Here is a 71,540-nt window from a genome sequence, read left to right on the forward strand (position 1 = left end):
TTGGCTTCCTGGACTCGCTCAACTGGTTCCGCAGGACATGCCATAAGGGTCAGTGGAGCGGCGAGCCTCCCATTTGCCACAAGAACGTCGCCTTTAACCGGCCGGTGACCATCAAAGGGAAGGTGATCGGCGGAAGTTGCCTGGAGGTGGTCAATGACGGGACATTTGACAACTGGTGTGTGTTGATGCCCACCGCGCAGCCGTCGTCCGTCAGTGTGCAGCTCGCCACCAATGCGTCCGTCAATCAGGTACTGGTCAGGTCTCCGGACCAGCGGTATCAGGTGTCCCTGCGGGACGCGGACGAAACCAGAGCCCCGGTAGCGTGCAGCTGCGCTTCGAGCCCCGTCGCCTCGTCAAACCCGAGTTTGTCCGGGCTGGCCGTCTGTTCTTGTCCGACCGGCGATCTTCCCGGCCCGGCGAGCATCGTCGTCAGCAAAGAGCGATCCACATTCATGTCGCTCTCCGTCGCCGAGATAGCCGCGTTCGCGGAGCGCGCACTGGACGAGGCCGGCGACAGCGGCGATTGTGCTTACCTCGACCAACCGGCATACGGCAGCTATGAACCTGTGGACGACGGCAGGGTGCGCTTGGTCTGCCAGCCCGGCTACCGCGCCAACTGCACTGACGTCACGCCGTGTCGAGCCGTCGCCAGCGGCGCCGTCCGGCTCAGCTGCCGGCCGCTGACCTGCCCGCCGCCTCCGGTCATCCCGCACGCCGTCGTGCGGGCGGAGAACGGCACGGCGTGGATGGCCATGACCGAGTACGCCTGCGCCGCCGGCTACCAGCTGTACCCGCCCGAGCAGCGGACGACGGCCGTCTGCGAAGACGGCCTCTGGTCACTCAGTCACATTGTTTGCCTGCCTGAGACGGAACATCCGCGTGGTGGCGCTGCGCATGAGCCAGCAGCACGAGCGCAGCGTGAGCGAGCTACGCCGAGAGCTGGAGGCACTGCTCTCCGGGCAGCAGCAGTTGCTGCAGCAACTAAACGAGACCCAGCTGCAGTTGAGCGACACCCAGAGACGGCTGCAGAGACTGGAGGATGAATCTGGAATTGGGCAGCATGATTCTGAAATCAAGATTCAGCAGCTGGCTGACGAGAATTGGCCCCAGCAGCCGAATGAAGAAACTTAGCTTGAACAGCTGGATGAGGAAACTCAGCAGCTGACCGAGCCTCCGCGGTTCGATGTGCCGGTGGAGCTTGAATAGGTGGTCTCCGAGGGAACGACGGCCCTACCGAGCCTCCGCGGTTCGGTGTGCCGGTGGAGCTTGAATAGGTGGTCTCCGAGGGAACGACAGCCCTACCGAGCCTCCGCGGTTCGGTGTGCCGGTGGAGCTTGAATAGGTGGTCTCTGAGGGAACGACAGCCCTACCGAGCCTCCGCGGTTCGGTGTGCCGGTGGAGCTTGAATAGGTGGTCTCTGAGGGAACGACAGCCCTACCGAGCCTCCGCGGTTCGGTGTGCCGGTGGAGCTGAATAGGGGTCTCGAGGGAACGACAAGCCTACCGAGCCTCCGCGGTTCGGTGTGCCGGTGGAGCTTGAAAGGTGGTCTCTGAGGGCACGACACAGCCTACCGAGCCTCCGCGGTTCGATGTGCCGGTGGAGCTTGAATAGGTGGTCTCTGAGGGCACGACAGCCCTACCGAGCCTCCGCGGTTCGGTGTGCCGGTGGAGCTTGAATAGGTGGTCTCCGAGGGAACGACAGCCCTACCGAGCCTCCGCGGTTCGATGTGCCGGTGGAGCTTGAATAGGTGGTCTCCGAGGGAACGACAGCCCTACCGAGCCTCCGCGGTTCGGTGTGCCGGTGGAGCTTGAATAGGTGGTCTCCGAGAGCACGACGGCCCTTTTGACGGTTCAATGTTAACGGAGCTTCACAAGCTGGTTGGGCCCCTAGCGTTCTTGAAGGAACTCATGCTTTTGCATTGGGATTTGATAGTCTTAGCTGATGTGAGACTTGGTGAGGGGGGTACATATTATCGAGCACTTCTCCCAAAAACGCTTTTTAACTCATGACAACTAATTTGCTTGTGACAGCTAACAGCAGCCTAAACGACACCTGACAAGTGGCGACAACATGCAACGGCTGTGCATTTAACAATCTTTAACGACTTTGTTAATAGTCGAGAATTAAAAATTGTATTTTGAGGCGGAGACGTAGAAATGACAACATTATCCACAGACTCATGTCATATTAACTTAGGCCCTCCTCTTAACGTCGCTATTTCAGATCTGAAACCTCACCTTGAGAAGAATGAGAGGCAAGTAGCGGTATAGCATTGACAATGGTTTGGTCCAGAGCTTTATACAGCCCCGGACAATGCAGCATAGTCAAATTGCTTTAATATTCCAATTATTCGTCGGCGTGTGGTAAGCATCTGACTGTTGTGATATCCAATAAAGTGACTTAGGAACGTACGTCTTCCCGTCTGTCTCTTGGCGGTGGCACTCGGTGGCGGCATTGGTTGTGGTACTACCGGCGCCAAAGACGCCGTCTTTTCACTCCGCGAATCCAGCGAGAGCCACTTGTCTGATCTTATGAATGGAGTCATGCGACTGAGTGATGTGTCCGGTCTTGGCATAACCAGCTGGTCACGTCAAAACGGAGCGAATTCAAGCATCGTATTTCCACACTAACCGCGCGTGAGCCAGAGGGTGTGCAGAACCACGTCGTAACTTGGTAGGATGTAACGTGAGCGCGCGGGGCGCGGAACTATTGATTGGACACAATTTTCTAGTGGTGAAATTGTATCGCCTTTGAAACTTTTCAACCCGAATTTCACGGGCGATGGAAATTCGAGTGATCGGGGTCAGTCCAACATGGCGTACGGTCCGAGACTTTTATCTCAACAAAAATGGGTGGAAGCGACGCGAAAACGCGTGAAATGTGTTTCCATAGGAAATTCAACCAGCAATTGCCTTGTGCCAGGCGTTTGGTCATAGGTTTCACGTGCAACGCGCACAACAGCGGCCTAAAAAGTCCAGCTTTTGACAGATTTCATGTTTTTTCCATATATCCGAGGCAGGTGCAGGGCGTGAATCTAACTTTAAACCCACTTCAAGACATTGCAGGCGGGGATGTGAATCTAACTTCAGAGGGTCCTCCAATGCGCTGTCTGCAGTCCCGGTTGACAGCACAACTTCGTGCGCGGCACGTTTGCATCAAGAATCGTTGGGCAAATCGGAAATGACGGCATGTCAGCCGCGCCCATAGTACATGGTGGTTAGTTGTGTTTGCTTTTGCAGCAGGAGACTCAACGACCAAGCCATGATTTTAGCCGCACTAACACGCGCCCGGGTGGCCGGTTGGATGCCCTTCGTTCGGTTGGGGGTTAATTTGAGCCTACTGAGATCTCAGAAACTAATGTTGAAATGTATGTGAACTCGCTTAGGCGAAAGTTTGAAGTCATGACTTAGGGTCATGACTTAGGTCATGGTCATGGTCATGGTCTTAGGCCATGACTTTTGGGTCAAATCAGGTCGAACAAGGTCAAACTCCAGGTCGGTCTCCAAAGGGACCCCAGAACCTAGATACCCGTTCTAACCAAAAGGTCAGATGCTCGTCTAAGGTCAGTGACCTTGTTTGACCTTTTAAAAGTCATGGTGACCAAAATCACACAAGACCGAGCTGAGTTTGGCATTTGAATAAACCACAAAGATTGCGTCATGCAGTATGCTCCTAAAAACGAAATGATGACCCGCCTCATTCTAGGTCAGTGACCTTTTCTGACCTTTAAGAAGTCCATGGAACGTCTATGGTGTAATTTGTTCATTCAATTGTAATGCTCCCTAAGAAGGTATCTTAAGGATGTATGGCTTCATCTTACACTCCGTTTCTGGATCAGATTGAACGATTCCCTAGAAATTGCCTTCGCTGAAACCATGGCCTGACTTCGACCTGCTATAGGTCAGTGACCTTACAAGGTTGGTCTAAAACTTGAGGCGATCCACAATTGAATTGTCTGCAGCTATGCAAAATTTGGCGCGGCTGCACCGCACCGTTCAGAAACCATTCTGGAAAAACCTTTCGGGGGTCAAATTGACCCCCCCCCCCGCCCCGAGCGCGAGTTGAGAAAATGCGCCCCTCACTGTCCGCGGAGGCCTTTCGTCATAATCCTATGGCCGCGTTCGATCTGTCATCAGCACGTTTGCCAGCACCAATCACAGCACAGTTCTCCCCCTATGCACGTAACGTGACCACAAAGTCACGTGGTCTGTGACGTCACGCGCCGGCTGACGATGCCAGGATTTGTGGTCATCCCGCCAGCATAAAAAGCAAGCGCTGCCAAATTGAGAAATCAGCCTGCCAAAGAAACGGGAGTTTTATTTGGTAGCTCTTGCGTCGGTGGGTACGTTAGGTGGGGGTGAAGACACTTATCCAATTCTGGGATACTACTGGGATAGCTGAGAAAGGAAGTGACCTGTCAAGAATAGCCGTGAAAAGGCGGGTGACACTGATTGTTGTGGTGTGAAGTTGCGTGCCCGTCCTTCCCACCAGGCTGACAGGCAGGCGACGCCGTTTAGCCCCAGCAGCTGATTGCGTCGTGAAGCCCCAGTGACGACAACGTGTGTGGCTGCGTTCCTCAGTGAATGAAAAACAGCGCTGCAGTAATCATAACAGATGGAGAACAGGAATGAAACGTTTCGCGTCTCGAACATAGGCTTTGTCAGTAAAAGTGGGAGTTCAATGAAACGATGGACTTCATGCCAGCAGTGAAGGGTCGATAAACCTTTTGCACGACAAATTGAGCGAACATTTAAAATGAGAAAGGAAGAAATTCAAATAAGATGGAAATGGGAAGAAGGATGGGATAAATGGTGGTAATACCGCAGCAGGAGCCATACCTCCCAACACCACTTTATATGTTGTGTGTTATGGTCGGCGGTAAGCGAGTTAGCATGTAGTCTCAAGTAGTGAAAGGCTGACGGAAAACAGGAAGGCAAAGTAGAAAACTTTCCCGTCTGCCCACGCATGGAACGCTCCGTCAGCACGCGTGACGTCACGCGTTCGGGCTGACAATCTTGCTGAGGACAGATCGAACTGGGCTTATTGTGGTGGCTGGATCACTGGAGAGGTGTCGTGTTGACCCGACCGACCCACCGGGAAGGCCGCCACGCTGAGCCCTTTGACCCCTCCGCTGACCACGCGAACATTGGTGTTGATTTCTCAATGTGGGTCGGTGGGGGGGGGGGGGGCGGCAAGAGTCGTTGAAGTTAGCGAAAGGGGTGAGTTCGAAAAAACTCCGGTTCGCCATTTTACAGCTCGGTTATGCACTCTGTTAAGGTGCGTAATGCCACATACATTAAGAGCTGTAAAGCCGATGTGCGTATCGCTCGTATTTAAATGCCGAGCCATTTGAGCGTAACCGCCTGAAACTAGACCATGGGCATGGTGCAGACACTCTAAAGCTACTGCCTGCCGGAAGTTTTATGCGTGTTACCACGCGCAGGTGCGAAGTTAACAGCAGGTCCAATCGGTCAAACAGATCCGAAAAATCATGACCAGCTACCGAAATGGGAAGCAACGGAACAGTAACCGTGGAGATTGCAAGAAATGTCACGCACAAAATACGAATCCCACAAATTTTAGCTGAAAAACTGGGGCCCAGTAGGACGGAGACAGCTGACAGTTGCCATCCGGCGGTCACTACCAATAATCCAAAATAAGATTCGAGTAATTTTTTGCAGCCTGTCTCTGTGCGCAAACTTGTGCAAACCTTTCCACCGACAGCACTGCGACTTTGTCAACCGCCGGCATAGTGCTAGGCATGTTCCGGCGTGGCGCCTGGGATCTGTCACGCCGTGGCCATACATATTTTTTAAAGAAATGTCTTTCTTCCATGCCATATTAGCCAACGAAGTGTCACCTTTACGCCCAAGCGCCTGAGATGTTGACCAAATTTCGTAAGTTGGGTTTGCTCCAGCCCTCAACACAATTCTGAGAAAATTAGGGCAGCTGTAGCTACCGTCTTTGAGTAACAGACGTTTTCTTATTGCTCTTGGTTTGAAGAAGGTACCTCTAAACGACCTCATCTTGGAAAGCGTTAACCATAGACGTAAAATTCAACAACGAGCGATAAGCTTTAAGCGCAGATGCATTTGAAGCTGTTTCAGTATCAGCACCAGTACCACAAGTACCACTATGTTAAAAATATAGCATATGCATGCAAACATTACAAGCCGCAATTTAGAAACTCGATTAGTGCAAACATGACTGTTCAGGATTTGAAATTAGCACGATTTCTTCGCTGAAGTTTGACTTAAGAGGTCGTTAAAAAGTGGTGAGCAATTTCATAACGTATCATCAAGCAAGCACCAAATCGGGCCTACCTCGCGCGTCAGTCGGCGCCTCTCCCCGAATCCCCCTCCCCCGGTGTCGGGTGTCTGGCACGGTTCTACAAAGTCCTGAGAAGATTTGTCGCTATTAAACGGAGTATCCAGCCTTTGGGACATATTTTATAAGCATGCTCTGGTGAAAACTCGGGACTACTTAGGCTAAAAATAGCACTGGTTCGTACCACTGAAGCACCACCAAAACACAATAGCGATAGAAATTTCAATGATTTTCTAGCACAAATTACGCTGGCAACGCTCTGTAACACATTGCACCTTATGCCTTGGCAACTGCAGTTATTGCGACCGTCGTCGTCACGAAAAACGCCGTCGCCATCAAGACTGAAAGATCTGCTAAGGGCCGTTCTCAGCTATTAAGGTTAGAGGTACCATTTCTGAGCTGTTTCAACACACCCGTTGCGGGCGTGTGGACTCGTAATACGGCACATTTACTGCTGTGCATGACGTCAATACAAATAAACGTTTGTGATCGGCACAGCGGGTGGTAGGGACCAGTTACTTAGAAGCATATTGGTTGAAGTTTGAACCAGTGTGTCATTATGGACCGTCAGAAACTCGCCTCGAAAAGAGCCACCGTGGTAAATGCCGTAGGGTAGAAATAAAGGGCGTAGTGTAACGTTTCGTTGCATTCGCGGGAAAACTCTTCATGTTTGCTTGTTCTGTACACAGTGGATCAAGTTTTTGTGGCATTTACTACGCAAGCATTTTGACGAATTACTGTATTGCAAGCATTACGTAACACACCCGTTGGAAAAGCAAGGCAAGTAAAATGCATCGTTTTCATAGTGGTAGGAGGGAGCCCCCATGAGATTTATACAGCTGGAACGGCTACTTCAAATGAAAATTGCTAGCTTTTCAGGATTAAGAGGCAAATTGGCATTACTGATCACATCGAACACGTCTGATCAAACAATAAGTGAATAGGACGAAAAGGTAACAGTCCTTAATGTGTTTTATCATTATAAGTAGTATGTATGTAACAGCAAAACAATATCGAACCGTTTGCGGTTCCTGTACTGGAGAACATAGCAGAACACAAAGCCACGGATCAAAAGAGCGAACATAAAGATAAAACGTTCTCGAAGCGTCAAACATCGGAAAACAAAAGCTCAAGCTATCATGAGATCAACGTGGCCCCGGCGCGAACCAGGCTACTGATGGCGGAACAGAGGCGTCCAGCCTAGCGACGTCGAGCGTGGGTGGATGAGATTTTCCGTCCATGCCGAGCCCGCAGAATTTTTTTACAACTTTTTTACATGAGCTGGGCACTGCTGACTCACAATGGTACCGGGAGTGCTTTTGCATGAATTGCCCTCAACCCCATAAGCCGCTGTCTCTCAGCAGGAGGAAGCTCCGGTTGAAATATTTGCAGGTGTAGGTAAGGCATTTCGCGACAAATTGACATGGAAGTGCCACCTAATAAGTTATAGTTTTGATATAAATTCGTCCGGCGGGTTGTCTTATGCCCTGAACCAATTGTGCCATTTTCAAAAAGGTCAGAACAATTATGAAAGAGCTACGGCCTCGGGTATTTTTGGGAGGTCAGCTAACCAAGGCATTTTCGAGTGCCTATAACACGATCGTTAAGTATCTAAATTGCACTTCACTATGTATCGCTGAACCTGCAATGAGGCAGTGCATCTTTTGGCTATTTCCATTTTTCACGTAATTTCCAAAACCGTGGCAGTGTGGCCAAGAGTCACGTGATCTTTGTTTTACCTTTTGTACATTCGCAACTGTTTTTCTTTTAATACAGAGCTTAAGAGCATGTATTTCTTTATCACAAGAAGAAACTATTAAAAAATTGTTTTTTCTAAAATGCCAAATATTCGTTCCAAACCAGCCCTGTGCGCCTGTTTTCGCAATAGTTCTCAGCGCACTCAGTTGCGATATGTGTAAGGGATGTAATATTGCTGAAGCAAAAGTCACTGTCGTCAAGCATGTCGTTGGTTGAGAAGATGTACCATTTGACCACATTTGTGTCGTACAAGCGTACAAAAGTGCAGTGATGGGTCCCCGGGCTCCCGGCGACATTGCGTGTGATGCGGTATGCGTGTGGCGTACATGCCGAAAGATGAAAAGAGGCAAGTTAGAATCAGGTCATGTACAAAGTACGTTTTACGTTTTTACAATTTACGTTTCTTATCTCCGCAGAGAATCCGGTCTCGCGACGACGATAGTGTCACAGAGTTGAGGAGGACGGGGGGGGGGAGGAGGGACAAGCAGGTCACATTTCCCCAGACACGAACGGATGGTCAATGAGCTGTTTTCTAGCCCCCTTTGTACGCCGCAAAAATAAAAGGCTACGAAGGCAAAGGGCTGCCACCTTATCTGGCGTGGCACAAACAAAGAGTGGTTCTGTGTTCATGGTCAGGAAGAGCCAGTGTCCCAGAATTGCCGACTTTGGGTGTAAAGCAGCACCCTATGAGGAGGAATTTTTCACTCCTTTTCCCCATATTCTATGTGAATTTTTCACTCCTGCCTGACATTGTCTAATCGCACATGCCAAACCCCTATTTCCCTTTTTGAGGCTTTCAGATGTCATCCAAAGCCGAGCTCATTTGAAACCACCAAGCATAAACGAGGCTCCGCAGAACCTGGACACCTATGGCTATGTCCTACCTCACCTACATCTGAATCATGTCTATGTATCCACAGAGCAAGGGCGCCAGGGACCTCCAAGCCCGAGAACCCGAGCGACCCCAGCCGCTTGAACGCATTAAGTTTTGTTTGTCTACAAAATGCATCACAATCTGCAGCTGTGCGCCAAATGCAAGCTTTTCACGCATCCCCTATTTTTTGGTCTCACCACCACACCACTGAAGCAGAGGCTGGTGCAAACACCAGCAAGGCCTGGTAGATAATTTTACTCCACGTGGTTCTTTTCTACCGAGGAAACTTGACTACTAAATTGCATCCCTCCCGAAATGCAGGAGAAAAAAGTTCAAGAAATATATTTTAATTTAAACTTACAAGATGAATATCACCATTTGAGCACTTCCATTAACAAATTTTAAGTCAAATCAGCCGATTACAAAATTTTGCGAGAAAAATACCAGTCGTTATATTTATTTAGCTACTTTTGTTTTTCTTGGTGACGTACTAGTGTGATACCACTTAATTCTTCTTTCCTTTTCGATTGCCTTTAGAGGTACCATCTGCTGCTTAAAATGATGAACAATCTCTGCAAGAAGCTCCAACTGCAAGCTTGTACGTATTTTGTACATAAATTGGATAAATTCGCCAGCCGCCCAAACATGTTTGATATGCACCCAAGCGTGAACAATTCACAGGGAATGAAGGAGACAATTTGAAGGCCGGAACTTATTTTTACCGCCATTCTTGCCCTCTTAAACCTTCGGTTAACCGTTTTCTTGGTTCATGGCGGTGCTCAGTAAAGGTAAATCCAAGCTTTTCGAGTTTCTGACTTACCATGCTACCTGGCAAGGCTTAAAATAGCCTTGCCTAATGCTGCCTCTATATGGCAGCATCATAATATGCTGCCATATAGAGCCTTGGGACAGGCCTGACGCAGCTGATACAGAAGTGTTTGGTGGCGAAATTCTCCCCTGTGGAAATGTTTATCATGCACACCTCTTACTTGTTTCGCATTTTAATCTCGCAGGTTGGTGGGCATGATTTATATTTATGTTTAGGGGGTGAGTCGGATGACACTGTCTGCCAGCAGACCATGCAAAGGGTACTGAATTTTTGTTTTTTGGGGGGAGAAAGAAGCCGGCAAGTCTCCTGTGGACCAAGTAATTGCTTACCTTACCTGCTTTCAACACATGATTGGTAACGAGAGTTAGCCATTCTCTGTTTAAATGCATCGAGTTTTGCCATAGGACAAATTATGCTGCCTCAAGGCATGCAGTTGGTTATTTTGTTACATATTCTTGGTTACTTGCCCAAAATTTCTTACAGTGGTCCCTCATGGCTGCTTTAACCAGATGTTTTCTATAGCTGTCATGGTTTGCTGACCGGCAAATGACTGTACTGTTATGTTGGGCGGGCTCGATTTAACCTCTAGTAGACCAAAAGCGTTTAACCAAAATGGGGTATATTAATCACAGGAGCATATAGGCAGCCAGCTACGCCGTGAATATCAACGAGAGCCGAGGGCGGAAGAACCGGAGTGGCAGTCAAAGGGAGCGGAGGGAAAGGAGCCAGCTACGTCGTGGATATCAACGAGAGCCGGCTTACCTTCCCCGGCGCCGCCCGGACCACCACTGACCCACCGCCGACTCCGACCCCAGGCGTGACCTACTCCCCGGCCTGTGATTGGCCGGGTCACGTGACCACGCAGCTTCGGGAACAGACGCGAAAATAAAAGGTCTCCTTACAAAAAAGGCAGCCGTTGATGAGATTTGAACCCAACACGAAATGCGTACACGCTCACAACGCAGGCGCTCTAAGCCACTGTGCCGCCAGGACGATGACGACGTTGGCAGGTTAGAAGGCAACATATGACGTACACAACAGTACTGTATATATGCACTATATTTTTAACACAGGGATACTCTAAGCTGCATAGCAATTATAATATGAGTTAAATATTGCTATGCAACAGATAGTCAGACCACCCCATTTAAAAAGTGAAACCAACATGTCAAACCTTGTCATTAAATATGAATAAACAAGCCCAAATCGATGCATTTGCTGCAGCTGAAAAGGCAAGCAGCAATACTGGCATGGTCATCTAAAAGTTATGTTATTTTTGGAGAAGAGGGATTGTTTTGTGGAGCATATCCATTATTCCTCGTGACACAGGCTAACCGTGACAATCAAAATAGTTTGTTCAAAGTGATTTGAAGTGTTTTAATTTGCATGTTGTCAACTTTGTCTGATGTCAAGAAGCATGCAAAAATGAATTGAATAAAAATGCAAGTTGGAACCAACCAAAAACTATCCATAAATATTATGCTTTTGTCACAAGTGCTGTTGTCAACAGATAGGTGAGTTGAGATGATGTTCATCATATGGGCTACTCTAAGTTAGGTTAAGTTGGTCAAGTGCATGACAAGTGGCAATAGGAATAGTGCAAGAATCATTAACTCACAACTGTTGCTGAGATACAAACAGGTTATACGGGATGAGATGGTGTAAGGCCTCTTTAGGTTATGCACGGGCTACTTTCGTGGAAATAAGCATTGGTATTTTGTAAGAAACAGTGACAAAATGTTTGTTTTCACTGACCCCATCTTAACAGAAGCCGGAGTATGTCTATTGTCTTTGACTTAGTGCTGGGCTGATGTGTAGGAGTCCAATGTTTTTATTTGAGTGTTTTATGCCTGCTGAATTTTCTGTTGTTATATTGTTATTGAATTTGCTTTGCTTTGCTTTGTTTTGTTTTAAAAGTACTGTGGAAGGGAATTGAAAGGTGCAGCATCAAATTATTGGTGTTAATAATTTGTTATGCTCATAATACTGTCATGGAATTACTATGCTTTAACACGCGCCCGGTTGGCCGGCTAGATACCCTTCGCTCGGGTGTGTGGGGAGTAATTTGACCCCCCTCCCTCTGAGATCTCGGGAACTAAGAAAGCTAGAGACACCAAATTTACAGGGTGTCTTGACCTATACGTGAAGTCACTTAGGTTAGGGTTCCACCTACCTAGGTCATGATCTTCAGGTCGAATAAAGTCAAACAAGGTTAAATTCCAGGTTGGTCTCCAAAGCGCCCCCAAAACCTAGGCAACTGTCTCTAAGCAAAAGGTCACAAGCCCATTTGAGGTCATTGACCTTGTTTGACCCTTTGAAGGTCATAGTGACCAAAATGATACAAGACTGCCCTGCGTTTTTATTTGAATAAGCGACAAAGATTACGCTAGGCAGTATTTTCCTAAAACAAAACGTTCGACCCGGGTCGTCTTAGGTCAATGGCCTGTTCTGACCTCTAAGAAGCCAACTGAAAAGGTATAATGCGGATCCTGCTGTCAATAAATTCGAAATGAGTACCAGAAGCTATCCCATACAGCAACCCCTAAAGTAATAAATCAGGTTGGTTTTGATCTTGGTCTGACCATCATACCTGACCTCAGGTCAACGTAATTTGCTCATTCAATATTTGCGGTGCCTAAGAAAGCATCTGAAATGTTTATGTCTTCGTCAAACACTCCGTTGTTGTATCAGATTGAACGTTTCCCTAGAAATTGCCTTCGCTGAAACCATGGGCTGACTTTGACCTGCCATAGGTCAGCGATGTTACAAGGTACATCTAAAATTGGTATGTCAAACGATCTGCTATGCAATTTTCTACAGCTATGCAAAATGCGGCGCGGCTACGCCGCGCTGTTCAAAAACCATTCGGGAAAAGTCCTCGGGGGGTCAATTTGCCCCGCTCACCCGAGCGCGTGTTAATGTATTCCGTTCCACTTTAATGGCCTAAGATGTTAAAAAAACGAAATAGTTTTGTCAGGTTTCTGATATTACGTCCATGCCAACTTGAAATAGATGTCTTTGTTTGCTGAAGCATCCGTCGCGAGCTCATAAGTTCCGTCTTTTGTGAATGGATTTTTTCACTCCCGCACGGTCTTTTTGCGATGGAATTTTTCACTTCCACCCTAGTTTAAAAGCAATTCTATCTCCCTGGGAAGAGCTGCCGATGGTCTCTTAAGGCACAAGGTCTCTTACCAGATGTTCCTAAAGCGAGGAAAGGCCTAGGCATTCCTGACGTGGACAAGGAGAAAGCAAAACTGTTTAACGAGTCGGACCAGGCCAGCTGGATAGGTACGGGCAAAAACGACTATGTCACGGTCCGACAACTCGATGGAACCAAAAGAACGGCGCAAAAAGACTTATCTTGCGGAACCTGCGTGAAGTGCACGACGTTTACAAGCGGGAGAAACCCTTCTATCGGCTTCCCGACATTTGCTGCGCTTCGTCCGAAGCACTGCGTCTTGGCCGGCAGCAGTGGTACGCGTTCCGTATAGCGTGTGCATATATCATCAACGTACAAAACTGCTCATATCCACTCCCGACCTTCCTGATCTGAAATACCGTTACCTCCTCGATCACGCCGGACGTGACACGGAAAACCGTGATTGCATGACGGGGGTCGTACGGACTGCCCTGGTGAGGAGGGAGTATTGGAATTTTTAAGGCATATTCTCGGACAAATCAGAGGACAGCGACGAAGGAGGTACAATCCTTGATGGTGATATGAATGGTGATGTTCGGTTTAAACAGTTGGTGAACACGGATCGCTGTGTGCTAGTGGAAATCGTCGGAACAAAGGAAAATAGCATGAGATCTCTTAGTCAGCAAATCGCAAAATTGACCAGACGCCACCTTGTAGCTGATGGGCGGGATCAGTGCCTTGCCCCTACAAAGGCCACTGCCAGCGAGGGCAAAGTGGTTGTCCAGGGCGACTTCCCTGAAGATTACTTATTCGTAGCACAAGACGCGGTCAAAGCCCTCACTGGGACTCCTCTCAGTGCATTGTGCACCCGTTCGTGGCATACTGGCGAGCCATCAGAGCTTCTGTCTCAGCTCTGATTGTACAAAACATAACAACGGCATGGTTCATGCGTTTTTGCAAAGACTTCTCCCAGACCTTCTTGCTTAGTTGCCCAATTCCAAAAATATTTATTTCCCAGACGGACAGTGCCACAAGGTGTAAAAATAAGTAAACTTCATCAAGTGTATGCCCCTATGAGGCTGACTTTGGGCTGTCCTGTGAGGGGCATTCTTGCCACGTCGCATGGTAAGGAGACCTGTAGCGACATCTGGGACACGGCCCCTAACCAGGGCTCCATCCAGCTCCAAACAGTCCTCCGTTAACCTCTGGACGTACAGGTTTGGTGGCTAAAACAATGTCCCTCTAGAGATTCCCAATACTAATAATCAGTCAATTAGTTAGTTTATAGCTTTCAGTATGATTCTCGAGTCTTGACTGATAAATATTGAAAAGAACTCATCTGGGGGCTCTGGACATGCACTGAGTTACCCCTGATCGTTGATATCCGCACTGATATATTAAAGTTTATAGTATCTCTAGGTTGACCGGTAGAAATTATCTGGATGGAAACTACTACACTTGTAAGCATTTGGTGACATCACTTGCTCGTAAAGCAGAGCACCGATGTTCTGACTCATGCTCTGCACAAACCCGCCAACGTCAGAGAGTGCAGACACAGACCAATACTAAGCATTGCGTGTCGACGGACTGGGATGCTCTGCAATAAGCTGTTTCCATTTTATGGATTGTTTTTCACCGGACGACTCACAAAATTTACCATTTTTGTCACCGATCATATCACGAAAATATGAAGCACTTTCGCCACTCATGACAGTTTTAAAGATAGCATTCCACATTTACGTGGGGATTTGGACTGAAATAGTCATCTTGAGAGACCTTTTCGGTGCTGTTTTGTACCCTGCCCTTCTAAAGACCTAGCTTCTCTAGGTTTTGAGGAACACGCCCGCAAAAATGGGGAGAATATTTCGGGGAGAGTATTTCAAAGTCACCTCACACTCATGACGCCATGATAGCGTCATTCAAATCCTGCCAATCCATAGGCCATGCAGCGAACCGGGTCAAGAACAATATAGTTGTCGAGGCGTTCATATCTGGCGTTCGTGAGCACGATTTCCAGATACAACGCCGTCAATTGGCTCTCAAGCAATGTTGTGCAAGGTACGATGGCTTAATCAAACCATTACGCAATTGAGGACATATTTACTAAACGGAGAATTGTGCTGTCCAAAGCAGCCTTTTTCGCTTAAACTATATTAATAGTTATGCTACCCTGTTTTATCGTATCTGTTGCTTACTTCATTATCTTCAAATGTGAAACATTCCCTTCAATATTCCGTCATCGTTGCACAATGCATCCAATAGCTCTGGTCATCAGCTTCTCAATCTCAAGTGCCGAGTGCATCATATGATGTAGAAGCCCGAACCCGACTGCAAGTCTGTTCGCAGCCAATAAACTTGCGACACGGCTGAAAGGGATGAACGAGCGATCCAAACAGCTGAGCTGCTCCCCGCCCCTACCCCCCCCCCCCCCCCGCCCACACACTCAGGACCGCTTCTTAACATGCCACACCGCAACTGATGAACAACAAGGATTTAAGGAACGCATTCAAAAGGCTTGGTGATGGCCCGGCACAAATCCGCGGCCAGCCTCCCCGCTGCATCGGCCGATGAGGTCTGACAGTTGCCACCAGCCTCGGCCAGCCTCCCCGCTGCGTCCGCCGCTTAGTTCCGACGGTTGCCACCAGCCCGGCCAGCCTGCTCGCTGCATCCGCCGCTGCGGTTCGACAGCTTGCCACCAGCCCTCGGCTAGCCTCTCCGCTGCCCGCTGCGTCCGCCGCTTAGTTCCGACAGTTGCCACCAGTCCATGGCCAGCCTGCTCGCTGAATCCGCCGCTGCGGTTCGACAGCTGCCACCAGCCCCGACCAGCCTCCTCGCTGAATCCTGCCGCTGCGGTCTGACGGTTGCCACCAGCCCCAGCCATCGGCTGACCTTGTCCCGTTCGCGCGGACAGGGTGGCAGGCCCGACGCGAGGCGGCTTGGTATCAGAGGTGCAAATTGACACAAGCGAAGCGTGTCTGCCCGACAGCGTCGGACGAGTGTGGACGTGCGTTAGAATAAAATGACCGCTGCAGAACTCCACCGCGAGCATTTAACGTGAGCTGAGCTACAGGGGCTGGCTCACAGCAGCGTACTTCCTCAGCCGCATCACCTCGACCCGGTGCATAGCGGGAGCCAGTTTTCAGCTCCGCAAGTAGACTCAAGGCTCTTGCTAAGGTCCGAAGTGCACCCAGGGGATCGGGCGCCTGTGCAGTGAGCCGGCCTGTTTCGAAGCGTTCAAGAGGCGATTTACGAGGTGTTTCCTTGGCGTTTTTGCAGGTTTGTTCTCTGTGCAAAAGCCCGTCTGTGCTTAATGGCAATTAGCAAAAAATGTCCGTCTCGCGTGCGCTCCATCACTGCTTTCGTTTCTGCGTGATTGATTGCTGCTGGCGTTATTGTTGTACGAACCCCGGACGCTCACACTCAGTCCTAGTCTGCTGGTCGACCAGAAACCCAGGAGGGAAGTTTCCTACTCAGCCGCGGCTTCAGCTCTCCCTTTTGGCCTCCCCCTCCCCCCTCCCCCATCCCACCCCACCCAAGGACATATACAAACTTGTGTAAGGACGTGGTCTGAATTCTGGGAGAAGCCCGTCTGTTGGCACATTTTGAGGGTAGAATGCGTCACTTTTACTCCTCATGTCCGCTCCCCCAGCCCACATGTCTTGCAAAATCTAAGCCCCTGCAGAAATCGAAACAGTGGCGTCTTGGAGTCACGGACGCAGCGGCAACAGTACCGTGATCCGATGAACTTCTTCAAATCATTTTTAGCGCCGTGCATAAATCCATGAGAAGGCTGTAGTCTGCTTTGTTCCGTTGGTGCTTCATTCCCTGACTTTTTAACAGTCCCCAACATTTGTTTACTGGGATTTTAAATTCTCTTCAACCTGTGCCCAGGCCGTATTTTGACATGTAAACTGTGCAGGCAGATGCCTCCTCAATGACCCAAAATGTCTACCCGCTAGTGAAATCTCGCCTCCTCAGTGCAAACAATGTTGAACGGACGAATAATTTTGGAGAGCTGAGTAGTCGTCGTATTTACTGAATGGTATAGATCAGTCAAGTAAGTAAGATTGTGCACCAGTAGAAAACTGGTGCACCAGATCTCCAAAATGCGGTATGCTGATTTAAGTGCGGTAAAAGTTTTCCATCCTCCATCCCCCCCCCCCGTCCACCCCGGCCGCGGGGCTTGCCTCCCAAGTAAGGTCCTTTGAATACCCTGAGCCTGGCCCCGCACTTTTGAAACGTTCCTACGCCTATAATTTGTGCGATGTGCAATGTTAGATCACGACTCAGGTTACAACGTCTTCAATGCGATCGAAATCCTTGAAACTTATGCAGATGCAATGTGGTTAGTGTAAGTCGCCGGCCACCTTACCGCGATTTTGATCCACCTACCTCTTGACTCAGACGCTTTCCACTTTGGGGCAGTACTGTGGGCTGGGCGATGTGATATCGTGGTGGAGAATCCGTCATGTGTGACGACCGTGACGCTTTCCGCCACAGGGATGTAGATCTGCAAAGCAGGTTCGGGGCAACAATGCGGCTAAAACTGGCCCTAAAACGCACTAAAAGCAGGCTTCTCCCCGGACTTGGCCTTCTTTGTTCTCTAAGTTACGGAGTTTGTGTCTACCCCAGCTGAATAGGACAGGGCACTCCTGATCCAATATGCTTCCTCGCTCTATCCTGGTGGGAGAATTTGTTGTCGGGCATCATTATCATCTTGTTGCACCCTGATCGTCTAACTCAGGTTTCGGTAACCGACGTAGGGTCGGTGTTACGTAGCTTTAGACGTTGTTGGACGTGTATGACTTAGGGAATAAGGTGAAAGTTTGTGTCCATGACTGCTTAAGGCTGCCACGGAACCCCCGGTAGGTAGCCGCAAGGCGGACTTCAGGATGCAGCGCAGAAATCGCGGTAGGCGTGTCAACGCCTAGTGTTGTTTTGCTGATCATTGTGGGACGATTATCACTATCGGTTTAATCGTGCGGTGTTGATGGTCAGGTTTTCTCAACTGTTCATTCAATGCTCACGTCGAAGTGGAGGTCGTCGCATTTCAACGGTTATTCCGAACACGCGAATGGTAAATTGGTCACGTTTTTGGGTGTGATTATTAAACCGGATTGTTTTAATTCTCCGATAACACGTCGTGCCAAAGATCGCTGCGAATGTAGGTTGTTGCAGCCTATAGAACTTGAAACATCGCTGAATATTGCTAAAGCATGGAGGCAATAACACAGTACTAGACCAGAGTTAGCGATACATACGAATAGTGCAATTAAAACATGCAGAATGCGACAAAATCAGAAAACACTTCAGTTAATATGGTACGAAAGCGTAGCTCCAAAAATTTGGCCAGATCCATCAGCTGCACTCAACTGAGAATCTCACCGCAGTTTGCACTTCCTTTTTTACCTGTGAAACAAATATAAGAAATGCTTAGAATTTACACGATTTGGAGCTCTCTTGCTCTCTTTTTTAAATGTTTTACACATACATACTAAGATTCCAGAAGTTTGGGAGCCAAACTCACGGCTGAGCGGCCAAATTGGACTTTTGGGGTTTCAGTGGCCCACCCAAAAGCATAGAAATGGACACCCGTGCCGGCGAGTAGCGAATAAAAAGTTTTTGACTTTAAAGATCTATCTATGAGTCCCGATAAGTAGTGGTACGACGTTACCACATGATGTGAGCTATTGTGGAATGTATGTGATAATGTAAGCTAATGATGTGATGCGGTCACCAGCATGGCTGAAGATCGCCCTCCAAAAATGATGGGGTATTACAGCTCTGCTGGGGTACACAGATCTAGGGATGTGGAGTATTAGAGCCGAGCTGAGCATAAATAGGCCGACTCCTTTCTCCCAATTTGGAACACGGTGATGCTGGATAATTTTACTTGCCCTTAGATTACAATTTTAGAAAACAAGTAGGGATTTTGCCGGTAGAACAATATCATAACGTCTCTTTTCAAGTTCCATCTAGCTTGAGCACCTTATTTGTGCAATCAGGAGCAACCCAGATTTTACTCTTGTGGACAGCACTCTTTACCAATAATTTTCTGTGCCGGGATACTTGGGTATTCTAATAAAAATGTAGTTATCAGCAGCACCGTTTTGAGCAGCTGCTGGAAGTGGATCGTTCACGATGTGATAAACCTTTCCATGGAGAAGCTGTATCAAATCACGGTACTTCTAGTACCGTGCCTGGATCCTCCTGGCTGATCCTGGGCCTTGTCGTGGTCATACGTATCAGTCAGCGGCAAATTGACCAAAAGGTGCAAGGCAGCTCTACGCAGCTTGCAGAGATGCTCCTTTACATTTTACCAGGCGCAGAGTTCCAATACTCGGCCACTTGGGTGGCAGGGATGTCGGTATTTTGTCATGCTATGACACCGCGAATTTGGGCTCACTACCTGTGGCCCCTCGCCTTGCTCAAGATCGGCCAATCAGCATCGAACTGGGCGGGCTGTCAAACCAGTATCTATGCGCCTCAGGCTTGACAAATGGGCTGAGTAGGTCAGATGTCTGGGTCGGGGTCAAAGGGCAACGGATTAGCGCCAAAGAATTGAGTGCGGGGACCGCCGAAGAGCCAGGATTCTGGTAGCATGAATTTATACTAACGTCCTGAACATCCTACTGGATGAATTGTGGAACGCTGACCAGGTGGTATTTGCACACAAGCGAGGACTGCTGTACGTGTCAGCAGGGCTATGCATGCTGACTGACCCATTTTGAAGGCAACTGAGATGCCCCTCGGCAAACAAAGGGACTTGAGTCGTACCGACCCTGCGTGGGTAAAAGGTCCACAAATATCCGAAAGCCCGTGAGGATTTAGAGAGCTCTGGGAGGTTAAATATATCCTAAGTGGCGCGTGGAATCCCTGAACACCAGGAGGGACACCTCAATGATCACAAAACTGCATGGTAGCTAGAGTCGTAGATTAGAAGATTCGTAGTCGTAGGTAGTAGATTAGTCGTAGGTAGTCGATAGTCGTAGGTAATAGATTCAGAGACCCCCCCCCCCCCCCACCATGGTCTCGAAAGGTCCCTGGGCAATGCATGTGGCCTTGGGCATTTAGTACTACTTTTGGGGCGTCCAAAGTGCCTTTTGAGTGGCCGACGGGCGCTGACAAGCCAAAAGAACTGACGGGATGGGTACGGATGGTATGAGAGCAATCAAAAGAGCCCTGAGCAGTTACAAAAAGTATTCAGGATGTCGTTAAGACAGAGGATACAGCTAGAGACCTCTTAAGCAGCCAGACAGGTCGTTCAGCGCTCAGCTGGCCGTCAGCATCCAGAGCAGCCCTTCAGTGGCCACACGAGCCTAAACAAGTAAAAGGAACGTCCCACCTTTTTACACTTTTCACTCATTGTTAGATCAGACGCGTACGGTTTGATCAGTGATATCAGTTTTTTTCGAAAGCTCTTCTGAATAGCTAAGAATTTTGATTTGAAGTAGCCTCTCCTGCGGGAGAAATTTTATTTGACACCCTGCACACCGCCATGCAAGTAATGCATTGCATTCTGTCTTCCTTTTTACAACGTGTGTGTTCTGTGGTGTTTGCAGCACTCAAATGGGTCAAAATATTTCGTGTAATAAATGCTACGAAAGCCATCTCTTGAAACAAAACGATGTGCGAACGTGCAGCTAGTTGTGTCGCAAATTCACCGAAACGTTACGCTATGACACTGATTTTTCCCTTATGAGGTTTACCGCAGCGGCCTCTTTTCGAGGCGTACTTTGGCTTTGTAATGGGGAGTGTCACACTGGTCCATAGTGACGTACTGGTTCAACCAGTGCGATTCTCGGTAACGGACCTTGCCGCCGCTGAGCCAATCACACACGTTGTTTTATTCGCACCGGTTGGCCCGCGCGGCGGTTGTGATAGGCAACAGGTGGTCGCGACTGCGAGGAAGAAGTGTAGTGCTTGTTACTAAGCATCGACAGCGCCATTTGGGCTCAAAGTCATCAAAATTGATATCCCTGTTATGTCTTGACGGTGCTGCAGCAGCACCACCCAGTGCTTTTATTCGACCTAACTGGTTCTGAGGTTTCACTGGAAATGTTTTTGAAGTATGCTCCAAAGGTGGGACACTCCATCTAAAGGGACCCCTGAGCGGCCAAAGGGTCGCTGAGACTGAGAAGGCATAGAGCCTTAGGGGTTTACTAGGAACCCTGAGCGTCAAAAGGGCACCTGACCTTTCATAATAGCCTAGCCACTGCTAGCCGGAATGGCTCTCGGGCGGTAGGAGTGGCCCTCTGAGTGGCCAAAACGGCCATGAGCAGCTAACAGGACCCCGGTTGTGAAGAGTCTTGAGGATGCACTAAATGGCTCTGGTGACCAAACGCACCGTCGAGTGGCCGGTGCTCCTCGGCGCTCAGAGGAACACTCAGATGACCAGTAGGGCCTCTGAACGATCAGAGGTACCCATGTGTGAATGGGGGGACCCCGGACGGCCAGTGAAGTGCCTGAGCAGGCAAACTGAAACGCCGTCGGCCAGGGGCTCCTCAATGGTCAGAAGGGTACTCTGTGGGCAGAAGGTCCCTGAGCAGCAAAACGGGCCGTGATCGGCCCTGAGTGCACTGAGTTTCCTGAGCGATTGATGCGACTCCTGAGTGGCCAAAGAACCCCGAGTAGTTTGAGGTCCTCGAGCGTCCTGTGCGGACTTCGAAAGGCCAAAGGGATCCTAGCTGAATGGGGTCTTAAGCCACCAGATTCCCCCTGGTGGCCAAGAAATCCTCACTGGATGGCCAGTGGGTGCGTGGGTATTGTCTGAACATTTTTGTTTTTTTACTTTGGCAAAGAAACTCTTCTCTCTCTTTACCCATGTGCCTTTCTCGGTCAGCAGCCGAAGGGTGTTTTGTCCCATTTCGGGAACTCACTGGCTACCGTTCTCGTGGCAAGGGGGTCGGGGTCACCTGGGCGATTTGGTAGCCATCATAGCGATGCATCATACATCGGTTCGCTCCCTTGCGTGGGAAACACTGAGCGGTGTAGTCCGCTCCCTTGCGTGGGAAACACTGAGTGGTGCAGTCCGCTCCCTTGCGTGGGAAACACTGAGTGGTGCAGTCCGCTCCCTTGCAAACCGTTTGCAATATGCATTGCATTTGCGATGCTGAATTACGATGAAAAATGTATGGGCCCCAAAAGCAGCTTATGTGAAAGTTTTTTAGGTGTGCATTTGGTACCAGTAGATTAAAAATTGAATGCTCTATTTCACTTCGGTGGGGCATTAACAATGTAACGTCCTTTTCTGCAATGCTGGGCACTTTCAGGCCAAACAGCGCAATAAAATGCTAGCCACTTGGTGAACTAACCACTCAAAAAGCAGACTAATCCATCATTCTGCCTACTTTCCAATAAGTTCAGCAGAAAGCTTGTTGTATTCTGTTTCATATTCCAGTCGGGCATTTTCGCTTTCTTCTTGTACCTTTACTTAATTTGATTATTATAATGGCATCGTGCTGGCTAATTTGGGTTGCCGCATGTCGTTTAGGCCATAAATCTCCAGCTTACCAAGGTTCGAGGCATACTTGAACTTAATAAAGTAAGATAATATTTTATTTATGAATTTTTGGAGACTGCACAGTCCTGCGAACTGAGCGGTGCAGTTAGCCCCGGCTCCGCGCAGGGGCCCTCGCTAACGCCAACAGATCCCTTCCCGGCGCACGCGGTCCCATAATTGGCACAGCCGAAACGGGGCCTGAGGGCCGTTTGTAATGTGACGTTGTTTGGCACTGGGGCTCTGTAACTGATGTAGGGTTTTTCCATTACCCAAATGAGAACTTTCTTTGGTCATTTATCATATTTACTGTCATTGACAGCGGGCCCGACCAACGCTACATGCGCTCTGACCCTCGGGGTGATCTCCCTATCCTATTCATAAAATGGGCTCCTTGACAACATAAGATCCTGTTTTGCACTGTGGACTCCTTGAACGAGACGGAGACCATGTCTTGTATACACTGACTTCAAAAGTATTTAGTTTGCCTATTATGTTATACATATATTGATTCACTATTTTCATATATTTGCCATGCATTTATTTTTTGTAATCAGCTCAATTTAACGTGTCGTTCCATTCCCCATGTGACACAACCCCGACATTTCGTTGTTTGGGCCAAAAACCACGTTGCTTGTGAAGGGAGGGATGGGGCTGGGCTGGGCGTCACCAAAGCGCAACAACGGGGGAGGGTTTTGGATAACGTCACGTTAAGCTCAAGTGTGGTTGCAAATTGGTGAAGCATCACAAGGAGCTGGGTAAGTGGGAGCTGTGGGTGTGTGTTCTCACTCTCATTTCTCAGTGGGAGCTGGGTTCTCAGTTCCCAATCTCATGTTCTCGGTGGGAGCTGGGTAAGGGACACTCCCGCCTAGTCTTAGCAGTGCTTAGCCGGAGATTAAGGGTTTCAAGATGGCCGAAAAGGCGTGACGTGTTTTGCTGACAGCGTCTGATGCAGGCCATCAACAATGGGCGCCGAATGTTGACGTGTTCCTTGATATCATTGCGTTCGTAAGGTCTGAGTTAAGTCGGTGAAGATTGAGAAAATATCTTCCAAGTAGCATGTGGGGGAAGTTTGGGCTAGACTTGAGCTCTTAGCGTGTTGAAAATGTCTGAGTGTGGATTGGTGCTCTGCGGCAAGAAGTCGATTGGGGGGACATCTATTGCTGGCAAGTTTTCATGCGATGCAAGTTTAGTTTGTTTTACAGTGCAGCATTTATAGCGTTACCTGTTTGATGCATACTGATATCGTAAGTGTAAGCACGGAGTTTGGTTTCTTTTTGTCCTGACTGCTGCTCTCATTCTGACATTTTGTTCGGCTAACCTCAGGTCCGCAACCCAAACATCCGTGATTGGTCGGTCAGCCAGCCATGGTGAAGATCGAGCGGATCTCTGTCGGCGCGCAACGGTGTGGAGAGGGTCCGCACTGGCTCGAGGACACCCAGTCGCTCGTCTACGTCGACATAGTCGGCCAGAACATCCTACGGTGGGACGAACGGCTTCAGAAGGAGACCAAGATTCAAATAGGTGCGTCTACACTCCGTCGGTGGCACGCCTGGTTTGCCTCACCCTTAGAGTGACGCTGGCCGCGAGCGTTCCCAGCCGGCGCGGCATCGGCGCGCCGGCTGCTGCCGCGCGCTCTCCAAAACACGACCTGGCACGAATGCATCGCAGGCTCGGACCACTGTTTGAAACGATGCCACGATGTTGATGTATGCGCACACATCATCACGCATAAAAGCGCGGCACGTAATGGTCGGTCAAATTACCCGACCACTTCGAGCTGTTAGGCAGCTGCCGCTCCACACTGGCTGCTTGCTTTGGGCGCCGACTGCCTTCGCTTCTGAACTGGAAAGTTTGGCAGTCTATGGCTACCGTTGCCACCGCCGGCGGTCGGAAGCAGACGGCAGCGATGAGCCAACTCTCGGCCAGGTGTCCACCAGTGGTAGGTGCCGCGGGGTAGTCACGGTATCTCAGGAGCGCAAGTACTGAAGGCTGCCGGCAGCGTGCGACGCGGCTCGAAAGAACAACACAAGGGAAGCAGTCACTTTTGTCAGGAACGCGGTCGGGCCGAGACTGCATCAAAACGGCCTCTGGCTGCTCTGCCGGTCCCGTCGCGCTCGCTGCGGTGCGTCCAGCTCGTCCTCGAACAAAGCCCGCTCCGGCTTTGGCCCCGCCTCTGGCGATCTGACGGACGGTGTGCCGTGTCCTTACCTGATAAAGCCATCGATACTGTCCGCTTCGTACCGATTTAATTAATGGAGTTGTACTCTCTGCGCTGATGTGGTGCTTTTTAAAGCATTGCGCGGATTATCTTGTCATGATCAGCGCCGTTACGAGAGGCAGAATCCGCCACTGGCACACATTGTAACGCACTCAGAACGGCTCGATCGTTATCGGCAACTATGTCACCATGTCAAACACGGAACACGCACACTTCTCCATCGCGGCATGGTAAGCAGCCCGCTCGCAGCTGCGGTAGGACTGATAAGCTCGTTCCCTGACCTCCTGCGAGCCGATGTGCTAACACAGGTCGCCTGCTAGCGGTCTTCTCAGGCTGGCGGTCCGTCCAGTGTCCACCTCGCGAACTGGTGAGGAATTGCGGCATTTTAACACCGTGGCATTTGTACGCTTTTCTGGTACAGAATGGTAGCAGGCCAGACTACAGTCATTAAACTTGGATCTGGGCGTAATAACCCAATCTGTGTGGTAACGCCATGAGAAAATCTTTATTTGATAATTTGATTCCGGCGGCCTCACTGTCGATGGCATTATCAATAGAGGCTGGACACGGGCCTGGCGTTTAGTAACGACCCCTTAGCTCAGCTGATCCGACCGTCTAGATATAAGACTTCACGGGCTCAGCGTGCGGCCAGTGACTGCGGCAAACTGCAGTCAAGCATCAGCGGCGCCGTCCCGCCCAGTTTTCGAAGGACTGGCTGCGCTCGACACACGAGGACAGCTATCAAGCATCAGCGGCGTCGTCCCGCCCAGTTTTCAAGGGACTCGGGCTGCGCTCGACATACGAGGGCAGCTGTAGCTGGCAGCCGTGAAACGTGCAGCTAATGCGTGTTGAGACTGCCTTCAGTATGTGTGTGTGTGGGTGTGCGTGTGCGTGTGCGTGTGCGTGTGCGTGTGCGTGTGGGTGTGCGTGTGCGTGTGCGTGAGCGTGAGCGTGGGCGTGGGCGTGGGCGTGGGCGTGGGCGTGGGCGTGGGCGTGGGCATGGGTGTTGTTGGACGTGCCTGCCCTATATTGTGGCCTTTGCCCGGCAGAGTCTGACACACCTTCACGCAGCCCGATCGCCGGCTTCACCACCCTGGTAGTGCCCATACAGGGCCAGGCGGACACCTACGTCATCGCCAGGGGCAACAGCTTGGCCACCCTGCAATGGGACGGCTGTTCGCAGGCGCGCACCGTCCGGGAGTTTGTCCGTGTCGAACAGGACCTGTCGTTCCCAACGCGCTTCAACGACGGCAAATGCGATCCGCAGGGAAATCTGTGGGCAGGTGAGACGTCTTTGCAATGTAGGATACACGCACGAGGCGTGGAGGGAGCGGCTTGGCGGGGGGAAAGGCAGTTTGGTATCCCTCCTCGCGTTATTTAATGTACGACAATGGTTGTATTTGGATTTATGTTCACTCACCGGAGATGCGGTGAATCTCAAGAGATCGTCAGTAACTCACATCGTTCCTCAGGGCTGGATGGGCTCGTCTAGACGTGTGATTGAGGCGTGCTTACCCTCGGCTGCCAGGAACGATGGGTTCGGAGACTGCGCCCGGTGTCTTGGCGCCAGGGGTGGGCTCAATCTACTCGTTCAGCTCCCGCGACGGCAGCGCCACCAAGCGGTACGGCGACATCACTTTATCCAACGGGATGGCCTGGAGCGCAGACGGCTCGCGCTTCTTCTTCATCGACACTACCGCGATGAGCGTGGACGTGTTCGACTACGATATGAACAACACAGCTATCAGTAAGTCATGCGTGGCAATCGCACACGCTTGGTCCTCGCCCAGTCCCTTCACGGCGTGGGAGATGCATTAATGCGTTTCATTCACTTTTCCGACGCCGTTCCGCGTGCAATGCGTTGAGAAAATCCTTCAAGAGGCTGTAGCTACTAGATGGGTCCTTGGGATATACAAGCACGCTGAAACCTTAGGTTTCTCTGGTTTTGAGGCGACTTGTTTGAACAAGAAACAAAAGGTTGAAACTGCGTTGGATTAACTTATGCATTAATACTTACTCGAAAGAGAGTCGGGACGCTTTAAAAAGACACGCACGTGACACTTTTGAAACAAAAATAGTGACGAGCAAGGTCATAAATGGGCTTGTCTAAATGTCAGCGAAAGGGTACTTCTGCAGTTCGTTGACCAGTCCAGTCACCCTTTGGACTGACCTTTGCAACCAGCTTTGACATTTATAATTGAAATATCAACCGGTTTTTAGCACAAGGCAACACAATGCCCTAGAAATCATGATGTAACGTTTTTAAAGCACTTGCATGTTACTATTTGATCGAAATTGGTTCCTTGGTGATAATGCGACATCACCAGAATTAAATTCCCAATTTGATTGACATCGGGAACACACAATGTGCGAGGAGCCAAAAGCCCACACAAGGTGAGAATACGGAACCAACCCCGTGTGGTATAAAAGAGAACAGAAAATGACGCGACAATGGGGGGGAGGGGATAGCAAGATTGTGAGTGGATCTATGCAGCCGGTAACGTGCATTCAAGCACAAGCTATGGGCCTGCCAGTTTCGTATCTTTTATCTTTTAAAAAAAAAATGATGGAGACCGACGGCAAGTGTGGTGGACTGCGACTGCAGGGAAACCAACTGCCTGGTTTAGTGTGAATTTGCCTTTGGACGGCAGCAATGCCCAGCTATGCGGCAATTTTGACGGCAGCAATGCCCAGATCACGAGACGTTCTAAACGCGATGTCGAACTGACGGCGACGCCAGCAGTCGACCTGAGACACACAGTGGTCCCGTAAACGAAGGCTTGTGAGTGGTTGCCAGGTTGTCAGAAATGCTTGGTAAGACTTGAAAGGCGTCAAACCGTGGCGAAATGTGTGACGTCATTAACTCAACCAGAACTTTGCGCAGTTATGGCGCCAAAGACACAACGAGCTGAGTACAGTGTAATCGTCTGCACTCATTTCAAGCAGATTGCCACAGTGATTAGCAAGAGTGCGGTCACTTGGTCAGAATTCGTAACAAGCTGCCATACACGGGGAGGCGCCACGGACTTCGAGTCAAGGTGGGTGTGCTTCGTCAGAGGGCCTTCTCACAGGGGGGGTTCCGACACTCTTGTCTTCCTGCCTTCGTCAGAAGGGGGGGGGGGTGAACTGTCCCCTCCGCCCCCCCCCCCTTGTTGCGCCGTCCCTGCTGTCATACATCATGACACCGTGGTCACAATGAACAATGCCGCCTCGCTATTATATTGAATGCTTTTCAGCTTGGGCGGGGATTTTTTTACTGATTCAGTGGAATGTCTGTGGACGCTGCCTAGTCGCCGTAGACGGGTACGTTTGCTCGATTGCGTCACTGATGGGCTGGGCTGTTGTTGGGAGGGTGCTATGAATTGAAGACGTCTAAAAGCAACGCAGGTGAGCTGAAATTATACACTCTAAGAACGTGACCTTGCATTCAGGACACGCTAACGCTTGTGAACGCCGTAACTAACGCTAACGCGGTAACGCAAGTGTGACTCTGGTCAAGTTGCGGAGGCTTGTGCCAGTCTGGCAATATTGCTAATACGCTGTGTTAACGCAGTTAATGCCGCCCTTTTTGAAGCCGTCTCAAACGCCGCGCGTCGTGGTCCAACCAGTAAAACACATCTGCGATTTCTGGGGTGAGCCGCGTCCAATGTATGACGTCACACTCGTCAGGAAGCCCTCGTAGGGTGTGTGACGTGCCATTCGTCAGGTAACCAGCCTCGGGTGTGTGCCACTACACTCGTTAGGTAGCCCGCGTCCGGCGTTTGATCTCGCACTCCCCCCTCCCCAGGTAACCGGCGTCCCGTGTTCGACTTGGCCGCCACCCGCACGCCCGGCCTGCCGGACGGTATGACCATCGACACGCAGGGCCGCCTGTGGGTGGCGCTCTTCTTCGGCGGCACGGTGATCTGCTTGGACCCCAGCACGGGCCAGATCGTGGACCGGGTGCACATGCCGGCCACCAACATCACCTCCTGCGCGTTCGGCGGCCCCAGCTTCGACACGCTTTACGTGACCTCGGCCACGGAGGGTCTGACTCCGTGGCAGATGAAGGCCCAGCCTGACGCTGGCGCCACTTTCAAGGTCACTGGACTGGGAGCACGAGGATTGCCCGGCGTTAGCTGGCGCGTGGACCACGAGGCGCTGCGCACGCTGTGATGCAGTCCACCCGGGCCTTGCATGCGCGGCTCGTAGTGGTCGCTCAGACTCCGGCGTTGCATAGATCACGGCGCCAGCTAAAATTTTGCAGGTTTTGAACAGCCCGCGACATTCTGGGTAGCATCGGCAGAGCGCGGTTTGCATGCCAGCGCGCTTGGATGTAGAAGCGTGGTAAGTGTGGCACGTGGCACATTAGCGACGCCACACAGTGGCGTTCTAGAGTTAAGTGTGCACGAATATAAACTCTGTCACCAAGACGGTTTTTCTTTTTAGGACGTGCTCGGAAGTTTCAAATGGCAGCCATACATGCACAGGCTGGACGTAATAAACTGTATTATCTGCTTTGCACTATCATATGGGGATTATCACCATTACTTACACACAACTGCCGCGAGAACATTTCGTGCCGCAGCACGGATGCGTTCAAGACGCAGCCATTTCTTTTGTTGCATTCGGTACGAAGCGACTGCAATGAGGCAACTCGGCCCGAAACCTGCCCTCGTTTTTGGTAACATCCATAGCTCACCAACAGGAGCACCATCCCACCGACAACCGGGCGGTCATCGTATCACCGAAGCCCCTCGACCCACTTGGTCAATGATCAAGACTCAGGAGGCCCTTTCCATCCGGTCTCGGACCAGAAAGTTGCCAAGGACAAGCCCATCCCGGACCGAGAATTTCTTCCTTTATTACAAGCACGAGTCATTCACATAAGTTAATGTAGAGTTGGCTGAGGTGACATGTCCGTCTGTGTCCGTTGCGCTGAAATGATGGCGTGATTTTTCGGCTTCCTGCTGCGTGGATGACATCACTGTAGCCCGGCGGCGGCGGCGACCGAGAAAGACGTCCCCGCGGCCGCCGGCCGGGCAACACGGACCGTATCATATATCACACATTTACAAGTCAGTCAGGCGGCTTCCGCAGGAGCCACCAGGTTGTACGCGAGCCTACGTCAGCTTCTTCGCCCGCTGGAACAGCGTGTCCACCACCTTGCCCATGCTATGCATGGTCTCCAGCGCCGTGTCGTAGGTGTCGTCCTTGCGCGCCTCGTCAAACACCACGAGCACGTCGTCATTCTGGTCCAGGATACCGCCGAACTTGGCGTCCAGGATCATCTGCGAGAGCTTGCGCTCCACCTGGTCCTGCGAGAGCTTGATGGTCTGCGCGATGTAGCCCACCTGCCGGCGCCGGTCGGCCGGTCAGCCCGGTAAGCGGAGCGCACGGCATGCACCCCGAGCCGGCGGCCGGCCGGCTCGGGTCACGATCACCAAAGTCGAACAATCACCTTGTTTCATCTATCAAAAGTGTTCATCGTGCACCATAGTCGAACCGGCACCTTAGGCAGATTCCAACAGGCATTTGAGATGAGGAGCAAGTATTCGTGCACACTTCAGCTCCGCCTGGCTGCACGGGGCCCGAGCACCGCTGAGGGCATGCCGAGGTGGACAGCCCGCTCTGAGGCCGGGTACAGGCCCGGCGGCGCCGGTGCACCGCCGACAGGTGCGCGGGCCACGCGACATACCTTGTACACGCGAGTAGGGCTCGATTATCCTGCACAGGTTCTGCTCCAGCATGGTGTCGTACAGCGTGTTCAGGTGCGCCTTGATGATGGGGTCGCCCGCCAGCTCGCGGCTGTACTCGGACAGTCCCTGCCGGGCGGCGCACGCCCGTCACCACCGCGGCGACCCACCGAGACGAGCATCGACACCACCGATACCCAGCGCAGGGGATGGACCACGCTAAAACATGCAACTGCCACATAATACTTACTTGTCAAGTGCAGAGGGTGGGCCAGACAAAACCTTGCAACCTTCACAGAATGTTCACCAGCTAGAGGCCTGTCAACGTGTTGGGTATTTTGGGAGCGGAAGGGGGCGGGGGCGGGTGGTGGGGGGAGGGGTCCGGCTGCCACAACTTGATGTATGGCATGACGGTCACGTCTGCGACAACAGACACGGAATCTGCTTAATAGCGAAATCACGCACGCACCACATTTTCTATGCCGAGACTGAGGTGCCACGCACCATCCACATACACACTCAAAACCCAGTTGTCCCCGCACGTCGCGCTGCCGGCCCCTGTCGCCGTGAGAAAAGGCGGCCACTGAAGAAGAGCGTACCTTCTGAAAGTCCGCCAACGACCGCTTGTGACTGGCCTGTGCCACCGCCTTCATGGCGTCGATCTCCCTGCCGGCGTACTTGAGCGCCAGCTTGCCGCTGACGATGCCGTTAACGTCCTCCGGCCTGCGGGCAGCGGCCGAACGTTAGCTTACGACAGCGCTCACCAGGCAGCGCTGACCGGGTTCTGCCCCGTCGCAGGCGACGATTCGGAAACAATGGTGCTGTTCAACCCACAGAACGAGTGCCGGGACGTGCACATGCCTCGCAATATTTGACGGGCCACAACAGCGAGCTACCATCTGTTATTTCCTGATATCTTGTACAGGTGCCAATGCCATAGATTTTTCATTTTTGATGGCCTGCACACATCACTCACAAAAAGGAAAAGTTTAACTGTTGATGTTGAAACGTTTTCCCTGTCGTTTTAAAGTGAAATGTACTCTCACGTTATGGTCACAAAGGTAATGGCCCACTCATGTTTTACCAAATTCAATAAAATCGTGATGTTGTCATTACTGACAACTTAACCAAGAAAGGGGCCAAACTGATCGTCGATAACATCATATCTCGCGGACATCTGGAGATAACCTAACTCAGATTTAACTGCAAAACATGACTTCTATTAAAATTACAATCTCAACATTATATGTGTGCATGCAACAAATTTAGGTTAACTAATTAATTGCAGCAACATGACACCTAACCCCATGCACGCAGGTCGTCGCATAGTGAGCATGAAGCCGGTAACACGATCCACAGCAGGGTGCATGCCAGAGCGACAGCCACGCGGCTTGCCTGACGGCTCCACGCTTGCGTACACCGACAACTCCCGCCACTCACGTGTTCAGCATGATCTTGGACATGAGCATGTACTTCAGCGCCAGCAGCGCCTTGCCGTCCTCCACGCTGTCATAGCCCTCGAACGCCTCGTAGAAGTACGAGTAGGCCGTCTTGAAGTCGCGCTCGTCGGCCGCGTGCAGCACGCCCGACTGCATGTCGAGCGCCGCCTGCACCTTGGGCGGCGTGTAGATGCCGTTGGCCGTGGTGCGTGCCGAGGTGAGCGCGGCGCGCGCCTTCGGCAGGTTGCTCAGCGCGTGGTACGTCTTTGACTCGAGCAGCTGGACCTGCGCGGCGGACACACCGGCGTCAGAATTGGCGCGGGGCGCGGCGGCGGTTACCGGATGTTTCGCCGGTTGTGGAGAGTAAAGCAAGGGTTTACGCGCTAGCAACGCTCAGTATAGACGTGACAGGCCATAAAGCCGGCCCTCCCCCCTCCCGCCCAAACAACGCAAGAAACTGCGCCCGCTGGCTGGTTTGTCGACCTGGCCTCCTCTAGCAGCCTTCCGTGCCTGCAATCGACGAGCCTAGTTTTCCGTTTCACCCCACTCCTCCTCGTCCCCTGCTCATGTTGCACCAGTATATCAATCCAGCAGTGTAATATTCCCGGAGTTCATCGGCAGCCCACTCCCCGCACCGCTAAAAACGTACAGCATGACGCCCCGCAACACCCACCCACTCGGCACACTGACCTCCACCAGCAGGTTTTTGTCGTCGAGCTTCTTGAGTTCCTTGAGCAGCGCCGAGCCCAGCGCGAGCGCCTCCTGGTACTGTTTGGTGTCGAAGAAGAGCGCGACGAGCCGCGCCTCCAGCGACTGGCGCAGGAACGTGCGCTTCTCGGCCTTGGCCCAGTCGATGCACTCCTGCGGCAGCGCGGGGGAGGGGGGCGTCAGCGTCGGAAGACGGAGCGCGGAGCCGGAGGACAAGGACGCCGTCCGGTTACGGCCACACCAGGCAGTGATCGCACACTCCAGGGAGACCTCCGCGGACCGTCCCGCCGTGTAACAGCACACTCCCGAAGACTTCGGCGGACCGTCTCAGGGTAACGCTGCGCGTCCGAGCCGCGATGTTTATCTCAGTGGTGCCCCCCCCCCCCCCCGCCGTACACAGTAGAAGATATTACATGTGCTACAGTGCCTTCCACGAATAACCCGATGCACACGCACATACAAGGTCGCACCAGACGTCGGCGGCAAAAGGCACCAGTACAAAAAGGCCTCGTCGCCAGGTGGTTCGGACGGTGGCCAGCGGGTGGTCACTGACCTTGCAGAGCTGCACCTCGATGCCCGTGTCGGCCTCCATGTCGAGGAACATGTCAACCAGGCCGCGCACCAGTTTGGAAGCCTTGGCTTTGCTGATTAGACCTAGGAACGGCCGCGATGCCCGTATGAGGTCGGCCAGCTCTGAAACCAGGCGAGAGCAGATATGAACCTCGACGTGCCACAGCCTACATCTTGTAAGCAGGCTCTGGTACAATGTTTCTTACAAACTTAATTTTTTAACTGGAAGTTCTTAGGAACTACTTTTGCTTTTACCTTGATACACCTAACGCATGATAATTAATACACAATAAAAGCCTGCCTGGAATATACACAACACATTTGGTTGCAAAACACATCAGCAATGTCTGCAATGAAGAATGACATTCTGTGAAGGGACAAAACCCAAAGCAATGGCAAAGCAGTTTGACATGCATCAAACCCAACGTAACTTCTCCACAACACTTATGTTTCTCCCACGTCATGAATGTATGCATTCTAAAATAAAAAACGGACATATTTGGGATTGGATTGGATTGGATTGGATTGGATTGGATTGGAAACTCTGAAAATGACAGTCAAGTCTCAGCCAGGGATATGTTTTGCCTCCTGTAATGTTCATTTAGCCCTGAGCACCATACTACATGGTGTCAACTCCCCTGTTTTGGCAGTGATCAACATATCTCATATGCATTGAAAAAATGCACTGAACACCTTATCAGATCTCCCATTTATTTGATAGCAGCATTGTCAGCAGAGAGAGAAGCTAGACTACCTGACATTTCTTCTGAAATGGTCTGTATCAAGCTCATTTAAGGGAGCCAAGTAAAAGTTGGAAAAAACATGTGACTGGTCGACCTAAGCTGCCACACAAAGCTACCATGCATCAGCTCCCGACTGCGTCTTGACACTGATAACTGTATTGCCTGAACCGCTAATGTGATTATTCACCAATGTGTCAGTGTACCAACATAAGCATGCAAGAACTAATGGCATTGAACTCAAGACCATTATGAATTTGAATGACCTTTTTTGCATCACCTTGCACCATCATCTTCACCTGAACCATCATCCAAGTGTGACCTGAGCATTCACACCATATAGACAATTGTGAGGCCTGCAGTCCAGTGTGGAGTAAAAAAGGTACAGGGACATCTGGTCATATGGGGACATATGGCACAAGTTGACAGGCAATACAGGCAAAGCCACCTAGGCATACATACCTCTGGCCTTCCCTGACTTCTGGAAGAGTTCACCCAACTGCATAATGCCCTGCTCCTTGATTCGGATGGTCTCTTCATCACTGATAGGAGGCTCTGGAGATTTCACTGGAAGTAAGCATGTGAGTGTTAATCATGGATGCATAAGACAGCACACCCTTGGATCTTGGGACTGTTGGTTTTCACTCCAAGCAACCAATGATTTGTTTATCCTCAAGGGTCCCCTATTTTGACAGCAGCAGATGTCCATGAAAAGTCCTTTTTCAATAACATCTTCTTATTTGCACCAGAAACAAATTTGACACAACCATTTAAATGACAAGCAGCAACTTGAAGATCACCATGCAAATCCTAGATGGTGGGTCATGTGCTGGGTTACACTAGCTCTGAAATGAAATGAAACATTTAGTTTGACCAGTCAATTACTTCTCAATTGGCCTAGCAAGTTGGTGGGTAAGTGGAATCTTAGCTGTTCTATGCAGGACCCTAAAGTTTACCACCATTGCACTGTCATTCACATCTGGTTCTAATCAGTTGTAGTCTCAAATGTATTTCAAAGTGGTCTGATAAAAAGTGGCATAGACAATATCTTTGCCAACATAACTTAACCAAAACATAGACCAATGAGATGCTAAATTCCAGCAAGTATATTTTACCACCAATTACCATTCATGCCATATAAGCTAGATCTGTAACTACAAAAAAAAATGTAGCAAATATCATGGGCAGCTCAATATTCATTTGTTTACAGATTACAGTGCAAAATATCACATGCTTTAAGGGACACCATTGACTGCAAAGGCCATGTTATTGCTCATGGGCAATGACACAGGCAGTTCTACACATGCACAGGGAGTTCTAACCAATGCATGTCCACTGCAGGGCTAGCTTGTACATCAATACAGGTGAACACCTATGACTGGTATAGCAGGCAGTGAAGGCCATCTACCTGCACATACAGTCATGACATTTGAACCAGTGTGCCGCCTTAGACCATGTGATACATCTGCCAAGGACAATGCTTCGAAAAACACCAAAGTAGAGAAATCAAAGCAACAGTGTAACACTATTTTGAGCTTGTGCACCAATGGCCTCATGTTTGAATATCTTTTCCCCAAATAATTTTCTTCCAACTTCCCACCTGTTTGTTTATTCTTCTGATCATCTAGTGGTTTGCAAATACAAACATATTACAGAACACATATGTTGGTAAATGTTAAGCCCATAACCACACAGGGAGCCCAGTGAGATTTCTCTCACTGCACACCTAATTTTAACAAACATTATGAGCTGCTCAGAAGGATTTTGAGGTAACTGGCAACCCAATGAAATTGGATGCATCTTATCTCACAATAACTGACAAGTACAAAAAGATTGTCACACTCCCTTTAAACAATAACCATAGTGCTTCTCCTTTCCTATTGTACCACTACCTTCTCTTGCAACTACCTTGTAATAAATACTGGATGGGCCTGCTCATGAGATATATTAGCCTAACAAGGTTTGAGAGGTTCCCCTGGTATGGCACATGTCTACTGTCTAGATATGTCAAGAATTTCAAGAACATGACACAACCATTAAGGTGTGTTGGGTCACAAATCATGCATCAAAAGGTGCTGTTCATAGTGGCCATGTCATCAGTCCCATTGCTCACACACATCAAAAAACATGTTTAATGGCAGTGCAAAGCAACTGTGATGGCAAATATGATACTGTACACATTCATTAGTACTCACATTGTACTCTATATACACAATTGAAACTTGTCTTTAGCATTATCCATACTTCAATATCTCACCAAATACTGCAGTTTTAGCATTCAAAATTTAAGCAGCAATTATGAGCAAAGGTGTGCCAGTCTGGTAGGTGTAAAAAAATTCCAACAGCACACAAATGAAGCAAACTAATAATCATGTACAAAAAAAATGTAATAGAATGCCGGCGTAACAAATTAACCAGCAAACTGAGATGATTTTGAGTTGCAGATCACAAAAACAGATTGCATTACTTGATAAAAAATATATGAAACTAATAATAAAAGCATAAATTAGAATATTGAACAAAATGAAAATAACATAACAATGAATATATGCTACAAGTAAAAAGTCAAAAACTACCATTCTGTTGCTAATAACCAACTTATGCCTACTAAATCAAAATTATACTACAGTATTACAATAGGACAGCAATATTGATACACAATACCTAAAAAATAACATGCTTAAAAACACCATAGTATGTGTGTCTTGTTTCATTAATTTCATTGGCATTCTGAAGCATGCACACATGTGACCAAAGCTCAAGTCCCTCAACACCACACTGTGGCATGGGGTAATGTTACTTTCAAGAGGTCATCATATGGGCACAAAACCAATCTGGCATTCTTGTTTATCACATCTCAGCTGAAGCATCCAAGTAAAGGCAATCTGATCTTCTAGCCCCAAAAGAAATTGCAGGACTTTGCCTGCTGTGAGTAATGCTCCATGTCAAGTTGCTAGTTGGCTATTTGACAGAAAGCAAGTCAATGAAAGGCCATGTCAACTCTAAATCACTTAAGCCATGCAAGCCATGTGATCCCTTTACCCAGTTGAACATAAAAACAAAGGTATCATGGACATGAAAGGAACAGTCTAGCATATAAAGAATCAGGCAGGGGTATGGTTGAATGCAAGGTGAAAGGGAAGTGAACAGCAGCTTACCCCACCACCACCAAGATAGGACCAAAAAAGGTCTTGCCCAGCTTTTGTACCACGCATTCTCCAAGTCAAAGGGCTGGGGCACAAGCTTGCGGTTGGGGGTGCTAGAGCTGTTTAACTGAAAGGGAACTATCCCTGGAGCCAGGTAACACAGCAGAGTGCCAGATTGCCTACCAACCATCACTCTAAAAACAATTCAACTCCTTGAAAAACATTCGTTGTCAATCAGGATAGGTTAAAGCCTGTTCATTTCTGTGCATCAAAATTTGTATTTGACATAACACTAAAAGCCGGGCAGGTATAAGGAACTGTCTGTGAAACTTGTAGACAGATTCGGCGCATGAGGTAACGTATCAAAAAGGCAAAAATGAGAGAAATACCAACTCTCAAGGGGCAAAATAGTGGACAACATACTTACCTATTTTACTGTACAGTTCAATTCCTTTGTCTTTATCTGTATGCGAAACGGCTTGCGCCCTTTCAAGCAGCGCCGCCGCAGCCATCTTCAACGACCGGAATTTACAACAGTAACGTAAGCGACAAATCTGAAGCCCGAGTGGCGCAATGTAAACTAGCCAAGTCACCGTTGAGCTAGCGCACAGCTGTTCATTACAAAATTGATGGAAAACCGCAAGATTCTTTACTTATTTTTCATTGTGGCATTTATCTTAGCAACTAAAGCTAGTTAAAAAAATTTATTGCGTATATAGCTGAAAATGAGCTCAGAAGGGAAACTTTTATTTTGTAAACCATATTCGGGCACCCTCAAGTACTACCAATTTCACGTGCTGGACGAAGTCAATCAAAGGTATTGGAAATGCAACCCAAGGAGCATTTTCGGCTACCTTGAATGCCTGTGAGGATGACTCGGAACGCGGCGCCTCGCGTGCACGAGAGACGTGCGGGATTTGCGGTGGGGATGGGATTACATCAGGGGTGCAGCCAGAGCCTGGGGAGTGGGTGCACAGGATCTACAAAAGGCACTTCCCCCCAAAAAAATGTTGGGTACGTTCCATTTGTTTTGGTGGACACGTTTTATGTATATATATATACATATATATATTTTTAAAATTATGTATATATATATATATATATATATATATTTGTATATGTATCTATGCATGTGCGTGTGTTTATGATGTGTAATAAATCGCCGGGCTCTCCATTTTACCATGATTGGTCTTGTGTGGACTCTTAATATAGATAAAACCCAGCAACTTTCTCAGAGTTTTGTCTGGGTCGTGCAGAGATGCCCGGGATTCCGCGAATGTAGATTGAAAATAAAAATGAGTCAACCAATTGTATCAACATGGCCAAACCATGTTTGACATGTTCAACATTCAGGCAGAATTGAGTAGTGGTAAAAATTATGTAGCGTAGTTTTGAGCATAAGTGCTCGCATATGTTACCAACAAAGAACTCCGCAGGGCATTGCAGTCTTAGGCCGTGTAGCGTGGGCCCCGCGACTAACATAAGGTCGTGGCTAACAGATGGATGAAAATGGTGACGCATGAGAAAGAAGTACATTTGAACGCTTTAGGACGCCAAATAGAGTATTTAGAGGTATTCCCGGTATATATTTCACCTGTGCGGTGATTAGATTGATGACTATATTATTGGGGCTTTATGACGCACTCAGCTGCTGGGACTTTATATGGCGTCGCTAGCCTCTCATCCTGGCGGGAAGGGTGGGCACTGCGGGGAATCGAACTTTGTCCCTGTTGTTTCCCAGACGTGCAGTGGTTTACGCAGGCGCGTTCACCACTGCACTCTCGCACACCGCTCGCATGCTCAAACCTTTTGATGGTAGTTTCACTAGTCAATTCTGCACAATAACGCATGTTCTTGAGGACCCGTGGGATAGCCTTGTGCGTGTTGAACTCATTTTGATCCCCCCATTCAACAATAATGAGACCCGTTATTTCTCTTCGGGTCGAGGGGCCCCCTCGAGTGCAGCACTGTGGGGCACATTGTCGTCCGCAGCCAAGGGCTGAAGGGCCATTCCGTCCCACCGCGGTGTGTTTTCCAGCCGTCATCCTGGGGGTGACATTCCCTCGCCGATCCGGAGGCTCGTAGAGGGATACATCACATCACATTGGTCCCCTTCCTGACGAGGAAGGCCTTCTGACCCGCACATGTAATCCCGGATCGACGCATGAAGCGCCATTAACGCAACAATATCTCTGCTCGCCGCAGGCGGTCAAATAATTGGCACACAGACTCCAGTTGGGCCCTTGACACAGGACTCTCCTATTGCTTTCATGTGATATATATATATATATATGTATATATATATATATATATATATATATATATATATATATTTAACACATAATGAATAAGTTTTTTCCTTCCATTGTCAGAGGGGCTGACCAACGCAAGAGGCTCTCTGCCATTCGTGCTCCCGTCCCCGTCCCTGTTGAGCAAATCTTCCCCTGACCGATTCGAGGCCGCTTGTTGACATTGAATGCCTTGTTAGGCACTGTTGGACCCTTGAACGATACAGGAGCTCGACCAATGTAAATCACGAGCCCGGCTTTGTCGCTGATTGGGAAATGAGCCCCCCAGAGCTCAGATCAACACGGAGCCAACTGTTCGTTGTTCGTGATCTCTGGTCGAAGTAGAGGAACGCCCTGTCTCAGGGGTCCCTATCGGTGCAAAAGATCGTCTTATTGACATTTGAGATCACGGCCCTATAGGTGGGGTCCTTAATGTGACCTAGAGCCAGCCCTTCGGACCCTTCAGCCATTCCATCTTCCTCGTTGGTCTCGAGAGACCCTTCGGCCCCTCTTTCAGGCCCCCACAAACACCGCTCCAACTCGGGGCCACTTGCTGCCACAGGATCCCTGTTCGGCACTGTGGCTCGTTACTAACACAGGAACCCCTCATTGTGTCAGAAACTCCGGACATCAAATCGCGGACCCTGGCCTCGTTTCTACTAGGGAAATGGGTCCCGAGGCTCAGATAAACATGAGGCCGACTGTTTGGTGTTCTTGGTCTCCGACCGACTTCGACACATGCATTGTCTCACGGGTTTCTCAAACAATCATATGGGCCCCGACCAGTGCAAATCACTGTCCCCGGTATTGTAACTGACTGGGAAATGGGCCCTCAGGCCCATACCGACACGGAGCCGACTGTGTGGTACGGTGGTACCCGACCGATATCTAGCCCCTTATCGACTCAGCGTTTTTCCGACCGGCGCAAAGGGCCCTCTGATCGTTCCTTGAGGGTCCGTCTCCGCAGGTCGGGGTCGTTAAATGAGACTCCGACCAGCCTTGTGTGCCCTTAGCTCCTCCAATCGCGCTCTTGATCGTCGGACCCAGTTGGGCCTTTAGGCTTTTCGGGCCTCCTCAAGCACTGCCTCTGACAAATTCTGGGTCTCTTGACAACACAGGGCCGCTGTTAAGGCTGTGAGCCCGAGCAATGCAATCACTGGCTCCGGCTTTGTTCCTGCTTTGGAAATGGACCCTTGAGCCCATGCCCGCCGTGGATTCGACGGTGCGTTACTGATGGTGTCGACCGAAATACAGGCCCTTATCGACTCTCTGGGCCCCCTGATCAGCGTGCAGGGCCCTCTGGCTGGCATTGGAGTGCCCCGCCCGATGGACCGGGTACACCTCCAGCTGGATTTTTAGGCCCTTCTGGCCCTCAAATCAGAACTTAAGGAGGGGCACGTGCCCCTGTGCATCCCACCCCCACCCCCCTTGTCAGCGCTACTGGCCTGAATATCTACCTACCTACCTAGTTAGGAGAAGGCTTCATCCCCCCCCCCAAAAAAAAGAGATCCCGAACTTAGGCTCCAGTCCGCACAGTTCGAGAAAGAAGTAGGCGAAATTTGGGGAGAAAGCCGTTTGATGGCGCATTTTGGGGTATGTTACGCTATTTCTGACTTAACCCTTCTCATTTTGTTAAACTACACCCTTGCAATGGAGTCTGTGTGGGCTGGAAGCATTAGCTGGAATTGGACAAATCTTAAGATTTATAATTCATAGTTGCGGTTGAACCGATAGTTTTCATCGTGAAACAACGATGCATTGGGAATCGCAATTGGCGTATGGCATACGCGTATATATTGCAGCGGAATTCTTATAATGACCGCCTGTGCTCCGCCAAACGAAGCATTGCGTGCATGGTCGGATCTAAGAGGGTTTGTCGGGTCGAACCCCTCTTAGGGCTGGGGCTGCCAGGCGGCATTTTACGCCGCGATGACACGATGCTATCTAGTGTCTCGGTCGACGCGTACAGTTGCTTCAAGGTTGAACGGCCGTCTGATCACGTGACTGACCGTTGTAATTGACTGCCCCCAACTGATTATCCATCTTGCACCGATATCTTGACAATGGCGGTTGCGAGCAGCCCGGGAGTGGCACAAAAAGATGTGCCATGCAAAATGCTACGGTCGCAAGTATCGCGGGGCACGCGCTCAAAGATGGATTTTACTCCCTTACCCCGGGCTTACTCGTTTGGGCCAAATCTATCACCCAGGACACGGACACACCCGGGAGTGGCACACTTCGACGAAGAATGGAAAAGTAAGATTGCAATGATCGGTCATACGTGCCACGCGTCATGTCACTCACGTGCTGAAATATGAATTTGGCTATTTTTGACGTGTTTGCACGTTTTTTCTCGATCTCGCGGCACCCAGGGCACGAAGCGACTCGAAGGTGGCATGCTTCGATCGGCAATCTAATGATCAATCACGTGGTGTAAGATGTGATGTCACACGTGCCACGTTCCATGGTCACACTGGCTGTAAAGATTCACTTTGCTGATTTCGTCGGTTTTTACGTTCTACGCCACATTTCCGCACTCAGAGCATGTAGTCACACGGGACTGGCATGCTGCGATAAGGAATGAAACGGCTTGTCATGCGTTTCCACCTGTACGTGCGCATGGGCTACTTGTCACACCCACAGGCTTTGGAAAGATTGAATTTCGTGTTTTTGAAAGGTAAAGCTTTGTGACACGTCGCAGCACTCATGCCAAGGAGACACTGGGGAGTGGCATGCGTAGATAGGGAATCGAACACACAATCACGCTGTATGAATTGTCATGTCGCGCGTGCTGCGCGTCACGCGTGCGCGAGCCAGCACGATAGATTTGGCCGTTGCCGGCCGTTTTTCACATATTGCACCATATCTCGATATAGATATTGCGACTTTGTGGGTATACGTATGTATGTTTATATATATATATATATATATATATATATTTATATTCATAATAGATATTGCGTCATACCTTGGCAACCAGAGCAGCTATAACTGTGATAATCGTGGTTTAAACCGCAAAAGATAGATTATTAAAACGTATACGTTTTCATTGACGCAGTGAAGCAAGCGTTCAAACGCGTGTTGTCTTCTAACGGGCTTCACGACATACGTGCTGCCACAAAAAAACTCCTGCAGACTTAGTGACCTGAGATCTGAATGCTAAGACCATGGCCTCGAAATGAATAAATAGCCTAAAACCTGATTTCATCTACGTAGAAAGCTACCATAGCAATCTGACGAGACAGAACGAGATGAAATGAGAAATAGGGAAATGCCAATAATACAACGGTTGGGTCCATTAGGTGTGCGCGATGGGCGCTACAGGCTGCTACTTGGGCGACATCTGTGATTCGAATTAAGCATTAAACATTCAATGTTTAGGCTAACAACTTGCAAAAACCTTTACCGCATATGACCGGGGTACCGCTGCGTTAATCCCAAAACATGCAAACCCGCCTGAGTAACATGATTCAAATTAAATTATTTATATGACAACTAGATTTATTTCTTGGGTGAAATATGTATAGAAACCATCGGCAGACACAAACTGGCAGAAATAGAATGCAACATCAGCAAAATTCCTATTTATAGGAATAAGTGGCTTCGCCCAATACCAAGCATGCACTAAAAACCTTACAACAGGCATATGCCGACCGTCTTCGTTTCTGAGTAGTATGCGCATACTATGGGATCGGTTCGAGCTCCAAAAAGCATCATTATCTTATATTCAATTACAACTGCACCCATTCCGGTGTTGCAGTTTATTGCAGTCAACCATCTGGGCTCAACAAGAAAGCAATCATGCTTCTAGCTTTTCGGCGTTATCAGCTTAGAGTCCTTATACTGACAATAATCGAAGTTTAGTGTACCAGGAGGTACTGATTGAATGACATCATTGAGCAAGCATTGATGATGTTGTCAGACCTTGACGTCTCAAGCTGTGCCTAGCGGGCCGGCCACCGGCAGCGGAAGGTGACCTTGCGTCTTTGTTCCGCGACCCCCCTTCCGGTGACCTTTCAAAATGCGATTGGCGTCCAATGTTCAGTTTAAGTTCCAGCAGGCACTGAAAGTTTCAAGCCCATGCAGTCAATGATTAGGAAATGACCACTAAAAATATCAGGTGTGTTATTTTACCGACCCCAACAACCATTCTGCAGGATATGCGACAAATCACATTCCTGGAAACTTGCAAGCCTAATTTGGTAGAGAAAACATCCCTTTAATTCAGATAGCAAACGTGGGAGCTGAGCTCCCTCTGTCAAAAGTATACAAACTGTTTCAGTCGGTCTAGGTCTACAGCAAACACACACACACACACACACACACACACACACACGCACACACACACACACACACACACCACACACACACACACACACACACACACATATGTATATATATATATATATATATATATATATATATATATATATATATATATCGAACAAACCGGAGTCACAAGTATGCGTCTAATATATAAACCTATTTGTGTACGCGCACATATATGTGTGTATGCATTTATATGTATATATATATATATATATATATATATATATATATATATATACATACAGAAATGTGTTTTCAGGCCGCGTCAACAACATTGGCTATTTACGCATGGCTCAGTCGTCGATCATATGCTGCCTGACGGTTATGTGGGTGGGTTCTCGCCAAGAAGCTGTGCGACCCGTAATAGACGGGAAAAGCTGTATTGGTTGTATGTGACCATTGCCCTGCATTTTCGTTGTCAGAAGTAGAATATTGGACATCTACAGGTACTGAAGACTGCATAGCTGTTGTCTGCATTACACATAGCCCTTTCGACGCTTGGCAATATATTTGGCAACGAGTTGGTTACACGCACCGCGCTTCTCCATTTAGCCTACCCGCTATTGGCCATATAGACTATCGATCTTTGGTGACCTCCTAAGACCTTGCATGACGTATTATGACTTCATTATGTATTACAATTATATCTAAAAATATTTTCAGCTATGCATTTGAAGTCTGCACCCAAAATTACATAATAAAGCAGCCTATATTGAGTCCAGCACGCGCTTTGCAGAAAGCATCCATAAAAATAGGTTATGACCTGGGTCAATGTCACTTTCTCTGTGGTCATATGACAGCTGCGCATGTTAGTACTCTTTCCTCGTATACATACAACATCAAAACTGTACAAAACTATGTACAAAACAAAACTATGAACGAAAGGTTAAATATGGCAAATAACACACAAAAAAGTTATGTGTGGTCAAAGTTGTTTAGCGATTGATCTCTTTGACCTGGCCTACGTCACTGATCTTGGTAGATTAAAATTAAAAATATATTCAAAGAACGCCAACTTGATAAATAAACAGGTACTGACAATGTCGTGTTGCTGCGAGTGTTCGTTTTTTGACCGTGCTTGAAAAGCCGTGTGGTGGGGAATTCAACTTTCCATCCCGGCCGGGCTTGGGCATGGTGCATACCCGGCATAAAATAGCATGCCCATCACTGAATAAATCCAAAGCACCCAGTGAATAACGCAAAACTAGATAAGAGTTAAAAAAACGTGCATCGTGCAGTTAAAAGTGTGCAGTGTGTAGTAAAAACAGGAAGACTCAAGTAAAGCCGGCGTAAATTTGGAGCTGCAAAAATGTGGCCAGCGCAGTCAGCTAATCTGGACTGGACACGGTATCGTAGTGCTCATTACCTCCGTTCCTAGCAGTTATTAGAAATTTTATTTAAAACTTCTCTATTTTGAGCACTCATTTTTAACGTTATGCTTGTAGTTAGACCACAAAAAGTTGAAGATCAAACTGAGCATTTTTTGCTTAATTGGATATTGCAGGGACCAGTGGCCCACCAAAATAGTGAAATTCGACATCCATGGCTACTATTATGGCAAGCCTATGTCTAGCAGTCGCGCGAGAATATTTGCTTCAAATGTCCTAAAGTTACATTCAAGAAGAAAAAATTGATTCCCACATTACTGGCGTAGTGATATGGCATTGTGCGCAAGGCGAGGAGTCGTTAAATCGCTTTGCCTTCATCAGGCTCGTTTTAAGTAAGACCAAGTGCATGTAAAAGGAAACACAACGGCCACGCGCACTTTCATACATGCTCACAAGACATACAAACACTTCCAACCCTTGGTGACAGGCACGATTTATTGCAGACACATGTTGCCCCTTGGCTTGGCCGGTGGCCCAGACCGCCGCTCTGGCTGCAGCAGAGGTTCTTCTCCTGGTTTTGCTGGTTCCGCGGACCTGCCTTCGACTGGGGAGAGGGGAGGGGGGTGCTAGATGAAGCCGGGCCAATTCCTCTTGCCAACGGAGGGTCGGGCCTCCCAGGCTTAGCAACGCGGCGACGCATTGTGCGGTGGTATGTAATGGTAGCCCGGAGTTCCTGACACCGGAAGACAACAAATAGTGCTGCTTATTCAATTGTGCATGAAAATTCCGCGGTGATACGAAAAACCTGCACGTGGACACTGGTGCAGGAGAAAACGATCGATGACTCGAGATTATTAGCTGACTCGAGTTACCCAAGCTGCTCCACCGCGCACCAGTTACTGCAAAATAGCCTCTTCAAGGAATGCAATGTGTGGCGATCACACTTATGTAAAGCCCATTTTGCCGAAGGCTGGTGAAGACATCAGGCTTTTTTTTGCTGCGTTCTTACGTTAACCGGTAATGCGTCCTTACGCGCGAGTGGTAAAATGTCGGCGACCGGATGTTAGCGTATAGAGCTCATCATGGCCGATTGTGCGAGTGTGATAAATCCCTTCATGTGTGATGTGCGCTAGCTTAAAATCGTTTGCATGTATGAGTGATGCCTGATGCGGGATGTGTGATGCCTATTTAATTAAAATTGTTTGCATGCATAATCCACGCGTGATGCGTAATGCCTGTTTGCTAAAAATTGCCTGCATATTTGAATGAAGTGATGAAGATATGATGAAGTGATGAAGTGATGAATTTTTGGATGAAGTGTGAAATGAAGAATGAAGTGTGATGCATGATGCCTGTTACTTGAATCCTTTGACAGGTACAGTATTTTTTGCGCATTCTAATTTCTAGTGATATGAGCACTGTACCGTAGTAATGGCTAGCAACTCTTTTTTGTTTGATCCTCTAAATGTTGGTGACATGCAAAAACTGCGTACGGGTTAAAAAAATAACTGGAAAGTCAAGAAGGATCGGCAGGCAGTTTACGTTTACTGTTGTTAGTCGTTTCGGTGAAGGCATGTTGCCGAAATATTCGCACATCTATTTCTTCATTCTCCCGGTTTTTCTACGAGGAATACGGCTAATGCTGCCGTCCAAAGATAAAAGCTCCTGTGTTTATTTCTGGCCATTTTGCGTTTTTCATGTCACCTGATCCATCTTCTCATGCTGAATTTAGATATTTAAACCAATAGCTGAAATAAGCACAAGCTTTTAGCTAAAAAATGTTAGCATATGGGGTTTTACCTTTCGACGGCAGCATGCTACCGTTTTATCTATATGCATAATGTTCCTCGCAAAAGCAACTAACAACTTACGTTAGCCTGAATCTGTTCATCTGATTTGCACCTTTTACGGATACGATTTTTTGGCACGGTGTAGTTCAATTAGACTTATGTCCCTTACCGCAAACGTAGTGCCCATCTGATCACGAAATAACGCTCATCCCATGTCGTGTTCTTCTGTATGGTGCAATTGCCATCATTATGAACTACAGCGCATCATCCGAACCGGACGGCCCATGGTTGATTATTCGAGAAACAAATTGAGAGCGAATTTTGGTTTGATGGTAATATTTTGCGACATGGAGACTGTTTACTTGTTCTATCTTCTCCAGACCAAGATCATAAAATCCCTTGAGATGTAAAGCCAGCCAAACAGAGCTGTCTTTCTCATCTGAACAGCTTACACGAATAGATTGCGGGCAGGAAAGACAGCTATGGAAGCGTGGCACAAGACGCCACGCTCAAAAAAAAGTGGCGGAAACATCAGAAGGCATTATAATAAACACATAAGTGCTTTTCTGGCGTTATTGCATGCCAGGGTAATTATATAACTGCACTGTCCATTAGTAATGAAGTTCGGCGTCACCATGTGAAATAACTTCAGCAGACGCCAAGCAAACGGCGGAAAAGCACCGAGGACCAAGCATGCACCACAAACAACCAGCCATAAAGATGATCCCGCGCGCGGGGATCAGACCACCTTCGCGGCTGGGCAATGGAAACAAACACTCTTTCTGGGGTGAGCGGACTCCGAGGTGCTTCACCATAAACTTGTTAGAGCAAGAACGGCACCGGCAATTCTCCACGCTCAGCCCGGCGGCAGTCAGAATCCAGCGGAGCTTCGTGAGCCCGCTCATTTAATGAGAACGGATCCTGTCATCTCTGGCGATAACACCACCCGATCAGTCCCCAGCAGCGGTCCCAGGTCGGCGCCCAAGGGCCGTGTCACTACTAAATCGTTTGACGATCCACGTCACGCCGCTCAGGGTTCGGCGCCCGTATCGCCATCCTGAACGCAAGTCACCGATCCACCGCGCCCGGGTCGCCGGTCACAATGGCACCCGCCGCGCGACAGTGCCGGCGCGCGCGAGCGTTTACTACCGCGGGCGTTGGCACTGCGAGCGCGCGCCGCTGGCTTCCGGCCGGCGAGCCGCACGGCCGCGCCGATGAGCAACATAATGGACGGGACTCGCGTATCAGGTAACAGTAGCCTGCAGCGGTGCGGCACACAGCGTCGCCGCGTTGAGGGGACACTACGTATTGACATTAGCGGGTACGGTGACGGTCGTTTTTCATGCTTTTTAACGAGAGGAATCACGAGGGTTTGGCGAAGGTCATGTACCACGAATTGTGAACATTGAGTTCCTATTTTGACGGTGATAGGTGACACATATGACATTCGTAGTGTAACCGATAGTGATATAACTTGAAGGAAGTATGGGGGATGGTGCTTGTATGCTGGTTTCCGGAACATTCTCTCTCTCTCTCTCTCTCTCTCTCTCTCTCTCTCTCTCTCTCTCTCTCTCTCTCTCTCTCTCTCTCTCTCTCTCTCTCTCTCTCATCTCTCTCTCTCTCTCTCTCTCTCTCTCTCTCTCTCTCTCTCTCTCTCTCTCTCTCTCTCTCTCTCTCTCTCTCTCTCTCCCTCTCCCTCTCTCTCTCTCTCTCTCTCTCTCTCTCTCTCTCTCTCTCTCTCTCTCTCTCTCTCTCTCTCTCTCTCTCTCTCTCTCTCTCTCTCTCTTGAATCTAACCACCGCAGCCTATTTCGCTACATGAGGCCAAAACTTTGGTGGGACTTCTACACCAAAAATTTTGTAGTCCATTACACTGTCTTATCGTTTGCCAATGAAAAAAGTTATTAGATACAAATACTTTAGAGGCGGGCTTTGATTTCCAAACATAGTTATTCTTTGTGAACGGTGTTGGCACACAGTGCTTGCTCAGTCCACCGCCACCATCTGTGAACACTCATTCGTTGGACAGAAAAGTACTCCAAATTTTACTCTTCATCTCAAAAGCCCTTTTAGAGGGGACAAGACCCGTCTCCCCTCCCCCCCCCCCCCCCACCCTTGCCACACCCTTTGTAATGCACTGCAGACACCAGCTTGAGCACTGATGCACTTGCCCATAATTTGATACTTCTAATAGATAACACGTATAACTTCTGTGTCTCTGAACGCCCCTCCCCATAGACAAGTTGCCCTTGTTATTCATAGGGTACCGAAGAGATCAACGGATGTTCGGTGCATCAAACATAATTGGCTGCAGACAGCACCACGAATGGACATAGCACCATTGACCATTGGTTTGTCCGACCCCATTGACTTGGCATAATTATTGTAGCTCTTGATCTGCCCGCTGTCAATACACGATTAGCGAATGACCAGCCGCCTGCCGAGATTCTAATATAAAACCCACATCGGTGTGTGTTGATTAAGATAACTACAATAGGAGTGACACGGCTGTTTCCAAAGACGGACTTAAGGTATCTGAGTGCGGTCGGACCTATGCTAGGATAGCTGAAGTATCATAAACCTGTCCTTATTTGTCTTGCTTGGTCCCCCTTTAGCCGTCTCTGCTGTCTCCCAATGTCTGACTCGCGATGCGCCAATGGGCGATCCCACAAAACGTCATCCACGCCGTCAAACACCGTCCACAGCTTTCAGCCCCTGACGTCACATACAGATGCGTCACAACAATTAACACGCCTTGGAGTGCAGTCTGTTATGTGTGATGTAGGCACTTTTAACCTCATATGTAGCCAACTTAAGAGGCAGGTTCCAATTAAAAAGATCTAATGGACGTCACTATTATCAGCACAGCGCGACCTACCGCATGCAGTGTCCACTGCTATCGAAACCCTGGGCAAGTAGCCCTTCTGTAGTCCTACCTAGCATCCAACTGCTAGTCAAACCAACTGAGGCAGGCTGCGCCAGTCCCATAGATCATCCGCATGGTAATGGCTGGTACGCGTCGGCTATGAGTGGTAATGGGTTGCTCCTGTTGCACGGCTGGTAACGTGCACACCCCGACAGTTGGTCACACCCTAACCATCGGTTGAGGGATCCGGGCGGTGTAGCCCAGCTTGGCATATATTTCCGGATCATCTTCGTTTTTTCATCGTAGGTGGAAATCGTAGTTGATTTTCTGGTATGCGTTTCAACTGCACTCTCATTTACGTGGGCACCTTATAACCCATCAAGCGCAGATGTCTGTTAAGCATATCTGTGTCTGTATCTGTATCGGTATTTGTTTGGGGCGGCACGGACTTCCGCGGATAACGGGATAACAGGCATGGATGGGCTGAGATCACATGGAGACCATGAGACGAGCATGGGCAACAGGCCGTGATGCAGACCCGATTCTCAAAATGCAGTTCTCTTGTTCAGTTCTCTTGTTCAGTTCATGCAGTCCTCGTATGAGTTAATTCACCACATAGAACATTTGGCAAGTTTTCTAGTTGCTACACTTTGATTTATTCTGAGACAAGATCATATCTGCGTTTGCTCTATAGTATAGCCTCGCAATAGAGCTAATTTTGCGCAGGATTCGAATGATTTAGTTGATTTACATGTACTGATCTGATAGAGAACTATTTTAGATATGCCAGATTAGTGTCCGCTCAGGGCATGCGTAATGCCGGAGATCATTGATTTTAGTTATGACCGTTGTTTGCGTGGTTTAAACACAATGAACATACAGCACAAGCTCGGAATCACCGCCTAGCAGATACCCTAATGAAGCATGCACGTTTTTTTTTTTCAAACAGGCTCGGCAATCACAGCAAAACAGTTTCGAGGCAGATGTTTATCAATGAAAAACATAGTAACTTCTCGTGGGTTAACCTGAGTTTACCAATGCACCATGTCGTCAGAGCCCATGACTTATCAAAAAGCCGCTGTCTTAAAGAAACATACGTGAATGCAAACCAGGATCGGCAAACAGCAATTTCCGCCATCAACCGATTATAACCCCACTTTGGCCTGAACTGGGATGAATCAGTATTCACATTACCGTGAGTGCCGTGTTTTCCTGTTGGGGGGCTTTAAGACACGCTCAGCCGCTCAAGCAAGATGGCGTCGCCTGCCTCTCACCCGGGCAGGAGTGGAACCGCGGGAAATCATTGTAGTGTTTCATGCATATTTTTCAGCAATACAATAACAACTTCCCATCGGCAACGATACGTTTTTCGGAGCAATGATGAAATTTATAAAGAGTTAGTCCCGGCCAAGCAAATAACGGATGAAAACCTCTAGAGCTCAAGAAATCCCCATCTGCCCCACTGGCGGCTAGCTGGGTTGGCTTAGCCAACCGATGGATGGCTAGTCCGCTAGCCGGCTAGCCGAAAACCAGCCTTGTCAGTAACAAGCTTGGCTAGCTGTGGGTTGCGTCCTCTGACCACACGCACTGAGCGGCGGTGGGACACGACCTTCCTCAGGCCAGCCGACCAGCAGACCTTCATGCATCGTCGCCACACTCCGCACGCGAGTTGAGTGAGACGGCTCGCTGAGGCGGCGCACCGCACCGACGGACCCCCGTGCTGGCTCGCAACGCAGCTGCGCCCGCCGCAGGACAAGTAGGCCTCTGGGAAGAGATGTCGTCGTTCCAAACGTACAACCGTAACTGCACGCTATTACAAGAACTGGGGGCTCATTGCATATTCCTAGTACGCTTCGTTTTTCCGGCCACAGCCAGCACGAAGGAGTTGAAGATGCATTGTTAGGACATGTGACACGAACCGGAACATGCGTCACGCCTTGCCTCTCGGTCCCACCTCGCGTCCGGCTCCCGATCGCAGTCGGCTGACCTCGGTGTGTCACCTACTGGAGTGTGCGCCCGCCGCTGCCACCCTCCGTGGCCAGGTGCGCTGCGCATCCAGCACGCCGTACTTGTGCGTGAGGAACGCGAACGCTGCGGCTTCATTACTCCCGTCATCATGTCTTCGACGCTACGCTGTACCATGACGCCTGCCGACGTCTGAGGTGGGGGGGGGGGAATGGGGGGGGGAATGGGGGGGGAATGGGGGGGGGTCACTAGCACAAGACCAGGCAAGATGGCTGCGTCGGTCAGCCGCCGTGGTGCCGCCGCCTCTCACGCCCAAAGCTGCCGTACGCCGACCTAGCTCCTTCCCACTATCCAGCCGCACCACCAGAATGCCCACGGCTCACTCTTGCCGCGAGCAGACTATTCCATCACTAGCCCTGCTTACATAGTTGTCGATGCTCAATTGCTCGGGCATCTAGGTTAGGTAGCATGCCACAGGGGCGGACAACGGTCTAGTTGGTAACCATGTATGAAGGTCGGATTAAGGAAATATTAACTCTTTTACAAATATTTTTGGTGCGAATGCGCGCATGAAAGGGCTTTTGAGCTGGATATGGGTCTTTTCTTGATCATATGAGCCACCTCCTTAATATGTTTGTCCTTTTCGAACCCTGCCTTCCGTGCGAATGGGCTCTGCCTGGGCCATAAAAGACCTGTTTATGTTTAAATATCTAGTTTCACAGATTTTGGGGTCAGATCGTTCCCCTCCCCGACTTCCGTGTTCCCTGGTCTCCCGTGTCTGGGGGAGTGCACATGCCCACTGTGCCCTTCCCCTAAATCCGTCCCCGTGCGTTAGTCAGCTATTTGCTCCTATTGGCATTTTGTGCCTCGAACGTTCTGGCTTCAAACTTTGTCTTTGTAATAAAGGCGTTTTTAATCGTTTCAACTCGCTTACCATCAACAAAGCATTTGGCCATTTTTATAAAATTCCTTCACCGCAGTCGATCGCGCACAACGTCAAATTCTGATTAAACGGGCTACTGAGAAGGACCTTATGGTACTCATAACACACGGTTCTCCCCGTTCTATTTGTGTTAACTGACGGCTATTGTGTCTTCCAGGATGCCGCGAAAACGGCGCTTCACTTGAGCAACGGCCCTCCCAACCAGAAATCTGCCGACCCGCTGATCGTACATATCAGACTCTCCTGTCTTTGAGGTTTATATATGAACCTCTCTCTCTCCTTTGAAATTTCAAGTTGCGTAAAGAGCGATGCCTTTCCATTCGCATTACTGGAACGGCATTGCAGACTCCACAGTTGTCTTCTTCTTTGAAGCCCTTTAGTGGTTTGTTCTCCATCAAAAGAATACGGCATGCGGCTCACCGGGTCAGAATCCGGGCAGTGAATGGTTATTGTGTGGAGCGTACGCTGTATTCGGTGTTATTTGATGTATGGCTTTTCAAGATGAGGGACGGTGCTTCACCGCTTGGGATAGAACAGCAGTTACACGCGTGCGGTCAGTGGTTTCTGCGACTCCGGCTTTCCTCTTCACGCTATGATACGCCCTCAGAGACATCATTGACTTACTTCGACAGACGCTAAGCGCTCCACGATCACTTCACTTTCCAGGGGCAATTGTTTGCAAGGGTGGGTGTAGAAAACGGCTTAGGCTGACCTAGTTGGAATATGAAACATTTTTTTTTAGAGTCCCCCGTTTGAAATGGTCACGTGCAGACAAGATGTTCCATCGCGAGAATAAAGTTCTCTTTTCTTCGTAACTGCAGCGTCCGTTGCACTCTACCAAGCACTAGTCTCCTCTATTGTATGACTTTGTTTACGCCAGAGCATGAAAATAATTCGTTTTGCATTCATAGAGTTAGCAATCACAAGCTGCCTGCATCATACCAAAGAGATGTTTACTGAGAAATGACCTTCGCTCGTTTCTTACAGCAGTGGATCGTCACAAACCATGGACGTTTCTTTGAAATACCGCCATTTTCACATCAAGTCAAGATTGTACATTCTTCTTCACTTGTCATTGGCAGTTCATTTTGGAAAACAAGCGATGCCTGCGGCCGAAAGGCCGGAAAAGCATTTCGTCTTAGCTCAGGTCATTAAAAGGCCATTTTCCCTGCACCACATTCAAACCCCAGCCTTTTGTTGGCGTCTTTCTTGCGATGTGGAAACGAGTTCCACTTGGTCACAGCTGAAGCTCTGTGACCCACATTTTTCATGATTTCAGTTCTCTCTCAACACCCGCAGACGTGGAAAGCGCACCCCATGGACTGGCCTCATAAAACATCCGGAGGCAACAAGCTTGCTGACAAAACATTGCCAGGCAACCAGAGATAAAGGGCTGGTGGCCCGTCTTCACGCAGTAAAATGGCTAGCGCTACGAAAACTGTAGGCTCTCGTCTTCTGCAATGAGTCATCAAAGAATTTTCCTCAAGGCCTCAAGGCTGAAGCGCTCTTCAACAACAAAAAGGTTATTTTGCGCGTCGTGTCGAGGTTAAAAGCCAAATATGTAAAGAGGCATTTAACGCATAAAGATGAAACGACATGCAGGCAAATACATCAATTTGCGCCGCATAATAAACCTACAATGGCATCGACGTCAAAAAGGCTTAAGTTGTGTTTCGTGGCCAAAAAAGCAAGGACAACGTAATGTCATGTAGAATGCGTCGCCAAACCGGTCCGATCCCCACATGTGCAGCCGGCGCGGGAACCAGCACCGCGGCCCAATAGCCCTGCCGGTACTCCATCGTCGGCATCGCCCGATCACGCCGGGACTCCACCGTCGGCACCTCCCGACCACGCCGGGACTCCACCGCCGGCATCTCCCGACTACACCGGGACTCCACCGTCGGCACCGCCCGACCACGCCGGGACTCCACCGTCGGCATCTCCTGACTACACCGGGACTCCACCGTCGGCATCGCCCGACCACGCCGGGACTCCACCGTCGGCATCTCCCGACCACGCCGGGACTCCACCGTCGGCATCTCCCGACCACACCGGTACTCCACCGTCGGCATCGCCCAACCACGTCGGGACTCCACCGTCGGCATCTCCCGCTCACACCGGGACTCCACGGTCGGCACGTCTGCGGTGTCGGTGCCGGTGCCCAGGCAGCCGGCGTGCGGGCCGCCGCTGAGCGATACCGCTGTATTGCGTCGGGCCAGCAACCCTGCGCGATATCGCGAGCCACGTGACCGCAACCCTGACGGGGTCACCCCGTGCACTGCTGTAATGGTGTAACGCTAAACGCCGCGCGGGGTACCCTGACGCCGGACCTCAGGTCGCCGCTGCGGCCGCGCCGGACTTCATTAGGCTAATTGGCGACCGGACGTCAAGGGCGGCGACGGTCGGGGGCAGGCATCACCACCTGCCCCGCCCATTACCTTCCCGTAATTATCGATGGGCCCGGGGCGCAACGCCCTGCGGGCAGGGGTCACGTGGCCCATCCCAGCCACGGACTAGTCATCCGACGGTGTCTCAACGGCTTGACCAATGGAGTAACCAATGGGGTCTCTCGTGCTAGGTGGGGAAGGAGGAGGGGTGTAGAGCTACTAAGGCGTCGGCTGGCGCATGCGCACGGCTTTGCGTCAGCTGTTGTTTAGTTTGCAGTGCGGCAATTCGCCCGCCCACGCCTTGGAGCGCGCGCGCGGGGATGACGCGTCAGCTGCGGCTCTGCGGTGACAGCGGTGACAGCCCGTCTGTCCCCATCAGGCGCCGCCGCCGGGGCCTACCGCCGGACGTGACGCTCCGTGTGACGGTGTCGGCTGGCAGGCCGGTCACGGAGCCACCTGAGCCAGCTCGTCGGCCCGTGAACCACGCCGTAAGCGCCGCTAGGCCGCCGCTGCTCGCCGGCAGATTGACCGTTGATGGAGGCGGCTCCGCGCGCCGCGAGAGTTCCGCGCGTCGGCGGCGTGACGCCTGCGCCGCCGAGGCGGTTGCAGAGCGGTGCGGTGATTGCCGGAGCAGCTGTAAATCGGCGATATCTGGCGCGGAGGCGGGGGCCTTTGTCCCGAGCGGTCAGGTTATCGGCGTGGCTGCGTTTGCGCCGGGCGTACCATGGGCGACGTAGTGCGGCGTCGGCCGTGGTGGCCGCGTTCAGGCACGCCCTGCTGCACCACGGCTGCGTTGATAGCGACGCAGATCCCCTGATGATGAAAAATGATGCTAAGCCCCCTCCTTCCACCAAGTTTCACAACTAACTTTTGGACCGTGTTAGATCGGTCTATGAAATTTAAGACATGGCGGGTGATTAAATTGAAAGATTTGGAGGAGCTGAAAGTCTATTTCAGGTCAGACAGTTGACTTGTGACGTCAGCAATGAAGGCAAGCGCGACAATTTTCGCGTCTACATGCAGTGGCTTAGAGTTTTCTTTCTTGTTTACCTTGTCTTGTCTTGTCACGCCTGGTTGTACCTTCTGCCAGTATGATCTATGCCTGGCTGTGCTACCTGCCCTTTCTAAAATACGTTCGCCTGATGCTCTCCCCCGGTCACCCAACATGCCTGGTGGTGCCCTCCGCCCGGTCACCCGATACACCTGGTGATGACCTTCCCTGGTCACCTGACATACCCGGTGGTGTTCTCCCTGATCACTTGACACCTAGTGGTGCCTTGCCCCAGTCACCCGACAGGTGTCCGGTCGGGTGACCTGTCAGGTGACCCAACGCCCCGTGATGCCCTTCCCTGGTCAACTGACGCGCCTGATGGTGCACTGCCCCAGCCACCTGACACGCCTGGTGTTGCACTTCCCCGGTCACCTGACACGCCTGATGGTGCACTGCCCCAGTCACCTGACACACCTGGTGGTGCACTTCCCCGGTCACCTGACACGCCACCGCACGTCGGCGCCAATCAGCTGACCTGGCCGTGTATTAGCTGCTTCGCCGGTCCTGCTCCTCTCAAACCGGAACTGGACCGAGGTCACCGTCGCCACGACGGTTAGCTCTTCTAGCATGCTGCACGTCGCCCAGTTTCTGCAGCATTGCACGTGTGTTTGCGGCGATAATCTTTCTGTTCCGTTGCGCTTGGTCTCAGACCAGCGCCATCTTTTGACGGTGATAAAAAACATTTCCACGTCAGCTGGCTGTGTTCGGTGATTGCTTCGCAACACCTGGCGGTTAAGAAAGCATCATCTGCGCTGTAAACAGCGCCAACATTTCACTGTTCGCTCACACGCAGCCGGGCTGCCGCTGAACACCACACACCTGGGTGGGGGTCAGATTGGTCCGCTGACAGCTCAGAAATTAAGGAAGCCAGAGGCATCAAACTCACCAGGTGGCTTGTCCTGTATGTGAACACGCTTACATCAAAATGGCATGTCCTTAGATCTCGATCTTCGGGTGCAATAAAGTCAAACAAAATTAGACTATAGAAGTATGTCCAAAGCACCCCAGATCCCCTCATGCGACGGCCTTGAATGTAAATGTCTGTTCGCAGGGAAAAGTCGCTGGTCCTCATTTTAGATCGGAGATGTTTTTTACTTCTAGAAGGCCATGGTGACTAAGCACTTCAGATATTCTGTTTTGTTTTTTTAAGATTATTTTTCGTCTGAATAAACGCCAAGATCTACGCCAGGCGGTGTGTTCGTAAAACAAAATGTTGGTCTGATTCATTTTAGCTTAGTGGCGTATTCTGACTTTGAAAAAACATGGAAGATGTCGCGGTCGGTGTTATAAAGCAATTGGAAATAAATATCAGAAATTTTCCGGTAAAGCAGGCTCTTCAGTAAAAAAAAACAGGTCAGCTCTTACCCTGGTCTCATTTCATAACCCACCCACAGTCAATGGAACTTGTGATTCTGAGCCCAATTGTGTAATTGTCTAAGGAGCTACTTTTTGAGACGCATGGCTTCGTGTAACACTTCGTTGTCGCACCATATTGAACGATCCCTAGAAATTTGGACATCATTTTTTAAAACCCTTTAGGGGTGACGTCAACCCCATCTCCATCTAAGCGCGTGTTAACACGCGCCCGGGTTGCCAGTTGGATACCCTTTGCTCGGGAGGGGGGAGGGGGGGGAGGGCGTCGCTGTGCAAGTTGGCGAGTCCGTCTTCGGCCTCCGATGTCAGCAGCTCGGCCTCCGATGACAGCAGCTCGGCCTCCAACATCAGCAGCTCGGCCTCTGATGCCAGCAGCTCGGCCTCCAACATCAGCAGCTCGGCCTCCGATGACAGCAGCTCGGCCTCCGATGCCAGCAGCTCGGCCCATCAGGGCCCCGCCGGCCCGGCCTACTGGCAGGCTGTCTGGAGCGCCCGGTGCGCGATGACCAGCGTTCCGGCCGTATCCGGCTGGAGGTTGGCCTATGCGCGATACCGCAGGCCGTCGCGCCTGTCCAGACTCCAGCGGCTCCGATCGGCCCGCCAAATAAGCCATTCCCCGCAACGGAGCACAGAGGATTAGTCTGTCACGTGCATTTGTGAGCTATGGTTCAGCTATTTAGGACCATCCACCTGTTGGGATTGAAATACTACGTAAGGGACGCACGTAAGTTTGATGGTCCATCCGCGCAAGCGACCAAAGCCAGAGGCGCCGCCACAGTAGCATGCCACGCTGCGCCTGTGAGCTGTGAGCTGATTGGTTGTGCAGCGGACTCAGATGAGCGGCGCCTGCGGTCACGGGATGCTCTACCATATTGAGTCTTTTTTAAGCATTTGAAACATTTGTTGGTATCGATTGCCTAAATGTAACGCCAGCGAATGTGTCAGGTGTGTCCGGCCGCTCGATGATAAGGTGTGAATGACCTTTTCCCATCCGATCCGAATTTGGCAAGGACGTCAAAAAAAAAACAATCACTCACTTATGTTATGTTAAAGTCCCACTGTTAGTGAAACAGATATACCTTTCACCCGACTTCACACAGCTCTAGACCAAAAGAGTGGACTGACAGCTGGCACGTGGTTGAAGCGAGGAATAGGTCACGTAAACTTGTTAAAGATTTATCGTTAGGCTGAAGTCGTCCGTCGGATTTTGTAGCGGCAAGAGAGACCGCGAATAAAAAACGGGTATGTGCAGGCCCCGGGCGCGCGGCATAACGAGTCAAATGTAAAAAAATATATGCACTGTACTGATGTGTTGTACCAGCATGACACATTGGTGGATAATTTTGCGTGATGTGCTCGCGAGTCAAACAAACCTCATGAATCTCATGACCGTAGCGATCATCACTTCGTAATTCTCCGTTAAACAAGAAGCTATAGCCACTTATGGAATCTTTCTGATTCGAGACATTGTGAACTGAACAACAGGGATGGGAGCGTATGATGCTTGGAGCACGGAATCTAAGCACAGTTTGAGTATACTATTTTTATTTAGTTTGGGTACATATTTTTCGTGGCTGGTAGGATAGGATGATCAGGGCGTGCTTACTATCGCATTGTTATCAATAAAACAACCTCAAAGGAACAACAACCTCACGGCCACGGCACAGCAACAGGCCCCGTTTGTTGCACTGAATTTTGACGAAACCCAGCGGGCTTTCAGTCCTTCATGAAACAGGTATCCCCCGCAGGTCATGTCACGTGTTGAGATATACAACGTCCCGGACGCTGTATGTGAAAAGCATGCACTCAAATAAATTTGTCGCCTGTCTGTGCCAAAAGGGTGACAGCACTCGGGTCTTGTCTAAGAGAATGAGTAGAGCGGGTTACTGGAAGCCTACTTTAATAATGTGCACCATGTACGCGTGTTGTGAACTTCGCAAGAAGTGTTTAAATACGTTGGCTCATTAAGGATTTTAAACCACCTCCAGTGTTTTCCAGCAGGGACTACCACATCATTTCGCGGGGCCTCTCAATCCCTCTCAACCCCTCCCCCCCCCCCCCCCCCCCACCCCCACCGCAAAGGCAGCTGCGAAAAGTCGCAAACGCAGGCGGATAATGTTTCAAATTTCCACAGATTTTCCGTAGTAATGCTCCCTTTTATAATACACCAGTGGTTTATTTACGAATCATTTTATCTGAGCTCATTATGTATATATATATATATATATATATATATATATATATATATACTTATATATACGAATCATTTCATCTGCGCTCATTGAAAGGAAATAAAAAAGAAACACTTCTGAAACACCTCCGGCGGATGTGATTCCTTCCTTAGAAACTATCAGCCGGGCTGATATGAACCGCACTCTTCTAGAGAATTGCCGCCTAATGAATGTGATTATTTTGCGCTTATACATGCCATGTCGGTTTTTGTACAGTTGACTGTTTCTTTTTTTAACCTCTGATCCGGATGGCCTGAGCGGCCATGCCTTGGTTCGGAAGAAACCTGTGGCGTCCAATGTGGCTACTTATGGGACGAATGAAATGAAAGCACAATTTTATATCAATATCTGGCTATTTTTTAACCGACGTTCTCCTGCTTAGCATGTAACAACAACCAGAGCCACCTTTAAGAAAAGCTTGGCCGCATTTAATAATTTAGAGCTATGCAATGCACAGCAAATGTCTTGTCACCAAAGAGACACTTATCAATGTCCTTTCCGTCCATTATGTCTAAAATTAATACTGGTGAAGTGCACTCACTGCCGTACGTAACAGGACAACGTGCACTTTCTTCGCTTGCCAAACAACTTTGGGAAATGTGAGCTCAAATTTTTAGATATTGGGGAGGCACGGCAGGTGTCGTTTTGAGGAGTAGAAATATGTTCCAGGGAGCCCCACTTGCCCTTTTCGTTTTGATTGGAGAACTGGAAAGTCTCTCGCAGGAGGCCACCTTCGAGGGGGCCATTGTTTGCAGGAGTTCCCCTGGAAAATTCCGCTCTCAAGTACTAGAAATCCGTTGCGCCGTTCCTGGCTCTATCCGCTTATAACTGCCCACCGAAATCAAACAAGGCCTGATGAAACAACTTAAACTACCTTACCGTGCTGTGACATCAACCAAATCCGCGTTCTCGGCTGACTGTAAGCCGGTTGTCACGCCTGGTCCACGTCGAGGATCCCGTCATGTTCGCATCCGGATTTGGCCGGCTGTCGCACAGACTGCCATGCATTATCTGTCGCAACACATGGCGATGCAGTACATCGCTGGTTTGGCCACTGCGGACCGGAGCGGTTCCGTGAGCTTTGGCTGGCACAGCACGATGGTTCGTAGTGTACGCGTCACGTGTCATGTCATGCAAAGAGGTGGCTGCCACCCGGTTTCCTTTGGTCGAACTGGCGGGACGAGTAAACCGAACTTTTTTACTCCCTCCATGTCCTGCTTTCATTATTGTCCCTTTCATTCATGCGCACAAACCTTATGGCGTGAGAAGTGTACATTGCACAATAGGAAGTGTGTGCTGGGCGGCATTTAATGTGTACTGGACGATGCCAAAGTGGACAATGCATTATTTATATTCACTTGATGATCATATCTATCATATTAAGTAATTGTCCATGTCCACTACATCCAACTAAGGTATGTCGGGCGTAATTAATACATATGTAAAGAGGTATGATATAATATCTATGGAGAGGTATGATACCTCTTCGAGCGAAGCCTTAAAAAAACACTTGGCAGGGAGAAATGCTAAACACAGTGCTGAAAAGCGCATGGTACGGAGTACAACACTGGTCTTCGCATAAGTGATGCAGATATATGGGCCGGAGAAAGCTGATCTTTGCGTGATTTGGGACCATAAGAACATGAAACTTTCAGGCGAGATAAAAATGACATCGAATGTCCACGCTGTAATGCTTAACGCTTTAAACTCGGGGATTCGAATGTCATATGGTTTCCAGAACAGCTACGAACACCAGACACAGATACCGGGGTTTCCGTTTCATGCAAGCACATGCATTTCATATGAAATTTGCAATGGCTGGTGCTTAGTGAAATTGAGGACATTATTTGTCACTTTCAGACTGTGTTCTACACATGACGATGAATGCCATTATATACCCGTTTCACCAAAACGAGCGGAGTTTAATACCAGCGTTACGTCTCAATTTTGCGTATTCGCACGTCAGGAGTTCATCAAGCAGACACCTTAAGAAAATGTCGAGCACAATGACATTACGAAAATGATGCGATTCTATTGTATACATTATGTGCCATGTTCTAATTGGAGATGGAAAGAAGGGGTGGAACGGGTAGTAGAATTGGATCCTGCCCAAAATGCTTTAAAAATCGTATCACTCTTCTTTGTCTCAGTAGACAAAAGGTCACTCGCAATCATGTAAAAGGCAAGACGGAGGAAATGCTACATATTATCTTCGGTATAATGACAGTATCTGAATTCCACGTGAATGTGCATATCGAAAAAGGGTATTCAGTACCTCCAGGGACGGTGCAATCACACCTTTATTACAGTTAGAATGAGGCATAATCAAAATGCCCATCCCAAAAGAGCCTAATGCTGCAACATAAACGTAACATCATGCACCGTACGCACCCAATAAATTTGAACGCCTTTATCGTATTCTTTATTTGAACGGTTTCATACCAGCACGCATAAAATGCCGTAGAAAGCTTACCAATGATGCCGTTCTTCCAGTTACTTTGATGGCATTGGCCACCTGCTCAACGTCGGCGTCGCGCCATTTGTGAGACTGAGAACATAACAATCATCCGCTCTCAAGATTTTCCGCTGTTATGTGGCGTTACTGGATTCCAGCATCACACATCAAGGTTTTAATAGCCAAAGACTACGTCACAGAGTGGAGGAGACGGGGGAGCACGTTTTCACCAACCCTTTCAGATTTTAACGCTACAATCATAGCGTTTCACGGAAGGAAACACCTTTGAATGTTTCTATGTCCCCCTGCCCAAGCTTTTACTCGTTGTGGAGCCAGTGTCCAAGTCTTAGGTGTATTGTATCAATCAGCAGGGATTGGTATGATAACGACGACAAATTGGTCTGAATAAAAATGGCACAAGGAATGACTGGAAGCAACACGCATTCGCCAACACTTGCGGCGTAGTGGCATTCTCAGACCCTCTCCCTCATCCCCGCCGTGCAGCTGCCCATGGAGATTGCTCAGAGGCATTGCACACGTGTTCGGCACGGCTCCCGCCACACCGTAACACGGCTAAGGGCCCAGCACGGAATGAGTTCTCAGATAGTGCTCGCCTACGTGCAGTCAAGGTAAACTGCTCCCTCGACACTGCCTCCGTTCCGGAGAACTGAACTCAGGCAGATAACCTCACGCCTCATGAGGAACCTGAAGATGACGCGGATCATCCACCTCGCAGCCCGACCTGCGCTCCGTGAGTCGTGTGTTGCACCCTCACGGAGCCCGGGTATCTTCCTTCGGAAACTCCGAGCCGACTTGTCCCCCCCTACCCACCCACCCACTTTCCCTCCCCCCCCCCCCTAACGCCGCTCACGTAGCAGCCGACCGCCTCAGAGCAGCAACAGTGCAGCACCCGCCCTGTCTGTCCACGTTGACTTGCCCCCACACATTGTTTGTGGTGCAGACAATCTGACCACCAAACGATCGCCGTGCCCGCCGACACCGCCGCGTCCGGCCCTCGACTGCCCATGGCAGTTTTTCAGTCGTCGGTCCCCATCTTGTAAAACGCATCAACCTGTCCCTCGTGACTAAAATGCTCCCAGCAGGCTGGAACGGCATGTGTTGTACCAGTTCCGAAGTCAGGTGATCCGGCTGTACCGTCCAAAAATAGGCCCGTATCTCCGCTCAGTGTGCGCTGTAAGATCTTGGAAAAGGTAGCTTGCACACAGCTGACGGAATATCTGAACGCGACAGCGCTGCTTCATTAATTCCAGTATGCCTATAGGCCACGCCACTCAACCGAGGATGCCATGTTTGCCGCAGTCGAACGCCTGATCACCAATACCGACGGTGACCTTCTATCTTTGGCAACGACGATCGATCCGTCAAAAGCGTTCGATAGCGTCGGTCAGGACGTCCGCCTCATCAAGCTGTCTTGGTATGGCATTACCGGTTGGGGGTGGTTTGGGAGTTATCCGAGCGGCTGGGGATGTAGCGGAGGGTGGTGTGTAGGGCGGTTCACTGTCCCTGTTATGCGGTGCACCCTAGGGTTCGATCGCCAGTCCTACTTTGTTTTTTTACCGACGATTTATATGGATAGTTGACACATGGCCGCCTCCCCTCCTACGTTGACGGCATCATGTTCGTGGACAGCGAGTCCTCTGACGGATCGGGTCTCGCCAACCTTAAAGCCAGAGTAGAACTTGCCTTGCGTGAGCTTCAGCACTGGTCCTGTGCCAATTCTCTCCAAGTGAGCGAAACGAAAGCTGTATTTTGTGCTCGTCGGGTCAAAGTAGAGTTTTAAAAAGTCAGCTGATTCCCACTTTGAAGTAAACGGCTCAACTATGCGTCCTCTAAGTATCATCAAAATTATCGGCGTCATAGTTCGGCGAATCCGGTCTGTCATGGGATCCACATGCCTCAAGCGCCGTGAAAAAGTGCGATGACATTCACATTGTACGAATTTCGTCCTTTATTCACTTCGGATCTTCTCAAAAATATTAGCCAGACGTAAGTGTTCCCTCACGTCACGTGCTACATGGCCGGATGTGGTGAAGCGACCAACAGTCGACAACGCAAAATAAAAAACAATCAAGTTTGCTGCAAGAGAAATTACCGGCTCCAAACAGCATCATTATATACCTCTGACTCTAAATTATCTTGAATGGCCGGTGATCATAAACGTGGTGGCGCGCCGCGACGTGATTTAAGTGTCAAGGACGCTGAAGAAGCAGGCACGCCTCACGAGGCCTGTGCGCTTTTGTCCCACGCGCCGCTGTTTCGACCTATGAAACGCACACCTCGGACGGAGGCAGCCTGCACCTGCGCGGACACCAACCACAGCACATCCCGGTTCACAAAACAGGCTTCTTTATCAACCTCTGGCCATGCCCGGCGGGAAGTCACACGTCTCTCAGATGCTGCTGGGACTGGAAACATGGGGCATGGCGTTTGACGTACCCGTGGTTGCCGCTAGGGGGAGCAAACACGTCCCTCTGGCCAGGGCTGAGTACTTGAAGCACCTGGTTCGCGTCATCATCAGCAGGTGCTGCGGAAACGGCTGTTCTTAACACAGCTGTGGTCCTGACAGATCTATCTCAATGTCATATTATAGCTTGAAAATGGAAAGGGAGGAAGCATGACATAAGCTGGCACCTCTCCAGCAACATTAGCATATATCAAGGTGTGTCGACGCGATAATGACGTCCGCACCTCGACCGCTGCAGTGAAGAGAACCTTTTTAGTCACTATCGTCATTCACGTAATCATTTACACGAATAACTTACATAATCGCCCCGTAAGCTCAACCGCAATAACTCTTAGAAGGATGCATGTCATCAACTGCCTTTTCAGTTTATAAATGTCATACAGAGCTGCTGGATTTGAGTATAGCTAAGGCTTCAGTTTTACGATCCTACAGGGTGTGATGTTCACTCGTGTTTTGTTTGTTCTCATTTCATGATATTCTTATATATATATATATATATATATATATATATATATATATATATATATATATACTCGTATAAATAGTTATATATCGTTCTCAGTTTTAAATATCAGCTCACAATGTGCATAACCACTGCCAATACTGAATCCTCTACGTCCTCCGTCCGAGACAGCTGGCGATCGAATTATTTTCAGCGGCGCAGGCAGGGTAGGAGCCAGGTCTCAAAATGTTTCGCTTCGGCCCGAAATCCTAGATTTTCGTCATAAGTGATCGCTGGTAGGAAGCTGAAAGTCCGCATGGTGCTTCATCACCGAGGTCAAGTCCCCTCCCGTCAGGAATTCCTGGCTGCGCCCCTGCCAACTTCCACGTGGCTCATTGCAGCAGCCAGGTGCGTGATTGGTCCCCCTATCAACTCGTATGACGCAGCTTTGACGTCAGCAGCAATGACGCCATACCGCTAGCCAATCTCACCCCAAATTAGGTGCCCCACTTGTACCCTAGGATGGCTATCAAGCTACTAGATTAAGTTCTCACTGGTTATTCCTTATTCCTGAGTTCAATGCAATAAGTTTAAAGAGTTATTTTTTCACACGCCTATTTTTTTAGCCTTTGCTACAGGCCTGCATATCTCAGTTCGTAACCAACGCGATGAATTCAGCGTCTATCTGAAAACTGGCCTTCATGTAATATCAGCGGTTTTTGCAGGTTCGACGCATCTCAAATATCATCATACGGGGACACCGTGACATATGTGTAGCTAAGCGCTGGTGACCTGGGCTGACAACATTGTGTTCCGACGCTGAGCGCCTCCGTCGGCCGAGACCCTGCGTTTAGGGGTTCCTCGCTTACAATACGGCCAGCCGAGGACGAGCCGGGGCTGCGCAAGCGACAGGAGTATATACTGTGCCGCAATACTGTTTTGTCTGGCGGGTCAGTCTACGTCCACTGAACTCGGAATGCGCCCGCTGACAGAGCTCATACGTTGCCAGACAGGGCTAGGCAAACTCGGTCTGAGAGCTCTCGCCGACTGACCCGCGCCCAGGGGCCTACCGCTCCACACCCATCGTCGTAGTCAAGTACATTGACTATGCCGTACCTACAACATTACCCATTCTCTTTCCGCACAGCGGTTTGTCCCCCTCTCCCTCCCGTACATGGACTTTGTAGCCATCGTCGGTGCACACTGTTTCTGTTAATCAAAATTCAGTCATGATTCCCACCGAAATTCGCAGGCAATTTCGTGAATTATGTGCGGTGCATTCTGGACACTTTTCTGCTCCACTGATGCGTTCAAGTCAGGGTAAGCGATGAGGGCGACCTTGAGGAGAGCGCGCCAGAAGTCGTTTATCTCCCTCCCTCCGCCTCATTCGTTTTTTCTTTTTTGCCCAACTTTTCGCTTCACTCGCCCAACACCCAAGGATTCCTATATGCCTCCTGTCGCCCTGAATTTGATTAACCCAGCTCTCGTATGTTTGTAACCCATATTTTATCTTATTTCCATTCGAAGCCTCATCATCAGTGTTCCGTGATATTGTCTTCCGCATTCAACGCCGTGTTTGTTCCACTCGGCCTGCATTCCAGGAGTCCTCTTATTTATTTATTTCCAGTCACCTCCGGCGTAGAGCCAAGGTCAGGTACGTGAGATGGGGAAAGCTGACTGATCATTCCTCAGACTACCTCCGTAATCCCCTCTCGCGGGAAGCACGTGACCAGGTAGCAGAGGCGTTTTCTGTTTTTCGCCTGGATTAAGCGCGGCCTTGATCCCAAGAACCAGTACGCTTGCCGTATCACGTCCTTCATAAAACAGTGGCCGAGCAGTAAAAGCCACAATAGCCGGTCCAAAAACAGAGTGTTGCAGGGGTAAAAAAACTTGTGATTTATCGGACATGATCGGTGACAAAAAAAAACACTTTTGCAAGCTCATTGGTGACAAAATCTCTAAAAATGAAAGCAAGCTGCAACGGATCGAGCCGTATTACAACAGACCATCCCAGACTGACGAAACTCAATGCTTAGAATTAGTCTGTCGTTGATCGTTGTTAACGCTTGCAGAGTGAGCTTGTGTACAGTCATGTCATAATATTGACGTTTCGCTACATGAGTGAGTTAAGCCACGAAATGATTCCAAACATGGGAGTTGATTTTTTTACAGTGGGCCACTGCTCCTCCCCCAGTGTCAAGTTTCGTCCCCCAGTGGTGAGGTTGGTCTCCCAACCTTCTGGCGTGTAAGTAAAGCAGGGTATGAAAATGGGGTAAAAAATTACATGGTCAACATTATGCAAATTGTAAATAATATTTATTCTAGCTGTTTCACGGATAAAAGGAACAAATAAAATGATACAATGTCACGCTCAGTTACCTGTTATCCGTTTTTCAGCATGGTGCATAATTTTATCCGCACTTTGCTGAACTTGGCTTAGTTTTGTTTAGTTGTCTGCGAACTTGTGCATTAATTAGCGATGTTGCAAGTTCACATCAATAAGACAACACCTATAATCTTATTCCTCGTAGAATAATTGCGAAAATGTAGAGAAAGAGGCATTGATGTTCTAGTTACATGCCCTTCTCGAAATGAGTATCGCTAATATTGGTTTTGATAAACGCGTTTAGCTGAAATATCAATGCATCTGTCTCTCTATTCTCCTGGTTATTCTACGAGGAATGAGGCAGTGGGTACTATACGCATCATGTTCCTCGCAAATTGCACTTAACAGCTCATGCTGCAAGTTCTCCAAGCTGAAGCAATTTGTGTGATTTTGTTTAGAAACCTTGTCGTGTTCTGAAAACAAACTGGTTGAAATCAGGGTCCAAAAAACGCGACCAGATCAGAAGCAGTCAACATTCGACAGAACCCTTTAAATGTGCTGACCTCCACCCCGATGTGAATACTCGATGGAACAGTTACGAGAACCTGACGATCGACATCAGCCGGCTAAAGGAATAGTGCCCATCGCCCAACGACAACATACTTGACGCGAGTGCTAAGTTGCAAAGTGCGTCTCGCTTGCCACTACCAGCCGGGGGGGGGGGGGGGGGGGTGGCTCCGTGGCAGCCTTTAGTGGTCCCGTACATCAGCTCGTACTCTCAACTCCCGAAGTTGTACACGTTTAAGAACGTCTGAAGCCACATAGCATCATAGACCCTGCGTGGATTACCGGAAGCTGGTTCCGACGATCCACGCCAAACCAAATGACAATGATGTTCGACGTCAACATCTTCCGCCGAGACAGAGCGAGGAAACGTATAGGAGCAGGGATGTAGTTCCTTACTCGCTTGGGGGACTCCAACTCCATAACATTGAGAGAATAGTGGGTGGAATTCGAGGAAGCCCTGTTGCTTAGTGTATTTATGGTTATATTTTCCCAGCCCATCCCTCTCCCCCCGCCCCCTCAGGCCCTTGTCTCGAACAATAGCCCTGTGGTGGAGGCGGATTCGCCACCAGATTACTTCAGCGCTAGGTATGTGATTGAGGACTATTTTCCAGGCAGGGATAACGTCGGGGCCCGCTTTTTACATCGGCCGGGCCCCTGAGTCGATGAGGAGCCGTGTGTAGGTCTGGGAATGACAGTGTCTGACAGGGATCTTGTATTGGCGATGGGCCCCAAATCGGTCTGTAGCGGTGTTTGCTGGGGCGAGCAGAGGGTGCGAAGTGCCGCCCAGAACTGACTGTCAAGTGCTGGATTGGAGGGCACAAGGCGCTGGCGGTATGGTATGGTGACATTAAGGACCCTGACTCGCAGGCGGACCCTATAGATCACTCATAGGGCCTCTTGCACCGATGCGGAATATCCTGGAGCAATGCGGGACTCGGTGTCGGTCGGAGAGCACCAACACCAAACAGAGGGATCCTTGTCTGTCTGGGCCCTTGGGTCCTTCCCCAAGCAGGGCCAAGGTGGGGACCTCTGAAATAAGGCGGGCTCCTGTGTCGATCAGGCCCTCACAGTGCCTTACAGAGGGTCCTATGTCGACAAGGTGCCTGATCCGGCAGGGTGGGTGAACAGGGGTATTAATATTTGCTTGTTGAGGCCCTTTGACAACGAAAATGAAGTTTAGAAGAAGAGAGAGTTTAGGATGAAAGGTTAAATGGATGGCAATGGAAGGCCCGGCGACAGTCAGGAGCCGCAGTACAGAATGGGGAGTTTTCCATTCCATTTCAGCTAGTGGCTCGTTTTGCTTAACTGGAGCCCCTGTGCCAATTATTGGGCACCTGCCACGATTAAGGATTTTTGTGCGTCAATGGAGCCCCTGCGTCTGTTCGGGGCCAAATACCCGGTCCAGGGGACTGCGGCGTAAGGCAGACCATCAATGTATGACTGATCCCTCTGAGGGCCTCCTCATCGACCTGGGGACCCCGCTCCCAAGTTGCCAGTATGCCAGCCGTCATGCACCCCGCGCAGGAACGGAATTAGCCTTTTCGTTAACCTCTTACTGAGAACTATAATGCGTCCCTAGTGTACTACCCAGCACAAATGAGGATGTCCACGAGTCAACATGTGAAACAAATAAAATAAAAAGTCTTGAGCCTGTATGCTCACCATCTTAGAAACCACACCATCGATGGCCGGGCTTGCAGTTTTCATTAAACCGAGCGGCATGAGATGCTGCAGCTAGCACCAGGAAGCGGGGGCCTGGTGCGCGAGAGAAGCCTTCGTGAAATAATTATTCCAAAAGTATTTCTTTAAGTGAATGTTTCGCATCTGAAGATATTGAACCAAGCATGAGATATGATGAAACTTTTCACTTAAAGTTATTGGTATACTTTTTAAGTGGAAGAGACTGCTACGGACAGCATAATTCCCTGTTTGGTAAATATGCTGCCCAATGCGTTATGGTTTGATTACGTCATTGTATCTTGCGCAGCACTGAGTGAGAGCCAGTTGACGGCCGTCATATCTTGAAATCGCGCTTACAACCGTCAGATATGAACGCCTCGACACTTATATCTTTTGGCTTTGATTGCCGCCTGGCTTATGCAATGGCAGGACCTAAAGGACGTTATTATGCCATCGTGAATGCCAAGGTGGTTTGAAATATGCTCCCCGATATACCTTTTAACGTCTCAAGAACGGCAGGATCGTGAACAGCACCGAAAGGTTTTCAAGATAGGTCTTGTCTAGTTTTCAGTTTAAAACCTCATCTAATGTGGAACACTCTTTGACTAGTTAATGCCGTCCAAGGGTTGAGCGTATATTTCACCTGCACAATCTTGAGTGTGTTCTTTGGGCGGATAAACAGTGGCAGTAGCACGAATATAGAGATTTTACCTTCTCTTGTCTAGTTTTACGTCCAACGTCCGGCACCTGTCCACCGTGCTGTGAATGCTAATGCGCTCCTATCATGAGTCTACAAGTTGTTTAGGTGAAAAATACTCATGGATTACCTCATAAACGTACAAGCTGACGACCTCAAGAGTTCAAGGAAGAAAAAATTTGGAAACGAAATCGCTTTTTTCCGTCCGCTGGTCGCCGTCGTATGTTAAATATGGGGCCGACATCACGCGGCCCACAGAGACTGCAACGCCGGTCATTAGGGTTTTTGGTACGGCTTGCGAGCGCATGTTGTCAGAAGTATGTGATGTAATCATTTTACAACCCGATTCTAAAAGAGGGTGTATGCTCCCAAACAAGCATCGGTTGGGCATGCCGAACAAATTAAGGGCCCCATTTTTGTCCACGATCTGCGTTCATTACCATCTACGTTTACTATCATCCGCGGTAGTAATGTCCGTGCACGAAACAGAAAAAATTCGGCAAGGCCCCTGAGTATTTTCACTTAGAAAACATCCTCTGAACGGTGAAATAATGAATGGTGACGGCGGTTATTTTATGCAATCATTTAAAGGTTGTTTTTTTAGTTTATTCACTTCAAGATACAAACAGATAGGTGGGTACTTTTCGGTACCTTCTGGCTTTGTTTAGTAGAAGGGGTGTCTGTTGAAATAAAACGGAACAAAGCATTGCCCCTTGAAATGAAGTGGACCATCTCTGGTTATGTTTTAGGTGGAGGCCTTTTACCCTTTGTTGACCCTGTGCCCCTCCCCCTTGCCAAGGCTCTGGCTGCTCATCTGCGTGGTTGAGCTCTTGGACACCGAGTGTGGGGTACAAAACATCAGCGCAATGGCATGTATCCACTCATGTTGCTAGCTCAACTAGCAGCGCTTTTACATAAATTTGCGTTGCGGCATACGCCCTTGATATTACGGGTGTTCATTTTTCACACATTCTAACTGAATCGAGTTGGGGCTGTTTCCCTTCAAAGGCGCAAAGGATTGGACAGTGTACCCCAAACACAGCAGGTTTTCTATGCATGTGTAATGGAATGAGCCGAGAAAGCCATTGTCAACAGGACGCATATGCTAAAAACGAGGACATTTTTCGGAACTGATGCGCGGAGGAAGTGCTTATATTTTGTTCAGAGTGCGGACATGTGGAGGCACATGCTTTAATGCGTTAACTGAAATACATATATTTTATCGATGAAACTTCGGTTTGTCGAGACCCTACATGTAAACTGGTTGTGATAGCCACACATGTTATGATCTTTTTATGAATACATTGTAAGATGCGCCACAAATAACCCTGGCACAAAATGGTAAATTATGCGCAGATTTCACCTTTCAACATGCAAATACCAAGGTGCGGCTTCACTCCTTCAGATCCACA

At 49.4% G+C, this 71,540-nt stretch overlaps 3 protein-coding genes and 1 pseudogene across 4 annotated transcripts in view; 2 read left to right on the forward strand and 2 right to left on the reverse strand.

Moving 5' to 3' along the window:
* LOC119097134 (uncharacterized) overlaps positions 1 to 2,404 on the forward strand; it is a 9,071-nt gene extending 6,667 nt beyond the window's left edge. The window contains exons 2-3 of one of the 2 annotated variants that reach the window (XR_005094137.1): positions 1 to 1,274; positions 1,816 to 2,404. The exon at positions 1 to 1,274 is cut by the window's left edge and continues 570 nt beyond it. Coding sequence is in view for 1 of the 2 variants with exons in the window: in XM_037220185.1 (XP_037076080.1) it covers positions 1 to 1,043 (1,043 nt within the window). In the remaining variant the exon portion in view is untranslated. Of the gene's footprint in view, positions 1,453 to 1,815 lie in introns of those variants that run through there. The other variant, XM_037220185.1, reaches the window with a different exon arrangement.
* A 13,714-nt stretch (positions 2,405 to 16,118) lies between these two features.
* Positions 16,119 to 29,329, forward strand: LOC119096486 (regucalcin). Its single transcript, XM_037219401.1, has 5 exons — positions 16,119 to 16,203; positions 23,753 to 23,950; positions 25,697 to 25,930; positions 26,176 to 26,394; positions 28,435 to 29,329. Exons 2-5 carry the CDS (start codon positions 23,794 to 23,796, stop codon positions 28,800 to 28,802), a joined length of 978 nt encoding a protein of 325 aa, XP_037075296.1. The 5' UTR covers positions 16,119 to 16,203; positions 23,753 to 23,793; the 3' UTR covers positions 28,803 to 29,329.
* A 138-nt stretch (positions 29,330 to 29,467) lies between these two features.
* LOC119096485 (regulatory particle non-ATPase 6) lies at positions 29,468 to 37,476 on the reverse strand. Its single transcript, XM_037219400.1, has 8 exons — positions 37,353 to 37,476; positions 34,242 to 34,346; positions 33,023 to 33,162; positions 32,452 to 32,622; positions 31,763 to 32,046; positions 30,922 to 31,045; positions 30,329 to 30,451; positions 29,468 to 29,983 (listed from the first exon to the last, which is right to left on the reverse strand). The coding sequence occupies exons 1-8, from the start codon at positions 37,435 to 37,437 to the stop codon at positions 29,750 to 29,752; spliced, it is 1,266 nt and encodes a 421-aa protein (XP_037075295.1). The 5' UTR covers positions 37,438 to 37,476; the 3' UTR covers positions 29,468 to 29,749.
* An 11,871-nt stretch (positions 37,477 to 49,347) lies between these two features.
* Positions 49,348 to 71,540, reverse strand: part of LOC119097269 (26S proteasome non-ATPase regulatory subunit 11-like) — a 30,511-nt pseudogene continuing 8,318 nt past the window's right edge.

This window comes from Pollicipes pollicipes, unplaced genomic scaffold (genome assembly GCF_011947565.3).
Source record: "Pollicipes pollicipes isolate AB1234 unplaced genomic scaffold, Ppol_2.1 Scaffold_4295;HRSCAF=5057_pilon_pilon_pilon, whole genome shotgun sequence".
NCBI lineage: Eukaryota > Metazoa > Arthropoda > Thecostraca > Pollicipedomorpha > Pollicipedidae > Pollicipes > Pollicipes pollicipes.

Bases quoted from the DNA above. Each gene is read 5' to 3' on its own strand.
- LOC119096485 (XM_037219400.1), bottom strand. From the start codon at position 37,437: ATGGCTGCGGCGGCGCTGCTTGAAAGGGCGCAAGCCGTTTCGCATACA. The intron at 33,163-34,241 runs GTATGTATGCCT...GCCTGGTTTCAG, and splicing joins GAAGTCAGGGAAGGCCAGAG to AGCTGGCCGACCTCATACGG. The intron at 30,452-30,921 runs GTACGCTCTTCT...GCCGCCCGGCAG, and splicing joins CGTTGGCGGACTTTCAGAAG to GGACTGTCCGAGTACAGCCG.
- LOC119096486 (XM_037219401.1), top strand. From the start codon at position 23,794: ATGGTGAAGATCGAGCGGATCTCTGTCGGCGCGCAACGGTGTGGAGAG. The intron at 23,951-25,696 runs GTGCGTCTACAC...TTTGCCCGGCAG, and splicing joins GGAGACCAAGATTCAAATAG to AGTCTGACACACCTTCACGC. The intron at 26,395-28,434 runs GTAAGTCATGCG...CCCCCTCCCCAG, and splicing joins TATGAACAACACAGCTATCA to GTAACCGGCGTCCCGTGTTC.